Consider the following 72,089-nt stretch of genomic DNA (forward strand, 5'->3'; position numbering starts at 1 on the left):
ATTGTCTTTCTCTGCTTGACTTATTTCGCTTAGCATTTGTTTTGGGGTCATAACAATCAAGGAACAAGAAAAATCTAGATACCTAAGAAGAAAAACCAGAATTATAGGATTATTATACAGCAAAGAATCAATAAACTACAGACATATGCAATAACATGAATACCCTGGGTTCAAAGAGTAAAAGCAGCTGGACTGTGAGCCATTCAGTTTTATGCTGGGACTTGGGGGTATCTGTCAGGAAAACAAAAAGAGAACAGATGACCTGGTGTAATCTTGTGATCTATACCTCCAGAAATACATAATAATGATATTTTCCTTTTTTAAAATAATGATATTTGTCTTAAATACTTCTATGTGTTATATCTTTAACTAATTAATTAAAGGGATTTACTTTGATATTTTCTCATACTCCATCCTAAGAACTAATTCTAGTTATAAGAATTAGAATTCACTTCAGGTTTATGATGCTCAAGCTTGTCATGAGAGAAACTGGAAGGGGAGCTGTGTTCAAGGAAACATCCCGAACATAGTAATTTCGCTGGAGTCATTACTATACTGAAAACAGTGATACAGTCTACTGCATTTTATGTATTCATGCTGTCACATTCTTAAAATTTCACAAGAAGTTCACAAATACTTACTTAGAACCTCAAGTGTAAGTCACTGTTCTGCACAGCACAAGTACAGGAGTACTAGGACTTCTAAGCTATAATCTAAAAGACTGTATGAACCAAAAATAAGTACTATACAAGGCTAAATGTGATCTAAGAAGAATACATAAACTAAAATTCTTCAAATGAGTATGCCTTCCTATCATCTTTGAAGTAATCTGGAAATGCATCAAGGTAGCTGTAACATTTAAGCTGCTACACCTTGAAGAAAAGACTTCATTTCAATTACAAATAAAGATGGGCAGTTGTGGCGTAGGATGGAGGATTTTATTCTCTTTGGAGAGACCCATATCGGAAAAGACTGAACTGAGAGAGTGAGTGTGTCTAGAATGCTTTCAGTAACTATGTGTATGGGTTTAACACAAGGTCCACTAGGAGAAGTAGGGGGAAAGGACGTCGGTGTTAAATCAAAGTTTATTTAAAAAAATTCAACTAACATCAGGGTGAACAAATGCAGGGTAAAGAAGATACTGATAGATATGTGGATATAGATATAAGTGTAGCTATAAGTAGTTCTATATCAGATAATCTGGACTTACACACAAGCAGACAGATATATGCATTTGTATGTACACAGAACTAGATATATATACCATATATGATACTGCATAAGCTACTAGCAATCTACTGACAATCTATTAAATGTTATTGAAAAGGGATATGATTTAATCAGAGCTAAATTTACAGTTTCAGAAGTAAGAGAAACTCAGCAAGAAGGTGGGGATAAGTAATTAGAGGTTGCAAATCCCAGAAGTGGGTAGTTACGGGGATGACAACCTCAGTGGTATCATGGCACTGTGTATGCAATCAGTGGTAGAGAGAAAGGGTAGGGGTGCATTGGAGGTGGATCACTCATTATATTTGCTACTAGACTGTGATTAAAGCTAACATTTATGGACTTTGAGGCACAAAACATCCTAACTCTTGTTGATTTTCATGACTCTGTCATAGCACTTGCTATGACATTATATCATCCGGACATCACTGGACTTTGGTAACATGAATTTAGACTCCCGCATGTCAACAGCACATTTCAATAAGCTACATATTATTGATTTCTTAATCTTTTAGGCTTAGTTGTTTTTACTTCTAACAATATGGTGGAAGGAAGGAAGACTACTTCCTTCCTTTGCAGTCACACTGTCTATGTCCACCCCAACTAATGTCCTCAGTTGAATCTGTTAGCTTTCTTTAATAGTGAAGTTTTCCAGATTGCCCAGCAACACACAAACACGCTAGAAAAGGCCTATACAAGGCATCATAGACAGTGAGAGGCAACTTGCTTCTGCCTTCCTCCTACAAGCACACCAAGCTAAGAGCATCTCTTACAGTTTGGCCCTGTCTTCATCGTCTTAAAACATTTTTGTTTTCTTCCCTCATTGCTCCCATTTCTTTTTATCTTTCTCTGTGATAGCAGAGTTGAATCCCCAAGAGGTAGAATTTGCCATGCCCCAAATAAAGTAGAAGGAAAAACCTTTTGATGGCTAGCAGAATATCTGGATTTTCCTCTAGTCTCTCAAGCACAAATCTGCCTCCACTATCCAGTTAAATGTAATATGGTCTTGCCTCTAAACCTGTACAAGTATCAAAGATAACACAACCAAGTTCTGTTCAGAGGCACTATGCTATTTGAGTACTTAAAGCAAGTATTAAGTCACACAAAAAAGGAGACAAGCTTGAGAAATGTTTTTATTTTTATTTTTGTTTCTGTTTTAATTATTTAAGTATGATATGAACACTTGATTAAATTCTTGTTGCATTTTTTTAATAATATACACAAATATTTTAAGAAGATTACTGGGTTCTCCTCCCTTAAGTCATTAAAAGATTAGGGCAATTATATCTGCAAAAGCATTCTCAATATTAGTCAACAGACAGCAATTTCTAATCTGCACGATTTTGTCATTTTAATGAATGGAGAATAGCTACTACTACGAGATTGAAGCATTTCTCTTTACTATTTTTCTCAGTGAATCTATGACTTTCTTATTTCTCAGGCTGTAGATCATTGGATTTAAGAAAGGAATTATGACAGTGTAAAATAGAGAGTCCATCATATCTTGATCATCTGCCTGTGCAGAGCCAGGGCGCACATACATGAAGAGAAGGGGACCATAGTATAAAGACACCGATAAGAGATGGGCTCCACAGGTGGAGAAGGCTTTCCTTATGCCTTGTAGAGACTTCTTTTTTAAGACTGTAAAAAGAACTAATGTGTAAGAAATGACAACAGTCAGAATGGTGAGCATCTGAATTGACCCAGAAAAAATAAATACCATGAGGATATTAATAGAAGGATCAGTGCAAGAAATTTTAAATAATGGCATGATGTCACAGTAAAAGTGATGTATTATGTTAGTATTACAGAAGGTTAATCTGAATAAAAAAGAAGTATGAATTATGGCATGAAGAAGGCCACCAAAAAGTGACAAAACTATTAGCCGAATGCACAGTATATTGGACATAATGACTGGGTAAAGTAATGGTTTGCATATGGCCACATACCGATCATATGCCATTGATGCCAACAGAAAACATTCTGTGGTCGCACTGACTACAAAAGAAAAAAATTGTATCATGCATTCAGAGACAGAGATCATCTTGCTCTTGGCAAAGAAGTTGACCAACATCTTGGGGGATACTGTGGATGATAACCAAGCATCCACAAATGCCAGACTCCCAAGGAATAAGTACATGGGGATGTGGAGGTGAGGGTCATTGCAGACGAGAGCAATCAGACCAAGGTTCCCCACCACGGTGATGAGATACATAACCAAGAACACCAGGAACAAGGGAATTTGCCACTCCGGTTGATATGTGAGTCCCATGAGAACAAAGTCTTCCAGCTCTGTTGTATTTTTAGTTTCCATATTCTTAATAGATGGCCTCTGAAATTAAATGTGGCAAATGTAAAAAGAACATTCATTAAATATATAAAAGACAATTCGGTGAAGGTAACTGAAATAAAACCATACACTAGACTGAAGGAACTTTAATTTTATTTACTCTAACATGGCAACTATTTGGGGGAATTGTTCTATTGGAAAAATACAACTACTTATGTTCAAAATATGTGCAGAATAAAAAGATTCAGAAGACAAGAAAAACATTCTGAACATGAGCATGTTTCGGGGGTAACTACTGTATGAGGTAGACAAATTCTGTGTGCACGATATTGATGCAGCATCAAAAGTAAAGATGGTAGGAGGGACTGAATTATAAAGTGAGACAATGCCAAGTGAAACATCTTCAATTTTATCCTTCAATCAATAGGCTGGGATGGAAAATTTTTAAGAAAGGTAGTGTCAACCTCAGATATTTATTAAATTAAATGTTTGGTTGTAGAAAATAGCCTGAATGGGGTGGGGGAAACTAGAGGAAAGGACACCAATCAGGAAGCTATTATTGAAGTCCAGTGATTCCCCAACCAAATTATACATTAAATTTATCTAGGAGAGTTTTTGTACAAAATACAGATTTGGAGATATTACAATAGAAGTTGATTCAGTAGGTCATGAATTGGTTGTAAAAACAGGCATTTTATAAATTCTCCCTAGTTGATAAAACAGCATGTGATGTTCTTAGTCTGTGAGTGATATGACATTGGGAGTAATGAGGAGGACAACGAGGTAGCTCAAGGTAACCCAGAATGTACAGTGACTAGGACTCAGTGACATATTTAATGTGACGGGGGTGGTCAGTTAAGGAAAAAGAAGACACTTGGTTCCTCAGTAGATGGTCTTCAAAAACTGAGATTGAGGACACGGGTGTGGTGGCCAGTTTTTACAAGCAGCATTCTGAGAACATCCAGGGGAAATGTGCTCAGCAGTATAGTTCTATAAGAGCTTAATACAAATGATGACTTGGGAGTTATTGTGGTTACTAAAGGTTTAGTTTTCTATAATCCATCTATCAAAGAGTGTGCATAAGATAAAAAGAAGGAGGACATGGAAAGAAAATTAAGGAAGCTATTTTAGAGACATTACAAAATGCATATACACCATATAGTTGTTGGATAAATCTGATCCTCTATTCTACCACATCAGTCTTTGTGGCAGAAAGAAGTTGTCATCCATTCAGAAGCCAAAAGTTCTAGAAAGTGACTTTCCCATCCCCTTGCACCTAGAATGAGGGGACTCGATTTAGGTTTGCCAGTCAACCTTACCTACACTGGGTTTGAAATATGAAGAGAAGGAGACAAAGTGTCAGGGGGAAAAAGAGAATTTTGGTTGAAAACAGACAATAGAAAATGTATCTTATACCCAAAATAATGGCATTATCAGTGTGAGCTCGTACATTCTGCATCCAGCAGCAAAGACAGCAGCTCTTCTCCAGCTAGATAGACTAGGGACATGATTTTGGCTGTTTGACACACGGGCTTTCCTACGTTGTGTTCCTGCCGATTTCTGCAGTGGGTTTCTCCAACTCCCCTAGCATTTCTATGTTAAAGCCAATTTCCATTCAATTGACCCATCTTCTCTTGCAACCAAGAGCTCTGGCTTACACAAAAGCTGAGAAGGAAAAACCAATAAGAACACTGAGCAGAGTGATCAGAGAAGCATGAAGGAGTTGGAAAGCTTAGTGTTGCGGAATTAAAGAGAGAGAAAAAAAGAAACAACACTCCAGAAGGACGAAGAGAAGTACAGTGTCAAAATGAAATAAGAGCTCTGGTGGAATAAGGAGTGATCAGCGATGGTAAGTGTGGGAATGAAGAGATTCACAGTGGCTTTCATGAGAGCAGTTTCCATGTTCCCATAGAGTTGAGGTCAGAGAGTAAGGAGAGGTGGATGGGACACAAGGGGCACTACAGTGAAGAGATGAAATAGGGTGCTCTGAGGAATGTGGGGTCAGACGGTGATCATCTGCTGCCCTCTGAGGATCCATAGTGTATTCATAGATGCATACGGATAGGGAAGGCCTGGCCGTGAAGAGAGAGAGAGGGCGTACCAGAGAAAGGCTGAAGATGAAACAGGGGGGAAAGCTCAGAGATTGGGGGTAAATGTTTGTCTTCATTCTGGTGTTCATTTAAAAGTTGTCAAAACTGGGTATCATTTCTTTTACTTTCACTCCAAATTCCAACCTTATTTTTCTATGGAAAATATGTATGAAATAGAGACTGTTCTTTTAGTTTTAGGCTAGAAACTTTAGTATTGTTCACAAATATACTAGCAGTGCTGAAAATTCTTTCCATATTAAAAGTCGCTTTATCTTTGTTTTTGCAGTAATTAGAACTGAGTTTCTCTAGCTATTCCCGTTTTACTTGAGAGTGCTTTTCTCCCCACCAGGTTTTTAGCAGAATAACATTGAGCCAAAGACTGGAACCTAATCCAGACAATATATATAAACTTTGCCATTAATTACAATTATAAATGTATATTTATTTGGAATGGGTTTCCTTCCACACAATCACAAACTGCTAAATCATTGAAAATTCAAGTTCAGTCTGTGGGCATTTAAGTCAGAAACCATAAAGAAAACTAGAGGGACATTTTCTGCATTTTCCCTCCTATGTATATTTATAGCTTAAACAGAGAATGTGGTTAATTAAATGGGATAAATATTTTTAAAAGAATCATCAGAAAGATTTCTTATATAGGATACATTATGACGTAAATCCTTAAACCCATTTTTACATTGTCTAATGTTCTATTTCACCAAACTTATCCTATCGAGTCGTTATCATTTTGCCAGCCAAATACTTACATATGATAATAGGGTGCAATTTCGTCTTAGAGCCATTTTGCTTACCCAAATTTTACTCACAATAGCAAAATAGTATTAGATTATTCACTATTGTTTTCTTTCCTTATTCGTTTCAACTGTTTATTTAAATTCTAGTTAACATAGAGAATAATGCTAGTCGTTTTCCACTTTCAACCTGCTATTTGGTCATCTTATAAACCAAATCGAAATTATTTATGAACGTAACAGTATTTTTACCTTCCTATAAAAAATAATGAGCATTACATAAATCAATCTCTTACCAATATCTGTTAAGACACTGTGGAGATCCTTTCATGGTTAGGTTTTCTCAAGTGGAAAAAAAATAGAGTTGCACCAGCATGACAGTAGCACAGGCAGCAGCTCCTTGCACACTGATTCATTTTGGAGGCTTCATTTACCAAACTCAGCAAAATGTTGTTTGTATAAATCTGCTGTGAACACAAGAGTCAACCAATTGTAAAACTGTGTGCTTTTGCCAGAAGAAGAAGGTGTGAAGAGCTAAAATTTCCCTAACAGAACCGAAAGATTCCCTTTAGGACAAAACTAAGCTGTTCTTCTGGGCATTGCAGCTTTGAATCTGCGTGAGAAGTCCAGGAGTCCCATCGGGCATTACACCTGCGAGATCATAAACATCATGTCGTGTATACGGTTCTAGGTGCAACTCTTAGGTTGCGCTTTATGTCACTGCTTTGACCACAGTGACACTTCTGGCATGTTTCTGCAAATCCGTTTATCTATAAAATAGGTGTTGCTCTGAGAGCTTTGATTAATAAGTTCTTGTCTCAGCTAATCATACGATTTTATTGAGGCCAGAGTTCTAGATTCCTTTCAGGAACCAACCCCAAGAAAAGTTGTTCTCCTCCCTCATGCAAACTGCAGCTCCCATTCCACACATAGACGTGAGTCCACACTTGAAGCTAAAATCTGATGCAAAATCTTAGTAGGCAAAGGTCAGGGGAGATGCAAAGAGAAACAAAGATAAAGCTCCACAGGGAGAGGGGCCATAGCTCAGTGATATAGGGCATGTCTACATTTCCCTTCTGAGATGAAGGATACATTGTTGCTTCTGGCCCCTCCTGCAAACAAAAAAGAACCACAACACCTAGTGTTCATGTCATGGACTTCATTTACTAAGGTCAACTTGCCTACAGCCATTGCTGAGTGCTCAGTTGTCCAGGAACTGAGATAACATTGAGCCTCTTACGTATCACCATTTATTAGAATGATCAGCTTGCTACCTGGTGGCAGGTTGACTACATTGGAATGTTTCCATTGTAAAAGGGAAGTGGTTTTTTCTCCTACTGGAATAAAGCCACCCGTTCTGTATATAGATTTACCGTACCTACATTCATTGATTCTACCAAAATCATCATCTTGGACTTAACGGAATTCCTCATCTGTTCTCCAAGATCATAGTATTACACACAACGGTGCTTCTGACCAAGGCATTTAATTCACTGCCACAGAAGTGCAGCAATGGGCCCATGATCATAAAATTCACGAGTCTTAGCCTATTCGCCACCATCTGAAGCAACTTGTTTGATAGAATGGTGAAATAGCCTTTTTGGAGACTCATTTATAGCTAACTGATGATGCTACCTGACAGCTGTAGAGTATCTTCAAAATGTTCTATATTTTCTGAGTCAGCGTTCAATGTATGGAGCTGGTTCAGTGATACCACTCACTGTTACCTCTAGGAATCCTTTTCTTTTTTGCTTTTTTCTTTTTCTTTCTTTCTTTCCTTCTTTTTTTTTTTTTTTTTTTTTTTTTTTTTTTTTTTTTACCACTTGCATATTTTTTGCTCATGTTCTCTTGATCTTATGCTCTGGTGGCTTAGAGGTCTTGGAGCCAGAGGGAGGCATGCTGTCATCAGGACAATCAACAGTGATCCATTCAGCTGGAGGGAGAAGCAAATACCCCGCTGAGCAGGCAACCTGTTACAGGTCTGAATCCCAGGACCCTGAGATCGTGACCTAAGCCAAAGGCAGATGCTTAACATACTGAGCCACACTGGTGTCCCTAGAACATCTTGTGTATGGAATTTCATTGAGAATGATGATCCAAAATTTGATTCTACTTAAAAAATATTTTTTAACTGAATATAACTTGAAAAAATAAAGAAATTTGACACATTAAAAAAAGATTATTTTTTTTTTTAACAAACTTAAGTCCCATCTATTAAGCTTTCCCAAATTAGGCAATAGAGTTTTTTTTCTTTTTTTTTCTTTTTTTTATTTTAATTTTTTTATTCTATTATGTCACCATATAGTACATCCCTGGTTTCTGATGTAAAGTTAGATGATTCATTAGTTGCATTTAACACGCAGTGCACCATGTAATACGTGCCCTGCTTAATACCCATCACCAGCCTAGCCCAATCCCCCACCCCCTCCCCTCTGAAGCCCTCAGTTTGTTTCCCAGAGTCCACAGTCTCTCATGGTTCATTTCCCCTTCTGTTTACCCCCCTTCATTCTTCCCTTCCTTGTCCTACAGATCTTCCTATTTCTTATGTTCCATAAATGAGTGAAACCATATGATAATTGTCTTTCTCTGCTTGGCTTATTTCACTTAGCATAATCTCCTCCAGTTCTGTCCATGTTGCTGCAAATGTTGTATAATCGTTCTTTCTGATGGCTGAGTAATATTCCATTGTATATAAGGACCAAATCCTTATCCATTCGTCTGTTGAAGGGCATCTCGGCTCCTTAAACAATTTAGCTATTGTGGACAATGCTGCTATGAACATTGGGGTGCATATGATCATTCTCTTCACTACAGCTGTATCTTTGGGGTAAATACCCAGTAGTGCAATTGCTGGGTCATAGGGTAGCTCTATTTCTAACTTTTTGAGGGACCTCCACACTGTTTTCCAAAGTGTCTGTTCCAACTTTCTAAGTTAAAATCTAAAAGAGTGGGTTAACTAAAAATAAATACTATACAAGGCTAAATGTGATCTAAGAAGAATAAATAAACTAAAATGCTTCAAATGAGTATGCCTTACTATCATCTTTGAAGTAATCTGGAAATGCATCAAGGTAGCTGTAACATTTAAGCTGCTACACCTTGAAGAAAAGACTTCATTTCAATTACAAATAAAGATGGGCAGTTGTGGCGTAGGACGGAGGATTTTATTCTCTTTGGAGAGACCCATATCGGAAAAGACTGAACTGAGAGAGTGAGTGTGTCTAAAACGCTTTCAGTAACTATGTGTATGGGTTCAACACAAGGTCCACTAGGAGAAGTAGGGGGAAAGGACGTCGGTGTTAAATCAAAGTTTATTTAAAAAAATTCAACTAACATCAGGACGAACAAATGCAGGGTAAAGAAGATACTGATAGATATGTGGATATAGATATAAGTGTAGCTATAAGTAGTTCTATATCAGATAATCTGGACTTACACACAAGCAGACAGATATATGCATTTGTATGTACACAGAACTAGATATATATACCATATATGATACTGCATAAGCTACTAGCAATCTACTGACAATCTATTAAATGTTATTGAAAAGGGATATGATTTAATCAGAGCTAAATTTACAGTTTCAGAAGTAAGAGAAACTCAGCAAGAAGGTGGGGATAAGTAATTAGAGGTTGCAAATCCCAGAAGTGGGTAGTTACGGGGATGACAACCTCAGTGGTATCATGGCACTGTGTATGCAATCAGTGGTAGAGAGAAAGGGTAGGGGTGCATTGGAGGTGGATCACTCATTATATTTGCTACTAGACTGTGATTAAAGCTAACATTTATGACTTTGAGGCACAAAACACCCTAACTCTTGTTGATTTTCATGTCTCTGTCATAGCACTTGCTATGACATTATATCATCCAGACATCACTGGACTTTGGTAACATGAATTTAGACTCCCGCATGTCAACAGCACATTTCAATAAGCAACATATTATTGATTTCTTAATCTTTTAGGCTTAATTGTTTTTACTTCTAACAATATGGTGGAAGGAAGGAAGACTACTTCCTTCCTTTGCAGTCACACTGTCTATGTCCACCCCAACTAAAGTCCTCAGTTGAATCCGTTAGCTTTCTTTAATAGTGAAGTTTTCCAGATTGCCCAGCAACACACAAACACGCTAGAAAAGGCCTATACAAGGCATCATAGACAGTGAGAGGCAACTTGCCTCTGCCTTCCTCCTACAAGCACACCAAGCTAAGAGCATCTCTTACAGTTGGCCCTGTCTTCATCGTCTTAAAACATTTTTGTTTTCTTCCCTCATTGCTCCCATTCCTTTTTATCTCTCTCTGTGATAGCGGAGTTGAATCCCCAAGAGGTAGAATTTGCCATGCCCCAAATAAAGTAGAAGGAAAAACCTTTTGATGGCTAGCAGAATATCTGGATTTTCCTCTAGTCTCTCAAGCACAAATCTGCCTCCACTATCCAGTTAAATGTAATATGGTCTTGCCTCTAAACCTGTACAAGTATCAAAGATAACACAACCAAGTTCTGTTCAGAGGCACTATGCTATTTGAGTACTTAAAGCAAGTATTAAGTCACACAAAAAAGGAGACAAGCTTGAGAAATGTTTTTATTTTTATTTTTGTTTCTGTTTTAATTATTTAAGTATGATATGAACACTTGATTAAATTCTTGTTGCATTTTTTTAATAATATACACAAATATTTTAAGAAGATTACTGGGTTCTCCTCCCTTAAGTCATTAAAAGATTAGGGCAATTATATCTGCAAAAGCATTCTCAATATTAGTCAACAGACAGCAATTTCTAATCTGCACGATTTTGTCATTTTAATGAATGGAGAATAGCTACTACTACGAGATTGAAGCATTTCTCTTTACTATTTTTCTCAGTGAATCTATGACTTTCTTATTTCTCAGGCTGTAGATCATTGGATTTAAGAAAGGAATTATGACAGTGTAAAATAGAGAGTCCATCATATCTTGATCATCTGCCTGTGCAGAGCCAGGGCGCACATACATGAAGAGAAGGGGACCATAGTATAAAGACACCGATAAGAGATGGGCTCCACAGGTGGAGAAGGCTTTCCTTATGCCTTGTAGAGACTTCTTTTTTAAGATTGTAAAGAGAACTAGCGTATAAGAGACAAGAACAGTCAAAATGGTAAATACTTGTATTGACCCTGAGAAAATAAATAGCATCAGAATGTTAATAGAAGGGTCAGTACAAGAAATCTTAAACAGTGGTATAATGTCACAGTAAAAGTGATGTACTATGATGGAATTGCAGAAGGCTAATCTGAATAAAAAAGAACTATGAATTACGGCATGAAGAAAGCCACCTAAAAATGACAAAAGTATCAGCCGGATGCACAGGGTATTGGACATAATGACTGGGTAAAGTAATGGTTTGCATATGGCCACATAGCGATCATATGCCATTGTTGCCAACAGAAAACATTCTGTGGTCGCACTGACTGCAAAAGAAAAAAACTGTATCATGCATTCAGAGACAGAGATCATCTTGCTCTTGGCAAAGAAGTTGACCAACATCTTGGGGGATACTGTGGATGATAACCAAGCATCCACAAATGCCAGACTCCCAAGGAATAAGTACATGGGGATGTGGAGGTGAGGGTCATTGCAGATGAGAGCAATCAGACCAAGGTTCCCCACCACGGTGATGAGATACATAACCAAGAACACCTGGAACAAGGGAATTTGCCACTCCGGTTGATATGTGAGTCCCGAGAGAACAAAGGCTTCCAGCTCTGTTCTATTTTTAGTTTTCATATTCTTAATAGATGGCCTCTGAAATTAAATATGGCAAATGTAAAAAGAACATTCATTAAATATATAAAAGACAATTCGGTGAAGGTAACTGAAATAAAACCATACACTAGACTGAAGGAACTTTAATTTTATTTACTCTAACATGGCAACCATTTTGGGGAATTGTTCTATTGGAAAAATACAACTTCTTACATTCAAAATATGTGCAGAATAAAGAGATTTAGAAGACAAGAAAAACATTCTGAATATGAGCATGTTTCGGGGGTAACTACTGAATGAGGTAGACAAATTCTGTGTGAAAGACATTGATGTGGCATCAAAAGTAAAGATGGTAGAAGGGCCGGAATTGTAAAGTGAGACAATGCCAAGTGAAACATCTTCAATTTTTTCCTTCAAACAATAGGCTGGGATGGAAAGCTTTTAAGAAGGGAGTGGCAACCTCAGATATTTATTAAATTAAATGTTTGGTTGTAGAAAATAGCCTGAAGGGGGTGGCGAAACTAGAGGAAAGTACACCAGTCAAGAAGCTGTTATTGAAGTCCAGTGATTCCCCCAACCAAATTATATATTAAAATTATCTAGGAGAGTTTTTGTACAAAATACAGATTTGGAGATATTACAATAGAAGTTGATTTGGTAGGTCATGAATTGGTTGTAATAACAGGTATTTTATAAATGCTCTCTAGTTGATAAAACAGCATGCGATGTTCTTAGTCTGTGAGTGATATGACATTGGGAGTAATGAGGAAGACAACGAGGTAGCTCAAGGTAACCCAGAATGTACAGTGACTAGGACTCAGTGACATATTTAATGTGACGGGGGTGGTCAGTTAAGGAAAAAGAAGACACTTGGTTCCTCAGTAGATGGTCTTCAAAAACTGAGATTGAGGACACGGGTGTGGTGGCCAGTTTTTACAAGCAGCATTCTGAGAACATCCAGGGGAAATGTGCTCAGCAGTATAGTTCTATAAGAGCTTAATACAAATGATGACTTGGGAGTTATTGTGGTTACTAAAGGTTTAGTTTTCTATAATCCATCTATTGAAGAGTGTGCATAAGATAAAAAGAAGGAGGACATGGAAAGAAAATTAAGGAAGCTATTTTAGAGACATTACAAAATGCATATACACCATATAGTTGTTGGATAAATCTGATCCTCTATTCTACCACATCAGTCTTTGTGGCAGAAAGAAGTTGTCATCCATTCAGAAGCCAAAAGTTCTAGAAAGTGACTTTCCCATCCCCTTGCACCTAGAATGAGGGGACTCGATTTAGGTTTGCCAGTCAACCTTACCTACACTGGGTTTGAAATATGAAGAGAAGGAGACAAAGTGTCAGGGGGAAAAAAGAGAATTTTGGTTGAAAACAGACAATAGAAAATGTATCTTATACCCAAAATAATGGCATTATCAGTGTGAGCTCGTACATTCTGCATCCAGCAGCAAAGACAGCAGCTCTTCTCCAGCTAGATAGACTAGGGACATGATTTTGGCTGTTTGACACACTGGCTTTCCTACGTTGTGTTCCTGCCGATTTCTGCAGTGGGTTTCTCCAACTCCCCTAGCATTTCTATGTTAAAGCCAATTTCCATTCAATTGACCCATCTTCTCTTGCAACCAAGAGCTCTGGCTTACACAAAAGCTGAGAAGGAAAAACCAATAAGAACACTGAGCAGAGTGATCAGAGAAGCATGAAGGAGTTGGAAAGCTTAGTGTTGCGGAATTAAAGAGAGAGGAAAAAAGAAACAACACTCCAGAAGGACGAAGAGAAGTACAGTGTCAAAATGAAATAAGAGCTCTGGTGGAATAAGGAGTGATCAGCGATGGTAAGTGTGGGAATGAAGAGATTCACAGTGGCTTTCATGAGAGCAGTTTCCATGTTCCCATAGAGTTGAGGTCAGAGAGTAAGGAGAGGTGAATGGGACACAAGGGGCACTACAGTGAAGAGATGAAATAGGGTGCTCTGAGGAGTGTGGGGTCAGACGGTGATCATCTGCTGCCCTCTGAGGATCCATAGTGTATTCATAGATGCATAGGGATAGGGAAGGCCTGGCCGTGATGAGAGAGAGAGGACGTACCAGAGAAAGGCTGAAGATGAAACAGGAGGGAAAGCTCAGAGATTGGGGGTAAATGTTTGTCTTCATTCTGGTGTTCACTAAAAGTTGTCAGTACTGGGTGTCATTTCTTTTATTTTCACTCCAAATTCCAACTTTATTTTTCTATGGAAAATGTGTATGAAATAGAGACTCTTCTTTTAGTTTTAGGCTAGAAACTTTGTATTGTTCACAAATATACTAGCAGTGCTGAAAATTTTTTCCATATTAAAAGTCTCTTTATCTTGTTTTTGCAGTAATTAGAACTGAGTTTCTCTAGCTATTCCCATTTTACTTGAGAGCCCTTTCCTCCCCACCAGGTTTTTAGCAGAATAACATTAAGTCAAAGACTGGAACCTAATCCAGACAATATAAATAAACTTTGCCATTAATTACAATTATAAATGTATATTTATTTGGAATGGGTTTCCTTCCACGCAATCACAAACTGCTAAATCATTGAAAATGCTCAAGTTCAGTCTGTGGGCATTTAAGTCAGAAACCATAAAGAAAACTAGAGGGACATTTTCTGCATTTTCCCTCCTATGTATATTTATAGCTTAAACAGAGAATGTGGTTAATTAAATGGGATAAACAGTTTTAACAGAATCATCAGAAAGATTTCTTATATAGGATACATTACAACATAAACCTTTAACCCCATTTTTAAATTGCCTAATGTTCTAGTTCACCAAACTTATCCTATCGAGTCGTTATCATTTTGCCATCCAAATACTTACATATGATAAAAGGGTGCAATTTCATCTTAGAGCCATTTTGCTTACCCAACTTTACTCACAATAGCAAAACAGTATTAGATTATTCACTATGTGTTTTCTTTCCTTGTTCGTTTCAACTGTTTATTTAAATTCTAGTTAGTTAACATAGAGAATAATACTAGTCATTTTCCACTTTCAACCTGCTATTTGGTCATCTCATAAACCAAATCGAAATTATTTATGAACGTAACAGTATTTTTACCTTCCTATAAAAAATAATGAGCATTACATAAATCAATCTCTTACCAATATCTGTTAGGCACTGTGGAGATATTTTCAGGGTTAGGCTTTCTCAAGTGGAAAAAAATAGAGTTGCACCAGCATGACAGTAGCACAGGCAGCAGCTCCTTGCACACTGATTCATTTTGGAGGCTTCATTTACCAAACTCAGCAAAATGTTGTTTGTATAAATCTGCTGTGAACACGATTCAACCAATTGTAAAACTGTGTGCTTTTGCCAGAAGAAGAAGGTGTGAAGAGCTAAAATTTCCCAAAAGATTCCCTTTAGGACAAAACTAAGCTGTTCTTCTGGGCATTGCAGCTTTGAACCTGTGTGAGAAGTCCAGGAGTCCCATCGGGCATTACACCTGCGAGATCATAAACATGTCGTGTATACGGCTCTAGGTGCAACTCTTAGGTTGCGCTTTATGTCACTGCTTTGACCACAGTGACACTTCTGGCATGTTTCTGCAAATCCGTTTATCTATAAAATAGGTGTTGCTCTGAGAGCTTTGATTAATAAGTTCTTGTCTCAGCTAATCATACGATTTTATTGAGGCCAGAGTCTAGATTCCTTTCAGGAACCAACCCCAAGAAAAGTTGTTCTCCTCCCTCATGCAAACTGCAGCTCCCATTCCACACATAGACGTGAGCCCACACTTGAAGCTGAAATCTGATGCAAAATCTTAGTAGGCAAAGGTCAGGGGAGGTGCAAAGGGAAACAAAGATAAAGCTCCACAGGGAGAGGGGCCATAGCTCAGTGATATAGGGCATGTCTACATTTCCCTTGTGAGGTGAGGATACATTGTTGCTTCTGGCCCCTCCTGCAAACAAAAAAGAGCCACAACACCTAGTGGCTTCCGGTGAATTCTGGACACAGAATCATCCTCATTTGGGTGTATTACACTGGCCCATTTGCCAAGTGACAAGATAAACCGCTAGTTTTGAGTGGGCTCAGGACAGGAAAAGGCTGTCAAACAAGTATAAATTGCTGTGCGTGGTGTTCCGCCAATTGCCACGTGATTCAGCAGAGCCAATGGCGCTTGAGCAGCAGATCCAGTAGGGAGGCTTTGGAGCCTTTGGCAGGCCTCTGTACGGGAGCCACAGGCTGGCCGTTAGAATTCTGGAGCACAGCCCTGCCATCCTCAGTGGATAACTACTCTAGTTTTAAGAAACAGCCATTGGCCTCCTACAGGCTGTTAGTTTAAGACTGACTGCTTAACCTTGGGCCACTAACTGAGCATGCAACCAAAACTGCCCTTACAAGCTGGACGTTGTTTGATCCACCAAGACATTAAGTTGGGCATTCACGGGAGCACTCCACCGTGAAATGAAATGAAACTGCTCTATGAATGTAGGAGCCAGAGCAGGCTCTGAAGGCACAAGCAGTTGCATGAGGAAGTGGCCTAAATGGTCATGGTCCCTATTCCTGCTACACTGGCCTCTCTCTCCCAGCCTGCACCTATAGTCTCATGGGGAATTCTTTATGAGCAGTTGACAGAGGGGAATAAAAATGAGGTCCTGGTGTATAGATGGTTCTGCACAAAATGCAAACATCATCCAAACGTGGACAGCTGCAGCACTACGACCACTCTCTGTGATATTCCTGTACCTCAGAGGTGACTGGAAATCTTCCAAGTGGCAGAACTTGGAGCAGTGCACCTGGTTGTTCACTTTGGAAGGAGAAATGGCCAGATGTGTGATTATATTCTAGTGCGGGAGCTATGACTTATGGTTTGCTGGGTGATCAGGGACATTGAAGGCATATTTCTAGGAAATTGAAGACAAGGAAATATGTGGAAGAGGTATGTAAACATCTCTCCAAATGGGCAAAAATCATGAAGATATTTGTGTCTCATAAGAACTGTCATCAAAGGGTGACCTCAGCAGAGAAGGATTGAAAAAATCAAGTTGATGGAATGAGCTATTTTTGGACAATCGTCAGCTTCTTTCTTCAGACATTTCTGTCATTATCCAGTGGGTTCATGAACAAAATGATGGAGTGTCCGGGAAGGAAGTCATGCATGTGTTCACATCATGGACTTCATTTACTAAGGCCACCTTGTCTCCTCAGCCATTGCTGAGTGCTCCGTCAGCCAGGAACTGAGATAACATTGAGTCTCTTACATATCATCATTTATTGGAATGATCAGCTTTCACCTGGTGGCAGGTTGACTACATTGGAATTTTTCCATTGTAAAAGGGAAGTGGTTTTTTCTCCTACTGGAATAGCCACCCATTCTGTATATAGATTTACCTTACATGCATTCATTGATTCTACCAAAACCATCATCTTGGAATTAACAGAATTCCTTATCCATTGTCCAAGATCATAGTATTTCGCACAACATTGCTTCTGACCAAGGCATTTACTGCACTGCCAAATAAGTACCACAATGGGCCCATGATCATAAAATTCACTGGTCTTTTCCTATTCACTACCATTCTGAAGGAACTTGTTTGATAGAATGGTGAAATAGCCACTCTGGAGACTCATTTATAGCATAACTAGATGGTGATACCTGACAGCATTAGAATATCTCCAAAAGGCTGTATATTTTCTGAGTCGGCATTCACTGTATGGGACTGGTTCAGTGGTACCTCTCACTCTTACCCCTAGGAACCCACTAGCATGCTTTTTTGGTCCCACCAGCATAATTTTTACGTCATGTTCTGTTGATCTTATGTTCTGGTGGCCTAGAGTTCTTGGAGCCAGAAGGAGGAATGCTGTCATCAGGACACACAACAGTGATCATTTTATTGGAGATTAAGACTGCCATAGTTTCTCTGGGATCTACATTCCTTTGAGTGATCAGACAAAAAAGGGAGTTGCTGTGCTGGCTAGGGTGATTGATGTTGACTACCTCGGGGAAATAGGAAATAGTCCACAATGGAAGAAAGAATAAATGTGTCTGGACTACAGATCACTTAGGGTGTCTCTTAGTATACCATTCCCTGTGATTATGATCAATGGAAAACTTTAACAAACTAATCCAGGCAGGACTTCTAATGGCCTAGACCCTTTAGGAGTAAAAATTTGAGTTACCCCATCAGTTAGAGAACAGTGACTAGCTGAGGTCTTTGCTGAAGGCAGAGGGAATATGGAATGGGTAGTGGAAGACTGTGCTTATAAATGTTGGCTATAAACACATGATTAGTTACAGAAACGAGGACAGCAATTGCCATGATTGTTTCCTCCTTAGTTTTATATAAGTACATTTGTGTGTGTGTGTTTGTGTAACAAATATCTTTGTTGTCTTTCCGCTATTGTTCCATTATCCATGTAACATAAGATGCATTGACTCTATCTCACAGTAATTAAGCATTGTTAATTTAACATCATATTTTTCAAGTTACCAGATTTCAAGAAAAAGAGTAAATATTACTCAAGGAATTCCCCTCGTCCTCTAGGGAAGGGTTTAGCTCATTTTCAGTGTGCACAGCATAGTTGTATCATGTGAGGCCGAATTATGACCTTCCTGTTGTCTTTATATGGAAATTAAATATGGTTGAAGGAATTGTGAATGTGTGCCAAGTGACAATGGGTGGACTTGTGATGGATCGTTTTATGTGTCAACTTGACTAGGCTGCAGGATGTCCAGATTTCTTATTAAACATTCTTTCTGGTTGTGTCCATAGGGTGTTTCCAGAAGGTATTAGTATTGAATTGGTGGACTAACTAAAGCAGTTGGCTCTCCCCATTGTGGCGAGGGCCTCAACTGAACTTTTTTAAAAAGGCTAAGGATGGGGTGCCTGGGTGGCTCAGTCGTTAAGCGTCTGCCTTCGGCTCAGGGCGTGATCCCGGCATTCGGGGATCGAGCCCCACATCAGGCTCCTCTGATGGAAGCCTGCTTCTTCCTCTCCCACTCCCCTTGCTTGTGCTCCTTCTCTTGCTGGCTGTCTCTATCTCTGTCAAATAAATAAATAAAATCTTTAATAAAAAAAAAAGGCTAAGGATGGTTGAATGTATCTCTGCTTGACTGGTTGACATTGATCTTCTCCTGCCCTTGGGGAACCTAGTTTGAGGATTCGTACTTGGACAGAATGTCTACCATGGTTCTCCTGTCTCTGGCCTTTAAATTACAACACAGGCTCTCCTGTGTCTCCTGCTTGCAAACAGCAGATTTTCATACTCCATAATTGCATGTGCCAAAATCATATAATAAAAATCTTAATATAATAGTTATAATTAAACTTTTCCCATTGAACATCTATATCTATCTAATGATATTGGTTCTGTTACACTGAAAAATTCCATACTAATATAACAACTCCTTTAATTTAGTGAAGTTCTCGTTTTATGTTGAAAATAAAGGAAAATGTCATGATGTTCCTCTTAGCTGTTGCCCACAGATAAGTCTCATTTGGAAGGTATCTTCTCAGGAGAAGTAAACGTCACTTTATTGCAGCATGTGGAACATTTTTTTAAGATTTTATTGTATTTCTGAGAGTGAGAGAGAGAGAGAGAGAGCTAGCGCCAGAGCAAGCCCAAGGGTTTGGGAAAGGGAGAGGGAGAAGCAGACTCCCCACGGAGCAGGAAGCCTGATAAAGGGCTGGAACCCAGGACCCTGAGATCACGACCTGAACCAAAGGCAGACGCTTATGAGACTGAGCCACCCAGATGCCCCTAGAACATATTGTATATGAAATTGCATTGAGAACGGTGATCCAAAAGTTGATTCTACTTAAAATTGCAATTTTTTTCATGATGTAAGTTCCCATCCGTTAACATTATTTAAATGAGGCAATGAAGTTTTGATAGGCTATCATCACTTTCAATCATGGTTTCCAAATCAAAGCTATTAAATGGTCCACAATTCTTCACCCTTAATAACAAAAGCCCCATTGAAATCTGGACTAACCCTCCCAAAGCAGAGAGGAAAGTACAAACCAGAGGGTAGCAACCTTTAGAACATTTGCATATTGTGGTTAAGTGGGAGATAGAGGATGTGTAGAAACTCCATTTTGACTGGTCACTACATATTTTGTTATTATAAAAACTTTGCTTCACTATTTAATTTAAAACAGTGGCTCCTTAGTATGGTTTCAAACCAACAGCATTAACTTTGCTAAATAGAAATACTAATGCTGAAGCCTATCAGTATGTTTTCACAAGTTCTCCACATGATCTTCATGCCCACTACAGTTTAGGAACCACCCTTGTAAAAGAGCACCATGACTGGCTATACCAGAGAGATTTTGACATATACTGAAAACACATACTCGATAATATTTTGCCATAGCTGGTCTCCAATGCAGACATTGAGGAATACTGTTCTAGTGTTGATTGGTGCTTGTCTTAACCTGATTCTCTTGTTTCTTTGAATACCATCTAAGATAATTTTGTTAGCAATCTTCTGAAGAGTAGAAAGTAATATAAAGTGATGAGCAAAGTGTATATATACTACATTTATTTACATTTAAAGAGATAAGAACTATGAATTATTTTATTTTAAAAATTTTACTGAAGAAAATTAATGTACAGTATTATAGTAGTTTCAGGTGGACAATATAGTGATTCTACAATGCTCTACGTTTCTCAATGTTCATCAGGATAAGTGTACTCATAATCTCCTTTATCTACTTCACCCATCCCCCACTCACCTCCCATCTGACAGATTGTTCTTTGTATTTAAGTCTGCTTTTTATGTTTGTTTGTCTCTTTTTTGTTTTGTTTATTTGTTTTGTTTCTTAAGATCCGCATATGAGTGAAATCATATGGTATTTGTTTTTCTCTGACTGACTTATTTCACTTAGCATTGTACTCTCTAGGTCCCTCCATGTTGTTGCAAATGGCAGGATGTCATTCTTTTCATGGCTGAATAATATTCCATTATATATATACAAACACACACACACATACAAACACACACACCCAACTTCTACTTTATTCATCAACCAGTGTACACTTGGGCTGTTCCCACAACTTGGTTACTGTAAAAATAACATTGCAAAAAAATTGGGTTGCATTATCTTTTTTAATTAGGTTTTCATTTTATTTGGGTAAATACTCAGTAGGTGAATTACTGTATCATATAGTAATTCTATTTTTTAGAGTTTTAGGAACCTCCATACTGTTTTTTACAGTGGTTACTCCAATTTGTGTTCTCACCAAGTGCATGAAGGCTCCTTTCCCTACACATGTTCACCAATAATTGCTATTTTTTATGGTTTGATTTTAAGTATTGTGACAGACGTAAGGTGATATCATTGTTTTCATTTGCATTTTCCTGATGATTAGTGATGTGATCATCCACCCGTTCATGCGTCTACTGGTCATCTATACCTTCTTCGGAGAAAAGTCTATTTAGTTCCTCTGCCCATTTTTATCAGATTATTTCAGTTTCCTTGATGTTAGTTGTATAAATTCTCTATATGTTTTGACTATTAACTGCTTATCAGATACATCATTTGGGAATATCTTCTCCCTTTCAGTAGGGTGACTTTTTGTTTGTTGCTAGTTTCCTTTGCCGGGCAGAAGAGTTTCATAGGAACTATGGTTTCTTTTAAATCTTCGGGTTAAGAAAATGAACACACCTTCATAATAAAAAGTATTCAAAGTACGTTATTTGTATGTCCAAGGGATGCCTTAATCCCACATCAGCAGCAGTTCTTCCAGACAAATACACAAACTTAGCAGTGTGATATCACCCTTCACATCTAAGGATCTATTAAATAATACATATGTCATTTCATAGTTTCTTTTTAAAGGAATCAGTAGAGTATCTTCTCTAAAATATGGGCTTTGCACAGATCTGTATTTTGCCTCTTTCCCAACACGCTACTTAGAAGACAAATATAATGTACAAAATGAATAGACTTGAAACAGAAATGAGAATGGGATTACATCAGTGCAGAAGGGATTTGGGTGACTTTCTGTAAGGAATAAAGCAGTTAGTATTTTACCGAAGTTCAAACCAGAGCAAAGGAATCTATAGACCTCAAATACACAAGAGGAGGCTGCAGAGGAAATCTGAGCTTCTGAGAGACACCCAGCTGTCTGCCCCATACTCACCCAGCCTAAAGTAACACTTGACAGGTAATGCATTATGCTCAGACTCGCAGGTGGATATCAAACTTCTCATTCAAAGAAGAAGCTGATGAGGAAAACAGCCTTTCTCAGAATGAGGAAATACACGATAGTAGTTTACATTAGTATTTTTGTTTTGGGGTCATTACAATCAATGAACAAGAAAAATCCAGATACCTAAGAGGAAAAAATCAGAATGATAGGAATATTACACAGCAAAGAATCAATCAACTACAGACATATGCAATAACATGAATACCCTGGGTTTAAAGAGTAAAAGCAGCTGGACTGTGAGCCATTCAGTTCTATGCTGGGACTTGGGGGTATCTGTGAGGAAAACAAAGAGAGAACAGATGACCTGGTCTCATCTTGTGATCTACACCTTCAGAAATACATAATAACGATATTTGTCTTTTTTAAATTTTTATTTATTTTTTGAAATATTTCATTGATTTATTTGAGAGGGAGAGAGAGTGTGCACCAGCAGGGGGTGAGGGGGAGAGGCAGAGGGAGAAACAGGCTCTCCGCTGAGCAGGGAGCCTAATGCTGGACTTGATCCCAGGACTCCATATGGCTATAAAACATGGTCTGTTGGGAGAATTGGAGGGATAGGACTTCAGCTTTAAACCAAGGTTTATTTAAGAATAAAACCTCAAGTAACAGCAGGGTGAACAAATGCAGGTGAAGAACACACTGATAGATATATGGACATAGGAATGAGTGTAGTTATAAGTGGGTCTATACATATATAATCTGGACTTAGACACGAGCAGACAAATATACGTATCTGTGTGTATACAGACCTAGATATATATACCATATACGATCCTACATAACCTAGTAGCAAAGATAATCTATTAAATGTTATTGAAAAGGGATATGAATCTGAGTTATGTTTGCAAAGTTGCAGAGGTAAGAGAGAATCAGTAAGAAGGAGCAGATAAGTAATGAGTGTTTTGCAAATCCCAGAAGTGGCTAGTTAGCGGAATGACAACCTCAGTGTTGTCGCTAGGACTGTGTATGGAATCAGTGGTAGAGAGAAAGGGTAGGGGTGGACCGAAGACGGATCACTCATTATAATTTGCAAATAGAATGCGATAAAAACTAACATTCATGGGCTTTGAGGCACAAAGCGTCCTAATTCTTGTTGATTTTCATATCTCTCTGAGGTACCCACTATGACATTATATCATCTTAGCATTACTAGACTTTGGTAACATGCATTTAAAAGCCCTCCTTGTCAAGAGCACATTCCAATAAACTACGTATTATTGATTTCTTAATCTTTCTAGCTTAATTTTTTTTAATTCTAGGACTACTGAGACCACTTCCTTCCTATTCAGTCACTTTTGTCCATGTCCACCCCAACTTAAGTCCTCAGTTGAATCCGTTTGCTTTCTTTATCAGTGAAGTTTTCCAGATTGCCGAACAACACACAAACACACCTTAAAAAGTGCTATAGAAGTCATCATAGTTAGAAGCAACTTGCCTCTGCCTTTCTCCAAGAAGCACACTAGTCTTAAGAGCATCTCGTTCAGCTTGACCCTTTCTTCACTGTCTTAAATGACATTGTCTTTCTTCCCTCATTGCTCCCATTTCTGTTTATTTCCCTCTGTGATATCAGAGTTGAATCCCCACAAGAGGTAAAATTCACCATGACCCAAATAAAGTAGAAAGAAAAACCTTTAAATGGCTAACAGAATATCTGGAATTTGGCTCTGTTCACTCAAACACGAATCTGCCTCCACTATTCACGTCAATGTAACATGGGTCTGGGCTATACAGCTGTATATATATCAGTCATCATAATCAAATTCTGTTCAGAGGCACTATGCTGTTTTAGTACTTAATGCATTTATAAACTCACACCAGAGAACAGACAAGCCTCTAAACTGTTTTCATTTTTTTTCTGCTTTAATTATTGAAGTTTGATATGAAAACGATTAAAATTGTGTGTGAGCGCCTGGGTGGCTCACTCACTAAGCGTCTGCCTTCAGCTCAGGTCCTGATCCCAGGGTCCTGGGATTGAGCCCCACATCAGACTCCCTGCTTGGTGGGAAACCTGATTCTCCCTCTCCCACTCCCCCTGCTTGTGTTCCCTCTCTGCTGTATCTCTCTCTAAAGTAAATAAATAAAAACTTTTTTAAAATACTAAAATTTCTTGTGTGATTTGATTAATAATAACAATTATTTTAAGATTATTAGGTTCTCCATCTTAGTCATTGAAAGACTAGGGCAATTATAACTGCAAAAAATTTTTGATTACTACTCAAAACATAGCAACATTATTGTGCACAATTTTGTCATTTTAGTGAATGGGGAATAGATACTAGTATGAAATCTAAACATTTCTCTTTAACATTTTTCTCAGTGAATCTATAACTTTCTCATTTCTCAGGCTGTAGATCATTGGATTTAAGAAAGGAATTATGACAGTGTAAAATAGAGAGTCCATCATATCTTGATCATCTGCCTGTGCAGAGCCAGGGCGCACATACATGAAGAGAAGGGAACCATAGTACAGAGAGACAGATAAGAGATGGGCTCCACAGGTGGAGAAGGCTTTCCTTATGCCTTGTAGAGACTTCTTTTTTAAGATTGTAAAGAGAACTAGTGTGTAAGAGACAAGAACAGTCAAAATGGTAAATACTTGTATTGACCCAGAGAAAATAAATAGTATCAGAATGTTAATAGAAGGGTCAGTACAAGAAATCCTAAACAGTGGTATCATGTCACAGTAAAAGTGATGTACTATGATGGAATTGCAGAAGGTTAATCCGAATAATAAAGAACCATGAATTATGGCATGAAGAAGGCCACCTAAAAATGACAAAACTAACAGACGGATGCACAGTGTTTTGGACATAATGACTGGATAAAGTAATGGTTTGCATATGGCTACATCCGATCATATGCCATTGTTGCCAACAGAAAACATTCTGTGGTCGCACAGATTGCAAAGGAAAAAAATTGTATCATGCATTCAGAGAAAGAGATCATCTTGCTCTTGGCAAAGAAGTTGACCAACATCTTGGGGGATACCGTGGATGATAACCAAGCATCCACAAATGCCAGACTCCCAAGGAATAAGTACATGGGGATGTGGAGGTGAGGGTCATTGCAGATGAGAGCAATGAGACCAAGGTTCCCCACCATGGTGATGAGATACATAACCAAGAACACCAGGAACAAGGGAATTTGCCACTCTGGTTGATATGTGAGTCCCGAGAGAACAAAGGCTTCCAGCTCTGTTGTATTTTTAGTTTCCATATTCTTAATAGATGAACTCTGAAATTAAATGTGGTTAATGTAAAAAGAACATTCATTAAACATTTATAGAAGACAATTCGGTGACAGTAACTGAAATAAATTCATACACTAGCGGGAAGGAACTTTAAATTTATTTACTCTAAATGGCAACTATTTGGGGGAATTGTTATATTGGAAAAATACAACTACTTAAATTCAAAATATGTGCAGAATAAACAGATTAAGAAGACAAGAAAAACATTCTGAACATGAGCAAATCTTTGGGGTAACTACTGTATGAGGTAGACAAATTCTGTGTGCAGGACATTGATGCAGCATCAAGAGTAAGATGGCAGAAGAGCCTGAATTATAAAGTGAGACAATGCCAAGTGAAATCTTCAATTTTATCCTTCAAACAATAGGCTGGGATGGAAAGCTTTAAGAAAGGGAGTGGCATCCTCACATATTTCTTAAATTAAATGTTTGGTTGTAGCAAATAGGCTGAAGGGGGGCAGGGAAACTAGAGGAAAGGACACCAATCAGGAAGCTGTTATTGTTGTCCAATGATTCCCAAACCAAATTATACACCAAGATTGTCAAGGAGAGTTGTACAAAATACAGATTTTGTGATATTACTATAGAAATTGATTTGGTAGGTCATGAATTGGTTGTAATGATATGCATTTAATAAATGCTCCCTAGTTGATTAAACAGCATGTGAAGTTCTTAGCCTGTGTGTAATATGACATTGGGAGTAATGAGGGGGACATAGAGGTAGCTCAAAGTAAACCAGAATGTACCGTGACTAGGACTCTGTGACATATTAGATATGAAGGGAGGTAGTCAGTGAAGGAAAAAGAGGACACTTGGTTCCTGGATAGATGGTCATGAAAAGTTGAGATTGAAGGCACAGGTGTGGTGGCCAGTTTTTGCAAGGAGCATTCTAGGAACATCTGGGTGAAATGTATTCAGCAGTATGATTCTATAATAGCTTAATACAAATGATGACTTGGGAGCCATTAGGGTGACTAAAAGCATAGTTATATAGGATTCATCATTGAAGAGTGTTCATAAGGTAAAAAGTAGGACAAAGAAAGAAACTCGAAGAAGTTATAGTAAAGAGATTACAAAATTGATATACATCATGTATTCTTTGGATAATATCTGATCCTCTGTTCTACCACATGCGTCTTGGTGGCAGACAAAAGCTGTCATCCAGTCTAGAAGCCAAAAGTTCTAGAAACTGAGTTTCCTATCCCCTTTCACCTAGAAGAAGGGACTTGATTAGGTTTGCCAGTCAAACTCACGTACATTGGATTTGGAATATGGGGAGAAGGAGAAAAGGGTCAGGGAAAAAAACAGAATTTTGGTTGCAAAATCAATCAAGGGAGGAACATCAAGAGCCTAGGAAATGTATCCTACACCCAAATGGTTCAGGCATTATCAGCGTGAGCTGTTGCATTCTGCATCTAGTAGCAAGGACAGCAGCTCTTATCCAGCTAGATAGACTAAGGATATGATTTTGGCTGTTTGACATGCTGGCTTTCTTGCCTTGTGCTCCTGCCCATTTCTCCACTGGGTTTCTCCAACTCGCCTAGCATTTCTACATTAAAGAAAATTTCCATTCAATTAACCCATCTCCTCTTGCAACCAAGATCTCTGGCTTACACAAAAGCTGAAAAGGAAAGACCAGAAGGACACTGAGCAGAGTGATCAGAGAGCATGGAGGTATTAGAATGCTTAGTGTAGCAAAATTAGAGAAAAACACTCAAGAAGGACAAAGTGAAATACAGTGCCAAAAGTGAATTAAGTGCTCTGGAGGAATAAGGAGTGATCAGCGATGGTTAAGTGTGAGAATGAAGAGATTCATAGTAGCTTTCATGAGAGCAGTTTCCATTTTCTGATAGAGTTGAGGTAAGAGAGTAATAAGAGGTGAATGGGACATAAGGGGCACTACAGGGAAGAGATTGAAATAGGGTGCTCTGAGGAATGTGGGGTCAGATGGCGATCATCTGCTGCCCTCTGAGTATCCATAGTGTATTCATAGATGCATAGGGATAGGAAAGTCCAGGACCTGAAGAGAGAGAGAGGATGTATCAGAGAAAGTCTGAAGATGAAACAGGAGGAAAAGCTCAGAGATTGGAGGTAAATGTTTGTCTTCATTCTGGTGTTCATTAAAAGTTGTCAAAACTGGGTATCATTTCTTTTACTTTCATTCCAAATTCCAACCTTATTTTTCTATGGAAAATGTGTATGAAATAGAGACTGTCATTTTAGTTTTAGGCTAGAAACTCTGTGTTGTTCACAAATATACTAGCACTGCTGAAAGTTCTTTTGGTATTTAAGAGTTGCTTTTTCTTTGTTTTTACAGTAGTTAGAACTGAGTTTCTCTGGCTATTCCCATTTTACTTGAGAGCCCTTTCCTCCCCACCAAGTTTTAGCAGAATAACATTGAGCCAAAGATTAGAACCTAATCCAGGCAATATAAATAACCTTTGCCAATAATTGCAATTTGTAAATGTATATTTATTTGGAATGGGTTTCTTTCTGATCCCAAACTTTGAAATAATTGAAAATTCAAGTTCCATCAGTGGGTATTTATTAAGTCAGAAAATTTAAAGAACTGGCAGGACATTTTCTACATTTCCCCTCCTGTGTATATGTATAAAATACTCAATGACATTATTATCAGAAGTGGGTGAAAGGATATACAGGTGAAGAGTTTAGTGATTTAACTTAAAAGCTTAATCAGAGAATGTGGTTAATGAAATGGGATAAACATTTTTAACAGAATCATCAGAAAGATTTCTTACATAGGAAACATTATGACCTAAATCCTTAAACCCATTTTTAAAGTTCACAAAGTTATCCTATCGAGTCATTATAATTTTGCCAGCCAGATAATTAAATATGATTAAAGAGTGCAACTTAGTCTTAGAGCCATTTTGCTTACCCAAATTTTACTCACAATAGCAAAACAGTATTAGATTATTCACTATGTGTTTTCTTTTCTTGTTCATTTCAACTGTTTATTTAAATTCTAGTTGGTTAACATAGAGTATAATACTAGTCGTTTTCCACTTTCAACCTGCCTTTTGGTCATCTTATAAACCAATTTGAAATTATTTATGAACGTAACAGTATTTTTACCTTCCTATAAAAAATAATGAGCATTACATAAATCAATCTCTTACCAATATCTGTTAGACACTGTGGAGATATTTTCAGGGTTAGGCTTTCTCAAGTGGAAAAAAATAGAGTTGCACCAGCATGACAGTAGCACAGGCAGCAGCTCCTTGCACACTGATTCATTTTGGAGGCTTCATTTACCAAACTCAGCAAAACATTGTTTGTATAAATCTGCTGTGAATGCAAGAGCCAACCAACTGTACATCTGTGTGCTTTTGCCAGAAGAGGAAGGTAGGAAGAGCTAAAATTCCCCTAACAGCACCCAAGGGTTCCCTTCAGAACAAAAAAAGATGTTCTTCTGGGCATTGCAGCTTTGAATCTGTGTGAGAAGTCCAGGAGTCCCATCGGGCATTACAGCCTGCGAGATCATAAACATCATGTCGTGTACACAGTTCTACTTGCAACACTTGAAATTGCACCCTATGTTGCTGTTTTCCATCACAAATGACAATTCTGGCATTTTATGCGAATCAGTTTATCTATAAAATAGGTGTTGCTCTGAGAGCTTTGATAAATATGTTCTTGTCTGAGCTAATCATACATGATTTTATTGAGGCCAGAGTTCTAGATTCCTTTCAGGAACCAACCCCAAGAAAAGCTGTTCTCCTCCCTCATGCAAACTGCAGCTTCTTTTGCACAGGTAGACATGAGTCCACACTTGAAGCTGAAATCTGATTCAAAATCTTAGTAGGCAAAGGTCAGGAAAGGTGCAAAGGGAAACAAAGACTAAGCACCACAGGGAGAGTGGCCAAGCTCAGTGCTTCTCACATGTTAATGCCTTTGAATATCCTAGAGAGAGATCTTGTTAAAATGCAGATCCTGTTTTTTGGGAAGTTTTTGAACAGTGCTTCAATCTCTTCATAATTAGTCTATTTAAAAAACAAGAGTCCAGGACCTGACAGCTTCCCCAGGGAATTCTACCAAACATTCAAAGAAGAAATAATACCTATTCTCCTGAAGCTCTTTCAAAAAATTGAAACAGAAGGAAAACTACAAAACTCATTCTATGAGGCCACTATTACCTTGATCCCCAAACCAGTTAAAGACCCCATAAAAAGGAGAATTACAGACTGATTTCCCTGATGAATATGCACACAAAAATTCTCAACAAGATCCTAGCTAATAGGATCCCACAGTACATTAAAAGGATTATCCATCATAACCAAGTGGGATTCATCTCTGTGATGCAAGGGTGGTTCAACATTCGCAAATCTATCAGTGTGATAGATCATATCAACAAGAAAAGAGTCAAGAACCATATGAGCCTCTCAACTGATGCAGAAAAAGCATTTTTTTCAAAATCCTAGATGCAAAATACAGCACTCTTTCCTGATTAAAACACTTCAGAGTGTAGGTATAGAGGGTACATTCCTCAATCTCATACAAACCATCTATGAATAGCCTACAGCAAATATCATTCTCAATGGGGAAAAGCTGGAAGCCTTTCCCTTAAAATCAGGAACACGACAAGGATGCCCACTCTCGCCACTATTATTCAACATAGTACTAGAAGTCCTTGAAACAGAAATCAGAAAACAAAAAAGGATAAAAGGTATCCAAATCGGAAAAGAAGAAGCCAAAGTCTCTTCACAGATGACATGATACTCTATATGAAAAACCCAAAAGAATCCACCCCCAAACTACTAGAAGTTATAGAGCAATTCAGTAATGCGGAGGGATACAAAATCAATGCTCAGAAATCAGTTGCATTTCTCTACACGAACAATGAGACTGAAGAAAGACAAATTAGGGAATCCATTCCATTTACAACAGCACCAAAAATCATACGTTATCTTGGAATTAACTTAACCAGAGACGTAAAGGATCTATATTCTAGAAACTACAAATCACTCTTGAAAGACATTGAAGAAGACACAAAAAGATGGAAAAATATCCCATGCTCATGGTTCGGAAGAATTAACATACTTAAAATGTGCATGCTACCCAAAGCAATCTTCACTTTCAATGCTATCCCGATCAAAATACCAATGACATTTTTCAAAGAACTGGAACAAACATCCCTTAAATTTGTGTGGAACCAGAAAAGGCCCCGAATCGCCAAGGAATTGTTGAAAAGGAAAAACAAAGCTGGGGGCATCACATTGCCGGATTTCAAGCTATACTACAAAGCTGTGATCACAAAGACAGCATGGTACAGGCACAAAAACATACACATAGACCAATGCAACAGAATAGAGAACCCAGAAATGGACCCTCGGCTCTTTGGGCAACTAATCTTTGACAAAGCAGGAAAAAACATCCAGTGGAAAAAAGACAGTCTCTTCAATAAATGGTGCTGGGAAAATTGGACACCTACATGCAAAGGAATGAAACTTGACCACTCTTTCACACCATACACAAGATAAACTCCAAATGGATGAAAGACCTCGATGTGAGAAAGGAATCCATCAAAATCCTAGAGGAGAACATAGGCAGCAACCTCCTTGACATCGGCTACAACAACATTTTTCATGACACATCTCCAAAGACAAGAGAAACAAACGATAAAATGAACTTGTGGAACTTCATCAAGATAAAAATCTTCTGCACAGCCAAGGAAACAGTCCAAAAAACTAAGAGGCAGCCCACGGAATGGGAGAAGTTATTTGCAAATGACACTACAGATAAAAGACTGGTATCCAAAATCTACAAAGAACTTCTCAAACTCAATACACGGGAAACAAATAATCAAATCAAAAATGGGCAGAATATATGAACAGACACTTTTCCAATGAAGACATACAAATGGCTGACAGATACATGAAAAAATGTTCAAAATCATTAGCCATCAGGGAAATTCAAATCAAAACTACACTGAGATACCACTTTATGCCAGTTAGAATGGCAAAAATTGACAAGGCAGGAAACAACAAATGTTGGAGAGGATGTGGAGAAAGGGGATCCCTGCTACATTGTTGGTGGGAATGCAAGTTGGTACAGCCACTCTGGAAAACAGTGTGGAGGTCCCTTAAAAAATTAAAAATTGAGTTACTCTATGATCCAGCCATTGCACTACTGGGTATTTACCCCAAAGATACAGATGTAGTGAAGAGAAGGGCCATATGCACCCCAATGTTCATAGCAGCTTTGTCCACAATAGCTAAATTGTGGAAGGAGCCGAGATGTCCTTCAACAGATGACTGGATTAAGAAGTTGTGGTCAATATATTCAATGGAATATTACTCAGCCATCAAAAAGAACGATTTCTCAACATTTGCAGCAACATGGACGGGACTGGAGGAGATAATGCTAAGCGAAATAAGTCAAGCAGAGAAAGACAATTATCATATGGTTTCACTCATTTATGGAACATAAGAAGTATGAAGATCGGTAGGAGAAGAAAGGGAAGAAGAAAGGGGGGTGAACAGAAGGGGGAATGAACCATGACAGACTATGGACTCTGGGAAACAAACTGAGGGCTTCACAGGGGAGGGTGGTGGGAGAATGGGATAGGCTGGTGATAGGTATTAAGGAGGGCACGTATTGCATGGTGCACTAGGGTGTTATACCAAGTAATGAATCATGGAACTTTACATCTAAAACTAGGGATGTACTGTATGGTGACTAACGTAATATAATAAAAAATTATTAATAAAAAAATGCAGATTCTTGTCAGTAGATCTTGGTGGGGCCAAGGGTCTTCATTTCTAACATGGTGATTGCTGCCTGTGGAGATGTGTCATCCACAAGACCTTTGTTGTTGGAGGGCCTAAATTATCAGAGAGCCCAGATCACAGGAGAAGCACGGCATTGTGAAAGAAGCTGCCATGTTAGGAGAGAAGCAGGCAAAAGCCAGTTGGGGTCAGGGAGGCCAGCATATATGTATCACAAGGGACCTTGGAGGCTGGGTGAGGGGTTTTATTCTTTACCTTAACATAATGCAAAACTATTGAGGGATTTAAAACTGGGTTCAGATTTGTTTCTTGTTCATTAACAGAGGAAGTTGCCAATGAACATTCATTCAGAAAAACAAAACTTAATTTACTTTTTTATGACAACTTGATATGATATCTTTAAAAAAATTAACCTCCAGTTGCATCATGACTAGCCAGATAGGCAGGGAAAAGAGAGGTATTTTTTGATACATTTATTAATCCATTTTCCTGGATTTCCAGCATTCTTTAGAATGTTCATAGTGAAAGAGAAAGTGAAGAAAAAATAACATAGATAAAAGAGGGTTCACTGTGGATATTCTGCAAAAGGGTTGAGTAAGCAGCATGATGTGCAGAGGTAGCTTTTTTTAAAAACTGATTTTATTTATTTATTTGTGAGGGAGAGAGAATCCCAAGCCAAATCTGCATTGAGCCGGCCAGGGCTCCATCCCATGACCCTGAGATCATGACACGAGGTGAAATAAGAGTTAGAGGCTTATCTGACTGAGCCACCCATGTGCCCCTAGAGGTAGCATTTTTTTAAATTTTTTTTTATTATATTATGTTAGTCACCATACAGTACATCCCTAGTTTTTGATGTAAACTTCCATGATTCATTACTTGCATATAACACCCAGTGCACCATGCAATATGTAAATAATGTTGCCATTAAATCGGGTTGCATTTCAATAAGCTACATATTATTGATTTCTTAATCTTTTAGGCTTAATTGTTTTTACTTCTCACAATATTGAGAACACTTCCTTCCTCTTCAGTCACTTTTGTCCATGTCCACCCCAACTTAAGTCCTCAGTTGAATCTGTTAGCTTTCTTTATTAGTGAAGTTTTCCAGATTGCTCAGCAACATACAAACACAGCTAGAAAAGGTCTATAGAAGGCATCATACACAGAGAGAGGCAACTTGCCTCTGCCTTCCTCTAGAAGCACACCAAGCTAAGAGCATCTCTTACAGTTTGGCCCTGTCTTCATCGTCTTAAAACCCTTGTCATTTTCTTCCCTCATTGCTCCCATTCCTTTTTATCTCTCTCTGTGATAGCGGAGTTGAATCCCCGCAAGAGGTAAAATTTGCCATGCCCCAAATAAAGTAGAAAGAAAAATCTTTTGATGGCTAGCAAAATATCTGGAATTTGCCTCTATTCACTCAAATACAAATCTGCCCCCACTATCCAGTTAAATGTAACATGGGTCTTGGCTATACAGCTGTACAAGTATCAAAGATATCACAGTCAAATTCTGTTCAGAGGCAGTATCCTCTTTTGGTATTAAAGCATTTATAAAGTCACACAAAAAAAGAGATAAGCATGAGAAATGTTTTCATTTTTATTTTTCCTTCTGTTTTAATTATTTAAGTATGATATGAACACTTGATTAAAATTCCTTGTGTACTTTTGATTAATATACAAAAATATTTTAAGGATATTATTAGGTTCTCCCCCCTTAAGTCATTTAAAGACGAGGACATTTATAACTGCAAAAGGATTCTGAATATTAGTCAAGAGATAGCAACAACTAATCTGCAAAGTTTGATCATTTTAATGAACGGAGAATAGATATTAGTCCAAGATCTAAGCATTTCTCTTTAACATTTTTCTCAGTGAATTTATGACTTTCTTATTTCTCAGGCTGTAGATCATTGGATTTAAGAAAGGAATTATGACAGTGTAAAATAGAGAGTTCATCATATCTTGATCATCTGCCTGTGCAGAGCCAGGGCGCACATACATGAAGAGAAGGGGGCCATAGTATAGAGACACAGATAAGAGATGGGCTCCACAGGTGGAGAAGGCTTTCCTTATGCCTTGTAGAGACTTCTTTTTTAAGACTGTAAAAAGAACTAATGTGTAAGAAATGACAACAATCAGAATAGTGAGCATCTGAATTGACCCAGAAAAAATAAATACTATGAGGATATTAATAGAAGGATCAGTACAAGATATTTTGAATAATAGCATTACATCACAGTAAAAGAGATGTATTAGGTTAGTATTACAGAAGGTTAATCTGAATAAAAAACCTACATGAATTAAGGCATGAAGAAAGCCACCTACAAATGATGCAACTAGCAGCTGCATGGATAGTCTATTGGTCATAATGACTGGATAAAGTAAAGGCATACATATGGCCACATAGCGATCATATGCCATTGTTGCCAACAGAAAACATTCTGTGGTTGCACTGAATGCAAAGGAAAAAAATTGTATCATGCATTCAGAGAGAGAGATCATCTTATTCTTGGAAAAGAAATTGACCAGCATCTTGGGGGTCACTGTGGATGATATCCAAGCATCCACACATGCCAGACTCCCAAGGAATAAGTACATGGGGATGTGAAGGTGAGGGTCATTGCAGATGAGAGCAATCAGACCAAGGTTCCCCACCATGGTGATGAGATACATAACCAAGAACACCAGGAACAAGGGAATTTGCCACTCTGGTTGATATGTGAGTCCCGAGAGAACAAATTCTTCCAGCTCTGTTGTATTTTTAGTTTCCATTTTCTTAATAGATGACCTCTGAAATTAAATGTGGCAACTGTAAAAAGAACATTCATTAAATATATAAAAGACAATTCGGTGAAGGTAACTGAAATAAAACCATACACTAGACTGAAGGAACTTTAATTTTATTTACTCTAACATGGCAACTATTTGGGGGAATTGTTCTATTGGAAAAATACAACTACGTAAGTTCAAAATATGTGCAGAATAAACAGATTAAGAAGACAAGAAAAACATTCTGAACATGAGCAAATCTTTGGGGTAACTATTGCATGAGGTAGACAAATTCTGTGTGCAGGACATTGATGCAGCATCAAGAGTAAGATGGCAGAAGAGCCTGAGCTATAAAGTGAGACAATGCCAAGTGAAACATCTTCAACTTTGTCCTTCAAACAATAGGCTGGGATGGAAAACTTTTAAGAAAGGGAGCGGCAACCTCAGATATTTATTTTATTTTTTTTAAGATTTTATTTATTTATTCAACAGAGATAGAGACAGCCAGCGAGAGAGGGAACACAGGCAGAGGGAGTGGGAGAGGAAGAAGCAGGCTTCCAGCGGAGGAGCCTGACGTGGGGCTCGATCCCAGAACACCAGGATCACGCCCTGAGCTGAAGGCAGACGCTTAACGACTGAGCCACCCAGGCGCCCCAACCTCAGATATTTATTAAATTAAAAGTTTGATTGTAGAAAATAGCCTGAAGGGGGCCGGGAAACTAGAGGAAAGGACACCAATCAGGAAGCTATTATAATTGTCCAGTGATACCCAAACCAAATTATACATCAAAATTGTCTAGGAGAGTTTTTGTACAAAATACAGATTTGGAGATATTACAATAGAAATTGATTTGGTAGGTCATAAATTGGTTGTAATAATACGCATTTTATAAATGCTCCCCAGTTGATTAAACAGCATGTGATGTTCTTACTTGGTGAGTGATATGACATTGGGAGTAATGAGGAGGACATAGAGGTAGCTCAAAGTAAACCAGAATGTACAGTGACTAGGACACAAAAACATTTTAGATGTGACAGGGGTGGTCAGTGAAGGAAAAAGAAACACTTGGTTCCTTGGTAGATAGTCATCAAAAGTTGAGATTGAGGACACAGGTGTGGTGGCCAGTTTTTACAAGCAGCATTCTGAGAACATCCAGGGGAAATGTGCTCAGCAGTATAGTTCTATAAGAGCTTAATACAAATGATGACTTGGGAGTCATTGTGGTTACTAAAGGTTTAGTTTTCTATAATCCATCTATTGAAGAGTGTGCATAAGATAAAAAGAAGGAGGACATGGAAAGAAAATTAAGGAAGCTATTTTAGAGACATTACAAAATGCATATACACCATATATTTGTTGGATAAATCTGATCCTCTATTCTACCACATCAGTCTTTGTGGCAGAAAGAAATTGTCATCCATTCAGAAGCCAAAAGTTCTAGAAAGTGACTTTCCCATCCCCTTGCACCTAGAATGAGGGGACTTGATTTAGGTTTGCCAGTCAACCTTACCTACACTGGGTTTGAAATATGAAGAGAAGGAGACAAAGTGTCAGGGGAAAAAAAGAGAATTTTGGTTGAAAACAGACAATACAAAATGTATCTTACACCCAAAATAATGGCATTATCAGTGTGAGCTCTTACATTCTGCATCCAGCAGCAAAGACAGCAGCTCTTCTCCAGCTAGATAGACTAGGGACAAGATTTTGGCTGTCTGACACACGGGCTTTCCTGCGTTGTGCTTCTGCCCGTTTCTCTGGTGGGTTTCTCCAACTCCCCTAGCATTTCTATGTTAAAGCCAATTTCCATTCAATTAACCCATCTTCTCTACAACCAAGAGCTCTGACTTACACAAAAGCTGAGAAGGAAAGACCAATAAGAACACTGAGCAGAGTGATCAGAGAAGCATGAAGGAGTTGGAAAGCTTAGTGTTGCGGAATTAAAGAGAGAGGAAAAAAGAAACAACACTCCAGAAGGACGAAGAGAAGTACAGTGTCAAAATGAACTAAGAGCTCTGGTGGAATAAGGAGTGATCAGTGATGGTAAGTGTGGGAATGAAGAGATTCACAGTGGCTTTCACGAGAGCAATTGCCATGTTCCCATAGAGTTGAGGTCAGAGAGTAAGGAGAGGTGGATGGGACACAAGGGGCACTACAGTGAAGAGATGAAATAGGGTGCTCTGAGGAGTGTGGGGTCAGACGGTGATCATCTGCTGCCCTCTGAGGATCCATAGTGTATTCATAGATGCATAGGGATAGGGAAGGCCTGGCCATGAAGAGAGAGAGAGGGCGTACCAGAGAAAGGCTGAAGATGAAACTGGAGGGAAAGCTCAGAGACTGGGGGTAAATGTTTGTCTTCATTCTGGTGTTCACTAAAAGTTGCCAGTACTGGGTATCGTTTCTTTTTCCTTCATTCCAAATTCCAACCTTATTTTTCTATGGAAAATGTGTATGAAATAGAGACTGTCATTTTAATTTTAGGCTAGAAACTTTGTATTGTTCACAAATATACTAGCACTGCTGAAAGTTCTTTCCATATTAAAAATCGCTTTATCTTTGTTTTTGCAGTAATTAGAACTGAGTTTCTCTAGCTATTCCCATTTTACTTGAGAGCCCTTTCCTCCCCACCAGGTTTTTAGCAGAATAACATTGAGCCAAAGACTGGAACCTAATCCAGGCAATATAAATAAACTTCGCCATTAATTACATTTATAAATGTATATTTATTTGGAATGGGTTTCCTTCCATGCAATCACAAACTGCTAAATCATTGAAAATGTTCAAGTTCAGTCTGTGGGCATTTAAGTCAGTAACTAAAAAGAAAACTAGAGGGACATTTTCTGCATTTTCCCTCCTATATATATTTATAGCTTAAACAAAGAATGTGGTTAATTAAATGGGATAAACTTTTTAACAGAATCATCAGAAAAATTTCTTATATAGGATACATTACGACGTAAATCCTTAAACCCATTTTTATTTTTCTAATTTTTTTAATAACTTTTTATTACATTATGTTAGTCACCATACAGTATGTCCCTAGTTTTTGATGTAAAGTTCCATGATTCATTACTTGCATATAACACCCAGTGCACCATGCAATACGTGCCCTCCTTAATACCCATCACTAGCCTATCCCATTTTTAAATTGTCTAATGTTGTACTTCACGAAACTTATCCTATCGAGTTGTTATAATTTTGCCAGCCAGATAATTAAATATGATTAAAGGGTGCAACTTAGTCTTAGAGCCATTTTGCTTACCCAAATTTTACTCACAATAGAAAAATAGTATTAGATTATTCACTATGTGTTTTCTTTTCTTGTTCGTTTCAACTGTTTATTTAAATTCTAGTTAGTTAACATAGAGAATAATACCAGTGGTTTTCCACTTTCAACCTGTTATTTGGTCATCTTATAAACCAAATAGAAATTATTTATGAACGTAACAGTATTTTTACTTTCCTATAAAAAATAATGAGCATTACATAAATCAATCTCTTACCAATATCTGTTAAGACATTGTGGAGATTCTTTCATGGTTAGGCTTTCTCAAGTGGAAAAAATAGAGTTGCACCAGCATGACAGTAGCACAGGCAGCAGCTCCTTGCACACTGATTCATTTTGGAGGCTTGATTTACCACACTCAGCAAAATGTTGTTTGTATAAATCCGCTGTGAACGTGAGTCAACCAATTGTAAAACTGTGTGCTTTTGCCTGAAAAGGAAGGTATGAAGAGCTAAAATTCCCCTAATAGCACCCAAGGGTTCCCTTTAGGACAACACTAAAGCTGTTCTTCTGGGCATTTCAGCTTTGAATCTGTGTGAGAAGTCCAGGAGTCCCATCGGGCATTACACCTGCGAGATCATAAACATCATGTCGTGTATACGGCTCTAGGTGCAACTCTTAGATTGCGCTTTATGTCACTGCTTTGACCACAGTGACACTTCTGGCATGTTTCTGCAAATCCGTTTATCTATAAAATAGGTGTTGCTCTGAGAGCTTTGATTAATAAGTTCTTGTCTCGGATAATCATACATGATTTTATTGAGGCCAGAGTTCTAGATTCCTTTCAGGAACCAACCCCAAGAAAAGTTGTTCTCCTCCCTCATGCAAACTGCAGCTCCCATTCCACACGTAGACATGAGTCCACACTTGAAGCTAAAATCTGATGCAAAATCTTAGTAGGCAAAGGTCAGGGGAGGTGCAAAGAGAAACAAAGATAAAGCTCCACAGTGAGAGGGGCCATAGCTCAGTGATATAGGGCATGTCTACATTTCCCTTGTGAGGTGAGGATACATTGTTGCTTCTGGCCCCTCCTGCAAACAAAAAAGAGCCACAACACCTAGTGGCTTCCGGTGAATTCTGGACACAGAATCATCCTCATTTGGGTGTATTACACTGGCCCATTTGCCAAGTGACAAGATAAACCGCTAGTTTTGAGTGGGCTCAGGACAGGAAAAGGCTGTCAAACAAGTATAAATTGTTGTGCGTGGTGTTCCGCCAATTGCCACATGATTCAGCAGAGCCAATGGCGCTTGAGCAGCAGATCCAGTAGGGAGGCTTTGGAGCCTTTGGCAGGCCTCTGTACGGGAGCCACAGGCTGGCCGTTAGAATTCTGGAGCACAGCCCTGCCATCCTCAGTGGATAACTACTCTAGTTTAAAGAAACAGCCATTGGCCTGCCTACAGGCTGTTAGTTTAAGACTGACTGCTTAACCTTGGGCCACTAACTGAACATGCAACCATACAAGCTGGACGTTGTTTGATCCACCAAGACATTAAGTTGGGCATTCACGGGAGCACTGCACTGTGAAATGAAATGAAACTGCTCTATGCATGTAGGAGCCAGAGCAGGCTCTGAAGGCACAAGCAGTTGCATGAGGAAGTGGCCTAAATGGTCATGGTCCCTATTCCTGCTACACTGGCCTCTCTCTCCCAGCCTGCACCTATAGTCTCATGGGGAATTCTTTATGAGCAGTTGACAGAGGGGAATAAAACTGGGGTCCTGGTATATAGATGGTTCTGCACAAAATGCAAACATCATCCAAACGTGGACAGCTGCAGCACTACGACCACTCTCTGTGATATTCCTGTACCTCAGAGGTGACTGGAAATCTTCCAAGTGGCAGAACTTGGAGCAGTGCACCTAGTTGTTCACTTTGGAAGGAGAAATGGCCAGATGTGTGATTATATTCTAGTGCGGGAGCTATGACTTATGGTTTGCTGGGTGATCAGGGACATTGAAGGCATATTTCTAGGAAATTGAAGACAAGGAAATTTGTGGAAGAGGTATGTAAACATCTCTCCAAATGGGCAAAAATCATGAAGATATTTGTGTCTCATAAGAACTATCATCAAAGGGTGACCTCAGCAGAGAAGGATTGAAAAACTCAAGTTGATGGAATGAGCTATTTTTGGACAATCGTCAGCTTCTTTCTTCAGACATTTCTTTCATCATCCAGTGGGTTCATGAACAAAATGATGGAGTGTCCGGGAAGGAAGTCATGCATGTGTTCACATCATGGACTTCATTTACTAAGGCCACCTTGTCTCCTCAGCCATTGCTGAGTGCTCAGTCAGCCAGGAACCAAGATAACATTGAGTCTCTTACATATCATCATTTATTAGAATGATCAGCTTGCTACCTGGTGGCAGGTTGACTACATTGGAATGTTTCCATTGTAAAAAGTGAAGTGGTTTTTTCTCCTACTGGAATAGCCACCCATTCTGTATATAGATTTACCTTACTTGCATTCATTGATTCTACCAAAACCATCATCTTGGAATTAACAGAATTCCTTATCCATTGTCAAAGATCATAGTATTTCGCACAACATTGCTTCTGACCAAGGCATTTACTGCACTGCCAAATAAGTACCACAATGGGCCCATGATCATAAAATTCACTAGTCTTTTCCTATTCACTACCATTCTGAAGGAACTTGTTTGATAGAATGGTGAAATAGCCACTCTGGAGACTCATTTATAGCATAACCAGATGGTGATACCTGACAGCGTTAGAATATCTCCAAAAGGCTGTATATTTTCTGAGTCGGCATTCACTGCATGGGACTGATTCAGTGGTACCTCTCACTCTTACCCCTAGGAACCCACTAGCATGCTTTTTTGGTCCCACCAGCATAATTTTTACTTCATGTTCTGCTGATCTTATGTTCTGGTGGCCTAGAGTTCTTGGAGCCAGAAGGAGGAATGCTGTCATCAGGACACACAACAGTGATCATTTTATTGGAGATTAAGACTGCCATAGTTTCTCTGGGATCTACATTCCTTTGAGTGATCAGACAAAAAAGGGAGTTGCTGTGCTGGCTAGGGTGATTGATGTTGACTACCTCGGGGAAATAGGAAATAGTCCACAATGGAAGAAAGAATAAATGTGTCTGGACAACAGATCACTTAGAGTGTCTCTTAGTATACCATTCCCTGTGATTATGATCAATGGAAAACTTTAACAAACTAATCCAGGCAGGACTTCTAAGGGCCCACCCTTTAGGAATAAAAGTTTGAGTTACCCCATCAGTTAGAGAACAGTGACTAGCTGAGGTCTTGCTGAAGGCAGAGGGAATATGGAATGGGTAGTGGAAGACTATGCTTATAAATATTGGCTATAAACACATGATTAGTTACAGAAACGAGGACAGCAATTGCCAAGAATATTTCCTCCTTAGTTTTATATAAGTACATTTGTGTGTGTGTGTTTGTGTAACAAATATCTTTGTTGTCTTTCTACTATTGTTCCATTATCCGTGTAACATAAGATGCATTGACTCTATCTCACAGTAATTAAGCATTGTTAATTTAACATCATAGTATTTAAGTTACCAGATCTCATGAAAAAGAGTAAATATTACTCAAGGAATTCCCCTCGTCCTCTGGGGAAGGGTTTAGTTCATTTTCAGTGTGCACAGCATAGTTGTATCATGTGAGGCCGAATTATGACCTTCCTGTTGTCTTTATATGGAAATTAAATATGGTTGAAGGAATTGTGAATGTGTGCCAAGTGACAATGGGTGGACTTGTGATGGATCGTTTTATGTGTCAACTTGACTAGGCTGCAGGATGTCCAGATTTCTTATTAAACATTCTTTCTGGTTGTGTCCATAGGGTGTTTCCAGAAGGTATTAGTATTGAATTGGTGGACTAACTAAAGCAGTTGGCTCTCCCCATTGTGGCGAGGGCCTCAACTGAACTTTTTTAAAAAGGCTAAGGATGGGGTGCCTGGGTGGCTCAGTCGTTAAGCGTCTGCCTTCGGCTCAGGGCGTGATCCCGGCATTCGGGGATCGAGCCCCACATCAGGCTCCTCTGATGGAAGCCTGCTTCTTCCTCTCCCACTCCCCTTGCTTGTGTTCCCTCTCTTGCTGGCTGTCTCTATCTCTGTCAAATAAATAAATAAAATCTTTAATAAAAAAAGAAAGGCTAAGGATGGTTGAATGTATCTCTGCTTGACTGGTTGACATTGATCTTCTCCTGCCCTTGGGGAACCTAGTTTGAGGATTCGTACTTGGACAGAATGTCTACCATGGTTCTCTTGTCTCTGGCCTTTAAACTACAACACAGGCTCTCCTGTGTCTCCTGCTTGCAAACAGCAGATTTTCATACTCCATAATTGCATGAGCCAATATCATATAATAAAAATCTTAATATAATAGTTATAGTTAAACTTTTCCCATTGAAGATCTATATCTATGTAATGATATTGGTTCTGTTACACTGAAAAATTCCATACTAGTATAACAACTCCTTTAATTTAGTGAAGTTCTCGTTTTATGTTGAAAATAAAGGAAAATGTCATGATGTTCCTGTTAGATGTTGCCCACAGATAAGTCTCATTCGGAAGGTATCTTCTAAGGAGAAGTAAACATCACTTTATTGCAGCATGTGGAACATTTTTTTAAGATTTTATTGTATTTCTGAGAGTGAGAGAGAGAGAGAGAGAGAGCGCCAGAGCAAGCCCAAGGGTTTGGGAAAGGGAGAGGGAGAAGCAGACTCCCCACGGAGCAGGAAGCCTGATAAAGGGCTGGAACCCAGGACCCTGAGATCATGACCTGAACCAGAGGCAGACGCTTATGAGACTGAGCCACCCAGGTGCCCCTGGAACATCTTGTATATGAAATTGCATTGAGAACGGTGATCCAAAAGTTGATTCTACTTAAAATTTCATTTTTTTTCATGACGTAAGTTCCCATCCGTTAACATTATTTAAATGAGGCAATGGAGTTTTGATAGGTATCATCACTTTCAATCATGGTTTCCAAATCAAAGCTATTAAATGGTCCACAATAACAAAAGTCCCATTGAAATCTGGACTAACCCTCCCAAAGCAGAGAGGAAAGTACAAACCAGAGGGTAGCAACCTTTAGAACATTTGCATATTGTGGTTAAGTGGGAGATAGAGGATGTGTAGAAACTCCATTTTGACTGGTCACTAAATATTTTGTTATTATAAAAACTTTGCTTCACTAATTAATTTAAAACAGTGGCTCCTTAGTATGGTTTCAAACCAACAGCATTAACTTTGCTAAATAGAAATACTAATGCTGAAGCCTATCAGTATGTTTTCACAAGTTCTCCACATGATCTTCATGCCCACTACAGTTTAGGAACCACCCTTGTAAAAGAGCACCATGACTGGCTATACCAGAGAGATTTTGACATATACTGAAAACACATACTCGATAATATTTTGCCATACCTGGTCTCCAATGCAGACATTGAGGAATACTGTTCTAGTGTTGATTGGTGCTTGTCTTAACCTGATTCTCTTGTTTCTTTGAATACCATCTAAGATAATTTTGTTAGCAATCTTCTGAAGAGTAGAAAGTAATATAAAGTGATGAGCAAAGTGTATATATACTACATTTATTTACATTTAAAGAGATAAGAACTATGAATTATTTTATTTTAAAAATTTTACTGAAGAAAATTAATGTACAGTATTATAGTAGTTTCAGGTGGACAATATAGTGATTCTACAATGCTCTACGTTTCTCAATGTTCATCAGGATAAGTGTACTCATAATCTCCTTTATCTACTTCACCCATCCCCCCACTCACCTCCCATCTCACAGATTGTTCTTTGTATTTAAGTCTGCTTTTTATGTTTGTTTGTCTCTTTTTTGTTTTGTTTATTTGTTTTGTTTCTTAAGTTCCACATATCACTGAAATCATATGGTAATTGTTTTTCTCTGACTGACTTATTTCACTTAGCATTGTGCTCTCTAGGTCCCTCCTTGTTGTTGCAAATGGCAGGATGTCATTCTTTTCATGGCTGAATAATATTCCATTATATATATACAAACACACACACACATACAAACACACACACCCCACTTCTACTTTATCTATTCATCAACCACTGTACACTTGGGCTGTTCCCACAATTTGGCTACTGTAAAAATAATGTTGCAATAAAATTGGGTTTCATTATCTTTTTGAAGTAGGTTTTCATTTTATTTGGGTAAATAGTAGGTGAATTACTGTATCATATAGTAATTCTATTTTTTAGAGTTTTAGGAACCTCCATACTGTTTTTTACAGTGGTTACTCCAATTTGTATTCTCACCAAGTGCATGAAGGCTCCTTTCCCTACACATGTTCACCAATAATTGCTATTTTTTATGGTTTGATTTTAAGTATTGTGACAGACGTAGGGTGATATCATTGTTTTCATTTGCATTTTCCTGATGATTAGTGATGTGATCATCCACCCGTTCATGCGTCTACTGGTCATCTATACCTTCTTCGGAGAAAAGTCTATTTAGTTCCTCTGCCCATTTTTATCAGATTATTTCAGTTTCCTTGATGTTAGTTGTATAAATTCTCTATATGTTTTGACTATTAACTGCTTATCAGATACATCATTTGGGAATATCTTCTCCCTTTCAGTAGGGTGACTTTTTGTTTGTTGCTAGTTTCCTTTGCCGGGCAGAAGAGTTTCATAGGAACTATGGTTTCTTTTAAATCTTCGGGTTAAGAAAATGAACACACCTTCATAATAAAAAGTATTCAAAGTACATTATTTGTATGTCCAAGGGATGCCTTAATCCCACATCAGCAGCAGTTCTTCCAGACAAATACACAAACTTAGCAGTGTGATATCACCCTTCACATCTAAGGATCTATTAAATAATTCATATGTCATTTCATAGTTTCTTTTTAAAGGAATCAGTAGAGTATCTTGTCTAAAATATGGGCTTTGCACAGATCTCTATTTTGCCTCCTTCCCAACACACTACTTAGATGACAAATATAATGTACAAAATGAATAGACTTGAAACAGAAATGAGAATGGAATTACATCAGTGCAGAAGGGGTTTGGGTGACTTTCTGTAAGGAATAAAGCAGTTAGTATTCTACCGAAGTTCAAACCAGAGCAAAGGAATCTATAGACCTCAAATACACAAGAGGAGGCTGCAGAGGAAATCTGAGCTTCTGAGAGACACCCAGCTGTCTGCCCCATACTCACCCAGCCTAAAGTAACACTTGACAGGTAATGCATTATGCTCAGACTCGCAGGTGGATATCAAACTTCTCATTCAAAGAAGAAGCTGATGAGGAAAACAGCCTTTCTCAGAATGAGGAAATACACGATAGTAGTTTACATTAGTATTTTTGTTTTGGGGTCATTACAATCAATGAACAAGAAAAATCCAGATACCTAAGAGGAAAAAATCAGAATGATAGGAATATTACACAGCAAAGAATCAATCAACTACAGACATATGCAATAACATGAATACCCCGGGTTTAAAGAGTAAAAGCAGCTGGACTGTGAGCCATTCAGTTCTATGCTGGGACTTGGGGGTATCCGTCAGGAAAACAAAAAGAGAACAGATGACCTGGTCTCATCTTGTGATCTACACCTTCAGAAATACATAATAACGATATTTGTCTTTTTTAAATTTTTATTTATTTTTTAAAATATTTCATTTATTTATCTGAGAGGGAGAGAGAGTGTGCACCAGCAGGGGGTGAGGGGGAGAGGCAGAGGGAGAAACAGGCTCTCCGCTGAGCAGGGAGCCTAATGCTGGACTTGATCCCAGGACTCTATATGGCTATAAAACATGGTCTGTTGGGAGAATTGGAGGGATAGGACTTCAGCTTTAAACCAAGGTTTATTTAAGAATAAAACCTCAAATAACAGCAGGGTGAACAAATGCAGGTGAAGAAGATACTGATAGATATATGGACACCTTAGGAATGAGTGTAGTTATAAGTGGATCTATACATATATAATCTGGACTTACACATGAGCAGACAAATATATGTATCTGTGTGTATACAGACCTAGATATATATATCATATACGATCCTACATAACCTAGTAGCAAAGATAATCTATTAAATGTGATTGAAAAGGGATAAGAATCTGAGTTATGTTTGCAAAGTTGCAAAGGTAAGAGAGAATCAGTAAGAAGGAGCAGATAAGTAATGAGTGTTTTGCAAATCCCAGAAGTGGCTAGTTAGCGGAATGACAACCTCAGTGTTGTCGCTAGGACTGTGTATGGAATCAGTGGTAGAGAGAAAGGGTAGGGGTGGACCGAAGACGGATCACTCATTATAATTTGCAAATAGAATGGGATAAAAACTAACATTTATGGGCTTTGAGGCACAAAGCGTCCTAATTCTTGTTGATTTTCATATCTCTCTGAGGTACCAACTATGGCATTATATCATCTTAGCATTACTAGACTTTGGTAACATGCATTTAAAAGCCCTCCTTGTCAAGAGCACATTCCAATAAACTACGTATTATTGATTTCTTTATGCTTCTAGCTTAATTTTTTTTAATTCTAGGACTACTGAGACCATTTCCTTCCTATTCAGTCACTTTTGTCCATGTCCACCCCAACTTAAGTCCTCAGTTGAATCCGTTAGCTTTCTTTATCAGTGAAGTTTTCCAGATTGCCCAGCAACACACAAACACACCTAAAAAAGTCCTATAGAAGTCGTCATACCTAGAAGCAACTTGCCTCTGCCTTTCTCTAAGAAGCACACTAGTCTAAGAGCATCTCGTTCAGCTTGACCCTTTCTTCACTGTCTTAAATGACATTGTCTTTCTTCCCTCATTGCTCCCATTTCTGTTTATTTCCCTCTGTGATATCAGAGTTGAATCCCCACAAGAGGTAAAATTCACCATGACCCAAATAAAGTAGAAAGAAAAACCTTTAAATGGCTAACAGAATATCTGGAATTTGCTTCCGTTCACTCAAACACAAATCTGCCTCCACTATCCACTTCAATGTAACATGGGTCTGGGCTATACAGCTATATATATATCAGTCATCATAATCAAATTCTGTTCAGAGGCACTATGCTGTTTTAGTACTTAATGAATTTATAAACTCACACCAGAGAACAGACAAGCCTCTAAACTGTTTTCATTTTTGTTTTCTGCTTTAATTATTGAAGTTTGATATGAAAACGATTAAAATTGTTTGTGTGTGAGCGCCTGGGTGGCTCACTCACTAAGCATCTGCCTTCAGCTCAGGTCCTGATCCCAGCGTCCTGGGATTGAGCCCCACATCAGACTCCCTGCTTGGTGGGAAACCTGATTCTCCCTCTCCCACTCCCCCTGCTTGTGTTCCCTCTCTGCTGTCTCTCTCTCTAAAGTAAATAAATAAAAACATTTTTAAAATACTAAAATTTCTTGTGTGATTTGATTAATAATAACAATTATTTTAAGATTATTAGATTCTCCCTCTTAGTCATTGAAAGACTAGGGCAATTATAACTGCAAAAAAAATTTTGACTACTACTCAAAACATAGCAACATTATTCTGCACAATTTTGTCATTTTAGTGAATGGGGAATAAATACTAGTATGAAATCTAAACATTTCTCTTTAACATTTTTCTCAGTGAATCTATAACTTTCTCATTTCTCAGGCTGTAGATCATTGGATTTAAGAAAGGAATTATGACAGTGTAAAATAGAGAGTCCATCATATCTTGATCATCTGCCTGTGCAGAGCCAGGGCGCACATACATGAAGAGAAGGGAACCATAGTACAGAGAGACAGATAAGAGATGGGCTCCACAGGTGGAGAAGGCTTTCCTTATGCCTTGTAGAGACTTCTTTTTTAAGATTGTAAAGAGAACTAGTGTGTAAGAGACAAGAACAGTCAAAATGGTAAATACTTGTATTGACCCAGAGAAAATAAATAGTATCAGAATGTTAATAGAAGGGTCAGTACAAGAAATCCTAAACAGTGGTATCATGTCACAGTAAAAGTGATGTACTATGACGGAATTGCAGAAGGTTAATCTGAATAATAAAGAACCATGAATTATGGCATGAAGAAGGCCACCTAAAAATGACAAAACTAACAGACGGATGCACAGTGTTTTGGACATAATGACTGGATAAAATAATGGTTTGCATATGGCTACATACCGATCATATGCCATTGTTGCCAACAGAAAACATTCTGTGATCGCACAGATTGCAAAGGAAAAAAATTGTATCATGCATTCAGAGAAAGAGATCATCTTGCTCTTGGCAAAGAAGTTGACCAACATCTTGGGGGATACCGTGGATGATAACCAAGCATCCACAAATGCCAGACTCCCAAGGAATAAGTACATGGGGATGTGGAGGTGAGGGTCATTGCAGATGAGAGCAATGAGACCAAGGTTCCCCACCATGGTGATGAGATACATAACCAAGAACACCAGGAACAAGGGAATTTGCCACTCTGGTTGATATGTGAGTCCCGAGAGAACAAAGGCTTCCAGCTCTGTTGTATTTTTAGTTTCCATATTCTTAATAGATGGCCTCTGAAATTAAATATGGTTAATGTAAAAAGAACATTCATTAAACACTTATAGAAGACAATTCGGTGATGGTAACTGAAATAAATTCATACACTAGCGGGAAGGAACTTTAAATTTATTTACTCTAACATGGCAACTATTTGGGGGAATTGTTATATTGGAAAAAAACAACTACTTAAGTTCAAAGTATGTGCAGAATAAATAGATTAAGAAGACAAGAAAAACATTCTGAACATGAGCAAATCTTTGGGGTAACTACTGTATGAGGTAGACGAATTCTGTGTGCAGGACATTGATGCAGCATCAAAAGTAAGATGGCAGAAGGGCCTGAGCTATAAAGTGAGACAATGCCAAGTGAAACTCTTCAACTTTGTCCTTCAAACAATAGGCTGGGATGGAAAGCTTTTAAGAAAGGGAGTGGCATCCTCACATATTTCTTAAATTAAATGTTTGGTTGTAGCAAATAGGCTGAAGGGGGGCAGGGAAACTAGAGGAAAAGACACCAATCAAGAAGCTGTTATTGTTGTCCAATGATTCCCAAACCAAATTATACACCAAGATTGTCTAGGAGAGTTGTTGTGCAAAATACAGATTTTGTGATATTACCATAGAAATTGATTCGGTAGGTCATGAATTGGTTGTAATGATATGCATTTAATAAATGCTCCCCAATTGATTAAATAGCATGTGAATTTCTTAGCCTGTGTGTAATATGACATTGGGAGTAATGAGGAGGACATAGAGCTAGCTCAAAGTAAACCAGAATGTACCGTGACTAGGACTCTGTGACATATTAGATGTGAAGGGATGTAGTCAGTGAAGGAAAAAGAAGACACTTGATTCCTGGGTAGATGGTCATGAAAAGTTGAGATTGAAGGCACAGGTGTGGTGGCCAGTTTTTGCAAGGAGCATTCTAGGAACATCTGGGTGAAATGTATTCAGCAGTATGGTTCTATAAGAGCTTAATACAAAGGATGACTTGGGAGCCATTAGGGTGACTAAAAGCATAGTTATATAGGATTCATCATTGAAGAGTGTTCATAAGGTAAAAAGTAGGACAAAGAAAGAAACTCGAAGAAGTTATAGTAAAGAGATTACAAAATTGATATACATCATGTATTCTTTGGATAATATCTGATCCTCTGTTCTACCACATGCGTCTTGGTGGCAGACAAAAGCTGTCATCCAGTCTAGAAGCCAAAAGTTCTAGAAACTGAGTTTCCTATCCCCTTTCACCTAGAAGAAGGGACTTGATTAGGTTTGCCAGTCAAACTCACATACATTGGATTTGGAATATGGGGAGAAGGAGAAAAGGGTCAGGGAAAAAAACAGAATTTTGGTTGCAAAATCAATCAAGGGAGGAACATCAAGAGCCTAGGAAATGTATCCTACACCCAAATGGTGCAGGCATTATCAGCGTGAGCTGTTGCATTCTGCATCTAGTAGCAAGGACAGCAGCTCTTATCCAGCTAGATAGACTAAGGATATGATTTTGGCTGTTTGACATGCTGGCTTTCTTGCCTTGTGCTCCTGCCCATTTCTCCACTGGGTTTCTCCAACTCCCCTAGCATTTCTACATTAAAGAAAACTTCCATTCAATTAACCCATCTCCTCTTGCAACCAAGATCTCTGGCTTACACAAAAGCTGAAAAGGAAAGACCAGAAGGACACTGAGCAGAGTGATCAGAGAAGCATGAAGGTATCAGAGAGCTTAGTGTTGCAGAACTGAAGAGAGAAAAACACTCAAGAAGGACAAAGTGAAATACAGTGCCAAAAGTGAATTAAGTGCACTGGTGGAATAAGGAGTGATCAGCGATGGTAAGTGTGGGAATGAAGAGATTCACAGTGGCTTTCACGAGAGCAGTTTCCATGTTCCCATAGAGTTGAGGTCAGAGAGTAAGGAGAGGTGGATGGGACACAAGGGGCACTACAGTGAAGAGACTGAAATAGGGTGCTCTGAGGAGTGTGGGGTCAGATGGCGATCATCTGCTGCCCTCTGAGTATCCATAGTGTATTCATAGATGCATAGGGATAGGGAAGGCCCGGCCGTGAAGAGAGAGAGAGGACGTACCAGAGAAAGACTGAAGATGAAACAGGAGGGAAAGCTCAGAGATTGGAGGTAAATGTTTGTCTTCATTCTGGTGTTCATTAAAAGTTGTCAAAACTGGGCATCATTTCTTTTACTTTCATTCCAAATTCCAACTTTATTTTTCTATGGAAAATGTGTATGAAATAGAGACTGTCATTTTAGTTTTAGGCTAGAAACTTTGTATTGTTCACAAATATACTAGCACTGCTGAAAGTTCTTTTGGTATTTAAGAGTTGCTTTTTCTTTGTTTTTACAGTAGTTAGAACTGAGTTTCTCTGGCTATTCCCATTTTACTTGAGAGCCCTTTCCTCCCCACCAAGTTTTAGCAGAATAACATTGAGCCAAAGATTAGAATCTAGTCCAGGCAATATAAATAACCTTTGCTAATAATTGCAATTTGTAAATGTATATTTATTTGGAATGGGTTTCTTTCTGATCCCAAACTTTCAAATAATTGAAAATTCAAGTTCCATCAGTGGGTATTTATTAAGTCAGAAAATTTAAAGAACTGGCAGGACATTTTCTACATTTCCCCTCCTGTGTATATGTATAAAATACTCAATGACATTATTATCAGAAGTGGGTGAAAGGATACACAGGGAAGAGTTTAGTGATTTAACTTAAAAGCTTAATCAGAGAACGTGGTTAATGAAATGGGATAAATATTTTTAACAGAATCATCAGAAAGATTTCTTACATAGGAAACATTATGACCTAAATCCTTAAACCCATTTTTAAAGTTCACCAAACTTATCCTATCGAGTCATTATAATTTTGCCAGCTAGATAATTAAATATGATTAAAGGGTGCAACTTAGTCTTAGAGCCATTTTGCTTACCCAGATGTTACTCACAATAGCAAAACAGTATTAGATTATTCACTATGTGTTTTCTTTTCTTGTTCATTTCAACTGTTTATTTAAATTCTAGTTATTTAACATAGAGTATAATACTAGTCATTTTCCACTTTCAACCTGCTATTTGGTCATCTCATAAACCAAATCGAAATTATTTATGAACGTAACAGTATTTTTACCTTCCTATAAAAAATAATGAGCATTACATAAATCAATCTCTTACCAATATCTGTTAAGACACTGTGGAGATCCTTTCATGGTTAGGTTTTCTCAAGTGGAAAAAAAATAGAGTTGCACCAGCATGACAGTAGCACAGGCAGCAGCTCCTTGCACACTGATTCATTTTGGAGGCTTCATTTACCACACTCAGCAAAATATTGTTTGTATAAATCTGCTGTGAACACAAGAGTCAACCAATTGTACATCTGTGTGCTTTTGCCAGAAGAGGAAGGTAGGAAGAGCTAAAATTCCCCTAACAGCACCCAAGGGTTCCCTTCAGAACAAAAAAAAATGTTCTTCTGGGCATTGCAGCTTTGAATCTGTGTGAGAAGTCCAGGAGTCCCATCGGGCATTACAGCCTGCGAGATCATAAACATCATGTCGTGTACACAGTTCTACTTGCAACACTTGAAATTGCACCCTATGTTGCTGTTTTCCATCACAAATGACAATTCTGGCATTTTATGCGAATCAGTTTATCTATGAAATAGGTGTTGTTCTTAGACCTTTGATTAATATATTCTTGTCTGAATTAATCATACATGATTTTATTGAGGCCAGAGTTCTAAATTCCTTTCAGGAACCAACCCCAAGAAAAGTTGTTCTCCTCCCTCATGCAAACTGCAGCTCCCTTTGCACACATAGACATGACTCCACTCTTGAAGCTGAAATCTGATGCAAAATCTTAGTAGGCAAAGGTCAGGGGAGGTGGAAAGGTAAACAAAGATAAAGCTCCACAGGGAGAGGGGCCATAGCTCAGTGCTTCTCACATTTTAATGCCTTTGAATATCCTAGAGAGAGATCTCGTTAAAATGCAGATTCTGTTTTTTGAGAGGTTTTTGATCACTGCTTTGATCTCTTCATAATTAATTGGTCTGTTTAAAAAGCAAGAGTCCAAGGCCTGACAGATTCCCCAGGGAATTCTACCAAACATTCAAAGAAGAAATAATACCTCTTCTCCTCAAGATGTTTCAAAAAATTGAAACAGAAGGAAAACTACCAAACTCATTCTATGAGGCCAGCATTACCTTGATCCCCAAACCAGTTAAAGACCCCATCAAAAAGGAGAATTACAGACCGATTTTCCTAATGAATATGGACACAAAAATTCTCAACAAGATCCTAGCTAATAGGATCTCACTGTACTTTAAAAGGATTATCCATCAAGATCAAGTGGGATTCATACCTGGGATACAAGGGAGGTTCAACATTCACAAATCTATCAGTGTGATAGATCATATCAACAAGAAGAGTCAAGAACCATATGAGCCTCTCAATTGATGCAGAAAAAGCATTTGACAAAATACAGCATCCTTTCCAGATTAAAACACTTCAGAGTGTAAGGATAGAGGGTATACTCCTCAATTTCATAAAAACCATCTATGAAAAGCCTACAGCAAATATCATTCTCAATGGGGAAAAGCCGAAAGCCTTTCCCTCAAGATTAGGAACACAACAAGGATGCCCACTCTTGCCATTATTATTCAACATAGTACTAGAAGTCCTTGCAACAGCAATCAGAAAACAAAAAGGGATAAAAGGTATCCAAATCGGAACAGAAGAAGTCAAACTGTCACTCTTCGCAGATGACATGATACTCTATATGGAAAACCCAAAAGACTCCACTCCCATAGTATTAGAAGTTATAGAGCAATTCAGTAATGCGGCGGGATACAAAATCAATGCTCAGAAATCAGTTGCATTTCTCTACACGAACAATGAGACTGAAGTAAGGCAAATTAGGGAATCCATTCCATTTACAATTGCACCAAAAATCATACGTTATCTGGGAATTAACTTAACCAGAGACGTAAGGGATCTATATTCTAGAAACTGTAAATCACTCTTGAAAGACATTGAATAAATATAAAAAGATGGAAAAATATTCCATGCTCATGGATCGGAAGAATCAACATAGTTAAAATGTCCATGCTACCCAGAGCAATCTACACTTTCAATGCTATCCCGATCAAAATACCAATGACATTTTTCAAAGAACTGGAACAAACAGCCCTTAAATTTGTATGGAACCAGAAAAGGCCCCGAATCGCCAAGGAACTGTTGAAAAGGAAAAACAAAGCTGGGGGCATCACGTTGCCGGATTTCAAGCTATACTACAAAGCTGTGATCACAAAGACAGCATGGTACAGGCACAAAAACACACACATAGACCAATGGAACAGAATAGAGAACCCAGAAATGGACCCTCGGCTCTTTGGGCAACTAATCTTTGACAAAGCAGGAAAAAACATCCAATGGAAAAAAGACAGTCTCTTCAATAAATGGTTCTGGGAAAACTGGACAGCTACATGCAAAAGAATGAAACTTGACCACACTCTCACACCATACACAAAAATAAACTCCAAATGGATGAAAGACCTCGATGTGAGACAGGAATCCATAAAAGTCTTAGAGAAGAACATAGGCAGCAACCTCTTTGACATCGGCAACAGCATCTTTTTTCATGAGACATCTCCAAAGGCAAGAGAAACAAAAGAAAAAATGAACTTGTGGGACTTCGTCAAGATAAAAACCTTCTGCACAGCCAAGGAAACAGTCCAAAAAACTAAGAGGCAGCCCACGGAATGGGAGAAGTTATTTGCAAATGACACTACAGATAAAAGACTGGTATCCAAGATCTACAAAGAACTTCTCAAACTCAATACACAAGAAACAAATAATCAAATGAAGAAATGGGCAGAAGATATGAACAGACACTTTTCCAATGAAGACATACAAATGGCTAACAGACACATGAAAACATGTTCAAAATCATTAGCCATCAGGGAAATTCAAATCAAAACCACATTGAGATACCACTTTATGCCAGTTAGAATGGCAAAAATTGACAAGGCAGGAAACAACAAATGTTGGAGAGGATGTGGAGAAAGGGGGTCCCTCTTACATTGTTGGTGGGAATGCAAGTTGGTACAGCCACTTTGGAAAACAGTGTGGAGGTCCCTTAAAAAGTTAAAAATTGAGCTACCCTATGATCCAGCCATTGCACTACTGGCTATTTACCCCAAAGATACAGATGTAGTGAAGAGAAGGGCCATATGCACCTCAATGTTCATAGCAGCATTGTCCACAATAGCTAAATTGTGGAAGGAGCCGAGATGTCCTTAACAGATGACTGGATTAAGAAGTTGTGGTCCATATATTCAATGGAATATTACTCAGCCATCAAAAAGAACGATTTCTCAACATTTGCAGCAACATGGATGGGACTGGAGGAGATAATGCTAAGCGAAATAAGTCAAGCAGAGAAAGACAATTATCATATGGTTTCACTCATTTATGGAACATAAGAAGTAGGAAGATCGGTAGGAGAAGAAAGGGAAGAAGAAAGGGGGATAAACAGAAGGGGGAATGAACCATGACAGACTATGGACCTTGGGAAACAAACTGAGGTCTTCAGAGGCGAGGGGGGGTGGGAGAATGGGATAGGCTGGTGATAGGTATTAAGGAGGGCACGTATTGCATGGTGCGCTGGGTGTTATACCAAGTAATGAATCATGGAACTTTACATCTAAAACTAGGGATGTACTGTATAATGACTAACACAATATAATAAAAAATTATTATAAAAAATGCAGATTCTTGTCAGTAGATCTTGGTGGGGCCTGAGGGTCTTCATTTCTAACATGGTGATTGCTGCCTGTGGAGATGTGTCATCCACAAGACCTTTGTTGTTGGAGGGCCTAAATTATCAGAGAGCCCAGATCATAGGAGAAGCATGGCATTGTAAATGCAGCTGCCATGTTAGGAGAGAAGCAGGCAAAAGCCAGTTGGGGTCAGGGAAGCCAGCATATATGTATCACAAGGGACCTTGGAGGCTGGGTGAGGGGTTTTATTCTTTACCTTAACATAATGCAAAACTATTGAGGGATTTAAAACTGGGTTCAGATTTGTTTCTTATGTATTAACAGAGGAAGTTACCAATGAACATTCATTCAGAAAAACAAAACTTAATTTACTTGTTTATGACAACTTGATTTGATATCTTTAAAAATTATTAACCTCCAGTTGCATCATGACTAGCCAGATAGGCAGGAAAAAGAGAGGCACTTTTTGATATATTTATTAATCCATTTTCCTGGATTTCCAGGATTCTTTAGAATGTTCATAGTGAAAGAGAAAGTGAAGAAAAAATAACATAGATAAAAGAGGGTTCACTGTGGATATTCTGCAAAAGGGTTGAGTAAGCAGCATGATGTGCAGAGGTAGCTTTTTTTAAAAACTGATTTTATTTATTTATTTGTGAGGGAGAGAGAATCCCAAGCCAAATCTGCATTGAGCCGGCCAGGGCTCCATCCCATGACCCTGAGATCATGACACGAGCTGAAAATAAGAGTTAGAGGCTTATCTGACTGAGCCACCCCGGTGCCCCTAGAGGTAGCTTTTAACATAACCAAAACTTGGCTGAAATTTCCTGCCCTCTTAAATTTTGTGTCCTTATTTCCTAACTCATTTTGTTACCTCTCTATGAGTATAAAAGGTCTGTGTTCCTGCTTCTGGCACAGATTGTCTTTTCAATGTCAGCTATTTTAATAGATAGGTTTTGGTGTTTCTTTGTAGTTTAATTTGCATTTCTGTGATGATTAATAATGGTTAACATCATTTTGTGCCCCTATTTGACTTCTGAATGCCATCCTCAGTGAAGAGTCTATTCAAATCTTTTGCCAGTTTTTAATTGGATTATTTGTTTTTTTATTTTTTGAGTTTTGATAGTACTCCATATATCTGAATATGAGTCCTTTATCAACTATATGATTTATACATATTTTCTGAAATTCTCTGATTTGTCATTTTATTTTAGATCTATTTCTTGAACAGCAAGTGTTTTAATGAAGTTAATTATTAATATTTTTTCTTTTATAGATTGTGCTTTTGATGTTGTATTTCTTTGTACATTTGTGTCTATTATCCTTTTTGTGTATTATCTGGATCAAAGCTCCTTTTTTGCACACAGATTTCCACTTGTTTCTGCATAATTTGTTGAAAAAACTATTTTTTCTCTGCTGAATTACTTTTGTACCTTTGTAAAATCAGTTGTCCATATATTTATGGGTTTATTTCTCGACTTTATTCTGTTTCACTGATCTATTTGTCTATGTTTACAACGATACGACACTGTCTTGATACTGAAGTTCTATATGAAGTCTTAGCATCTGATATTGTTAGACCTCTACCTTTGCTTGTTTTCAAAGTTGTCTTGACTAATATTGTGCATCCTTTGCATTTCCATGTGAATAATAGAATCAGCGTTATCAGTTTCTATAAGAAATCCTGCTGTGATTTTTATTGGGCTTTTATTAAATCTGTAGATGCATTTAGAGAGAATTGACATTTTTTTCAATATTGAATCTTCTAACCCATCATTCTATTTAGGTATTCTTAAATTTCTTTCAGAAAATCCTTTTTTTTTTTTTTTTTCTCTTTCTGGGTAGAGATTTTGCACATTATTTGTCAGATTTACCACTGCTTTCATATGCTTTTAACTATGGTCCATAGTGTCCCTGCATACATAGATCCACATGTTTACAGATAAGGAAATTATGCAGTATGCCTAGTTTTGTAAACTGCTACTCATGCTTAATACAGAGAAAGTGAAAGCTCTAGAGAAAGGAGTTTCAGTCCCTATTCTGATATCTTCTGCATGTCCCTTTTTCCTTCTCTTAGGAAATTCATTTATTAAAATAAAAGGACAAAGACCCCACCAAAAAGGAGAATTGCAGACCAATATCCCTGATGAACATGGATACATAAATTCTCACCAAAATACTAGCCTATAGGATCCAACAGTACATTAAAAGGATTATTCACACTACCAAGTGGGATTTATTCCTGGGCTGCAAGGGTGATTCAACATCTGCAAATCAATCAATGTGATACCCTACATACATAAAAGAAAGGACAAGAACCATATGATCCTCTCAATAGATGTAGAAAGAGCATTTGACAAAGTACAGCATACTTTCTTGATTAAAACTCTTCACAGAGTATGGATAGAGGGTACATAGTTCAATATCATAAAAGCCATCTATGAAAAACTCACAGCGAATATCATTCTCAATGGGGAAAAACTGAGAGCTTTTCCCCTAAGGTCAGGAACATGGCAGGGATGTCCACTCTCACCACTGCTGTTCAACATAGTACTAGAAATCCTAGCCTCAGCAATCAGACAACAAAAAGAAATAAAAGGCATCCAAATTGGCAAAGAAGTCAAAATCTCACTCTTTGCAGATGACATGATACTCTATGTGGAAAACCCAAAAGACTCCACCCCAAAATTGCTAAAACTCATACAGGAAATCAGTAAAGTCCCAGGATATAAAATCAATGCACAGAAATCAGTTGCATTTCTATATACAAACAATAAGACAGAAGAAAGAGAAATTAAGGAGTCAATCCCACTTACACTTACAAAACCATAAGATACCTAGGAATAAACCTAACCAAAGAGGCAAAGGATCTGTACTCAGAAAACTATAGAATACTCAGGAAAGAAATTGAGGAAGACACAAAGAAATGGAAAAATGTTCCATGCTCATGGATTGGAAGAACAAACATTGTTGAAATGTTGATGCAACTAGAGCAATCTACACATTTAATGCAATTCCTATCAAATTCCATCAACCTTTTTCACAGAAGTGAAACAAATAATCCTAAAATCTGTATGGAATCAGAAAAGATCCCAAATAGCCAAAGGAATGTTGAAAAGGAAACCAAAACTGGTGGCATCACAATTCCGGACTTCAAGCTATATGACAAAGCTGTAGTCATCAAGACAGCATGGTACTGGCCCAAAAACAGACACATAGATCAAGGGAACAGAATAGAGACTCCAGAAATGGACCCTCAACTCTATGGTCAACTAATCTTTGACAAAGCAGGAAAGAATATCCAGTGGACAAAAGACAGTCTCTTCAATGAATGGTGTTGGGAAAACTGGACAGCCACATGCAGAAGAATAAAACTGGACCATTTCTTTACACCATACACAAAAATAGACTCAAAATGGATGAAAAACCTAAATGTGAGACAGGAATCCATCAAAATCCTAAAGGAGGACATAGGCAGCAACCTCTGTGACCTTGGCTGCAGCAACTTCTTGTTAGAAGTGTCTCCAAAGGCAAGGGAAACAAAGGTAAAAATGAACTATTGGGACTTCATCAAGATAAAAAGCTTTTGCACAGCAAAGGAAACAGTCGACAAAAACAAAAGACAATAGAACAAATGGGAGAAGATATTTTCAAATGTCTTATCAGATATAGTGCTAGTTGGGGCGCCTGGGTGGCTCAGTCATTAAGCGTCTGCCTTCGGCTCAGGGCGTGATCCCAGCGTTCTGGGATCCAGCCCCACATCAGGCTCGGAGCCTGCTTCTTCCTCTCCCACTCCCCTTGCTTGTGTTCCCTCTCTTGCTGGCTGTCTCTCTGTCAAATAAATAAATGAAGTCTTTAAAAAAAAAAAAGATATAGTGCTAGTATCCAAAAAAAAAAAAAAAAGAGCTTACCAAACTCAACATCCAAGGAACAAATAATCCAATCAAGAAATGGGCAGAAGACATGAACAGCCATTTCTGCAAAGAAGACATACAGATGGCCAACAGACACATGAAAAAGTACTCAACTTCACTTGGCATCAGGGAACTACAAATCAAAACCACAATGAGACACCACCTCACACCAGTCGGAATGGCTAAAATAAACAAAACAGGAAACAACAGATGTTGGCAAGGATGTAGAGAAAGGGGAACCCTCCTACACTGTTGGTGGGAATGCAATCTGGTGCCCTCACTCTGGAAAACAGTATGGAGGTTCCTCAAAAAGTTGAAAATAGAGCTACTCTATGACCCAGCAATTGCACTACTGGGTGTACACCCCAAAGATATAAATGTAGTGATCCGAAGGGGCACCTGCACCCCAATCTCTATAGCAACCATATCCACAATAGCCAAACTATGGAAAGAGCCCAGATGTCCATTGACAGATTAATGGATAAAGAAGAGATTGTGTATGTATATACAATGGAATACTACTCAGCCATCAAAAAATGAAATCTTGTCATTTACAATGACATGAATGGAACTAGAGGGTATTATGCTAAGTGAAAAAAGTCAATCAGAGAAAGACAATTATCATATGATCTCACTCATATGTGGAATTTAAGAAACAAGGTAGAGGATCATAGGGAAAGAGAGGAAAAAAATGAAACAAGACAAAAACCAGAGACGGAGACAAACCATAAGAGACTCTTAATCATAGGAAACAAACTGAGGATTGTTGGAGGTGAGGGGGGTGGAGGGATGGGGTAACTGGGTGATGGACATTGGGGAGGGTTTCTGTTGTAATGAGCACTGGGTATTATATAAGACTGATGAATCACAGGCCTGTACCCCTGAAACAAAGAATACATTATATGTTAATTAATTGATTTTAAATAAGAAAAAAAATAAAAAGTAATAATAAAATAAAAGGAGATACTAATATGATTTATGAAATAACTAGATTCTGGTGGGACCACATGGGTGGGCCATCTAAAGGGGACATCTAAAGTTCAGTCTGTGCCTTTGACTGACCACTGTTTTTCTCCCCTTCTAGCAGAAATGCCAAGTAGTCCCCCCAAGCATGCTCCCCTAAAACAGGTCCAGTCATTTCTCTCTCCTTCCTGACCAGAGAAGTAAACTTATTCATGAACTTTTCCTCACAAATGTGGCTAGCTTCATCTCACTTCTTCAAACTGGCCACCCGGCTTTGGTCTGGCCAACCCATGCTAGACTTGTGCATCATGGGTAACATGTTCTCCTCTAGCTCCATTTCTTTCACACTAGAAATCAAGATTCAAATTGGACTTACTGGTTAAAGCCCCATGAACCTCTACTCTAGGCCATAATTTCTTGTATTTTTTTATTTTTGGTTTTTGGTTTTGGTTTTTTTAAGTGCGAAAGGTGCTTTTATTATAGCACAGGGACAAGACCTGTGGGCAGAAAGATCTGCACAGTGATTGTGAGGAGTGATTGATTATATACTTTTAAGTTGGGGGTGGTAGAGAAAAAGGAAGTAAGGCAATCTCTAAAGGGACTGTCATAAGTTAAAGAAGATTTATGTGTTATTTTAATCAAAGCTCAGATAACAATGAATTTTTTCTTACTTTTCTCTGCACTTATATCTTTTTCTAGAACATCTAAAAGATTTATGTACACCTCTTCAAAATTGCTGGAAGATGATTTAGCTACTGCTTATCTGTTTTATATAAAATATATGGACTTGGGCTTTCCATTGAAGATTTGCAACCAAAAATTCAAATTAAAAAAACCACACTGTTTCTTCTTAAATAAGGTTTGGTAGTTTGTATATTTTCAGGGCATTTGTTCATTTCATCTAGTTGACATAATTTTTGTACATAAAGCTATTCAAGATATGTATTTAGTGTCCTTTAAACATTATAGCATCTGTAATGATGTATCTTCTTTCTCTTCAGATATTTGCATTTTTGGTCATTTATTAACTTAAGTCTTTTCTTTTCTTGGCCAGTTTGGCTAAAATCTTATCAATTTTATTGATCTTTTCAAAGAACAAGCCTTTTCATTTCTTTGATTTTTCTCTATTATTTTTCTTTCAATTTAATTGATTTCTGCTCTTATTTTTGGGGGTCCCTGGGTGGCTCAGTCATTAAGCATCTGCCTTTGGCTCAGGGCGTGATCCCAGAGTCCTGGGATCAAGCCCCGCATCGGGCTCCCTGCTCTTCCTCTCCCACTCACCCTGCTTGTGTTCCCTCTCTTGATGGCTGTCTCTCTATGTCAAATAAATAAACAAAATCTTTAAAAATAAATAAATAAATAAATAAATAAATAAATAAATAAATAAATATATTTTTGCTTGCTTTGGATTCAATTTGTTCTTTTTATAGTGTCTTATAGTGTCCTAATGTAGAAGCTTTGAACATTAATTCAATCCTTTTTTTAATTTAAATTGAATAAGCCAACACATCATTAGTTTCAGATGCAGTTATTCATCAGTTGCATATAATACCCAGTGCTCAGCACATCACTCCTTTTTCTTCTTTAATATAAACATTTAATGATATAAATTTCTCTTTAAGCACCATTTATCTATTTCCCACACCTTTAAATATTTGTATTTTCATTTTCATTGTATTTAAAAAAGATTCTTCTTTCCCTTGTTACTATCGCTTTGATCCATGGGTATTTAGAAGGCTCTTTTTTTTTTAAGATTTTATTTTTAAGTAATCTCTATACCCATCATGGGGCTTGAATTTACAACCCCGAGATTAAGAGTTGCACACCACCGACTGAGCCAGCCAGGCACCTCTAGAAGGATAGTTTTTAGTTGCCAAATATATAGAAATTCATGGATATCTTTGTCTTATAGATTTCAAGTTTAATTGTTATACTTTATATTTTGCATTAATTCCATTATTTTAAATATTACCCAGAATAGGGTTTATTTTAGTGAACATTCAATGTGCCCATAAAAATATTGTATATTTTGCTGCTGTTTGATGGGATATTCTATAAATGTCATGTTAGTTGACAGTATTTTTCAGGTCTTCTCTATTCTTACTGATATTCTCTCAACTTGTTTTATCAATTGTTGAAAAAGGAGTACTACAGTCTTACTCTATAACTGTGAATTTGTATATTTCTCCTTTCCATTCTATCAGTTTTTAGTTTAGGTATTTTGAAGCTTCACTGTTCAGTGCTTACATATTTAGTATTATTTTGTCTTCTAGATAAATTGAACACTATAATTTTGCAATGTCCCTCTTTATCTCTAGTAATATTTCTTGATCTAAGGTCTATTTTGTTTGATGGTCACTCCAGCTTTCTTTTGAGGAGTGTTTGCATAGATCTGTTTTCCATCCTTTTACTTCTAATTTAATTAACTGTTTATATTTGACATGTGTTTCTTCTGAACTGTATATAGTTAGATCTTGCTTTTTAATCTAATCAGATAATCTTGTCTTATATTTGGTATATAATACCATTTATATTTAATGAAATTATTGATGTGGTTGGATGAAAAGCCATCTTTTTAGCTAACATGATAGATGTTTTTCTATCCATTATAACTGTTCTTCATTCTCTTTTTCTTCTTTTCATGCCTCTTTTTGGACTAATAGAGACTTTTTAAAAGATTTATTTATTTGTTTTAGAGAGAGGGCAGGCAGGGGGGAAGGGACACAGGGATAGGGAGAGAGAGAATCTTAAGCAGACTCTGTGCTAAATGCAGAACATGATTTGGGGCTTGATATCACAAAGCTGAGATCACAATCTGAGCTGAAACCAAGAGTTGGACACCTAACTGTGCCACACAGGCACCCTGGATTAATAGAGACTTTTTTAAATTTCATTTTATATCCACATTTAGCTTAGTATTTATACATTGTCTATTTTTTTGGTGGTTACCTTAGGATACACAGTATATCACTTTAGTTAATCAGTCTATCTTCAAATAATTTTATGCCAAGTAATAATTATATCATATTGAAATAAGATGGTACAGGTATGCCTGGTTCCTGTATAAAATATACAGTGCTACCTTAAGGGAACAGGGGCATCTTAGTTTGTGTTCTGCTAGACTCTGAAACATGATTTGAGTGCAAATAATTTACTTGTGAATAGTTGATGAGTGAGAAAGTGAGGAAGAGGGAGAGAAAAGGAAATGTAGCCAATAAAGTGTGATTTATAAACAAATTACAACTGTGGACAACCAAGTTTAATCATTTCTTGGAAACACCAGAGGCCATGAATTTCAAAAAGTTTATATCAACCAAAGGGCAAAGGACTGGGGATATTTATTCACCAACTACCAACGGTCGTTGGTTGATAAATGATCTGGAGGAGATTCTATGAAGAACATTCATTTCCCAGTTCTTCTAGTCTGCCTGGAGTGAGGGTAGAATATCTCTGGCCATTAGAGAAAGCCCTCAGATGCAGTTGTACAGCTAGAGAAGATACAGGCAGCCATCAACATTATCTGTGATAGGAATCAATGGGAGGTGTGATCTGCGACTTAAAGTATATGAGCCATTCAATGCTAACTTTATAGCAGGTCAGAATATCTCTCAAGCTGCCCAACCTCCAAAAACCTAAAGTTCTGGTTATTCAAAAAATAACAAAAGAAATGATGAAACTTGTTTTTATAGGCTTAGAAAAGCTGAAAACACTGTTTTATAGTGAGTCATAGGATAGAGTTTATACTACATAGCATTTAGCATAGGACCTCTTAATTAAAAGGGAGTATCCCCTGACACTTGCCAAAATTCCACTAAAGGAGTGATGGGATGTTATTTTATATCTTTGAACTCTAACTGAATGCTTATAATACAGTTACTAGTCACATTATCATCACCTACTGGTTCATTTCTTGTAGCATCTTATATACAAGGTAGCCAGACACACAATACTGTGTCATGGCACTCAGCCTGCACGGCCATGCACAGTCCCTCTGCATACAGTTTGTCTCAATACTATTCATGGAACTCATTATTTTTCTCTCAATCATTTATAAATGTTGTGCTATTGTCTTTGTATTCTCAGTGGTGCAGACAAAATGTTTCTGTATTTATCTTTCCTTTATCCGTAACCCAGTCTCTCTGTCTAGAAGGTTGTAGATATGCTCTTTACCCCTGGAGTCTGGGACTGTTTGCCAGGAGCTATGCTTATAGTTGGGATGCTATAAGTGCTATCCACTGAAGCTTATTAAGCTTAGAAATCCAAGATTTCCTTTGTTTCTAGGAAATGGCTTGATGATCTGCATTTTGGACTGATTCTGACTTGCCAATTCTAGAATCAACAGCTCAAAGAATGTAAACATACCGTAGATCCCTTCAGTAGGAGGTTCTCTCCTAAAATACTTTTAAAAGATAGATACTCCAATATATGAAATTTTCTGATGGGTTTGAATATTATATGGTTTCACAGCACTTCTATTTTGAAGTAACGGTGTCCTTATTCACAAATCTTTATCTTTCCCTTTGCCTAGTTGAAGAGAGAACAGAGGACCTTGCAGAAACATGGATAGAATAAGCATTTAAATCTCCATCATCCCCAAAGATGCCTCTATTAAGTCCCTCCATTTCTATGACAAGAACCATTTCCTTCCAATACTGTACTTGATTTGTAGACATTTTGAATTCAATGGGCTTCAATGTGTACACTCTTCTTGTCACTCCCTGTTTAGATTGCCCATCACATTGATGTAATCATTTTAAATTCATGTACTCTTTGTGCCCTGTAAAAAGTCAAACGTAGGCAGAAACAGGCCAGAGGAGCTCTGCAGTGCTGACTTCAGTCTTGGCTTTGCATCCCCTACCTTGCAATCCTGTTATGTCTATTCATCAGATTTTCTGCATGCATGATTCTTCCTCTTAATTCCTCCCTACGGCTGCTCAGCAATATCAGGCTGTCACCTAGAGATTTTGCAACAGCAATAGGCTGCCAAAGATACTACAGATTCAATCAAATTATACGTTTTCCACTTTGAGTTCCTTTAAATTGAGATATCCAATAGAAAAAGTCACTAAGCATTCCTTATGGAGGGGCCAATGAAAGAAAAATAAATATTACACTGACATTTTTCATAATCATTTCAGAAATCAGAACCCTTGCATAGTGACACCTAAGCAAATGAAGATATATTGCATTGTCTAACCAAAGAACTAAATTATTTTTACTTGAGTAATAATAAATGTGCGAGAAATTATAGGAGTAGTAACTATGTAAATTTGTGTTTCTGCTTTATTAAACATGAAGTGATATATACAGTATACTCCTAATATCTGAGGAGATATGTACTGAAATCTTCCAATATCTGCAAATTTTGAAATACTAATATTGCCAATAATTTTCCTGACAAAAGATGCTATGTATTTTCATACAATTGAGCCATACTTTTATTCAATAGTTTACTTTTTATTTTATCCCAATTATGATTCTTCTCAGTAAAATTCACCATCTCCTATATTCTATGCTTTTTAAACATTTTCTTCACTACAAAGACAGTTTTCTTTCTTCAGGGACAGTTTCCTCCAAGAAGTCACTTCACCCGAATCTCTGAACAGTTGAAAAATAGCAAGCTTTTTTTTTCTTTCAAGTTTTTTATTTCAATGCCAGTTTGTTAACAGACAATGTAATACTAGTTTCAGGTGTAGAACTGAGTGATTCATCACTTACATACAACACCCAGTGCAACATCACAAGTGCCCTCCTTAACACCCATCACCTCCTGCCCACCTCCCCTCTAGCAAACCTCAGTTTGTTCTCTGTAGGTAAGAGTCTGTTTTATGGTTTCCCTGCCTCTTCCCCCACCACATGGTCATCTGTTTTGTTTCTTAAATTCCACATATGAGTGAAATCATATGATATTTGTCTTTCTCTGACTGACTTATTTCATTTAGCATAATACTCTCTAGCTCCATCCACGTTATTGCAAACAGCAAGATTTCATTCTTTTTTGTGGCTGAGAAATATTCCATTTTATATATATACCACTTCTTTTCCATTCCTCAGTTGATGGACTCTTTCCATAACTTGTCTATTATTGATAATGCTGCTATAAACATTGGAGTGTATGTATCCCTTTGAATGAGCATTTTTGTATCCTTGGGGTAAATACCTAGTAGTGCAATTGCTGGATTGTTTCTTGCACATAAACAAAAATAAATTCAAAATGGATAAAAGACCTAAATGTGGACAGGAAGCCATCAAAATCCTAGAGCAGAACATAGGCAGCAACCTCTTAGACCTCAAGCGTAGCAACTTCTTACTAGATACATCTCCTTAGGCAAAGGAAACAAAAGCAAAAATCAACTTTGACATGCAAACTCTAGACAATTGTCTTGGCTCAGTCACACTAGCGTCAACAAAGAAACATGCAATTGTTGCCACAATAAAATTATAAACAATTTTATCGAATTTAGATGAAATTTACAAAGAGCAAAAAAGCACACATTCTAAATACTTAATTTAAAAAAGATGTTCTATTTTTCATAAAGAATTCAGTTCTGTGCGATATTAAGACCTTCTTCCATTGAAACAAATATCCACTAAAGTTGACTTCCATCACACAGCACTCAGAAACAGCCCTAGACATTGCCTTCTACTAAATTTATAAAGCCAGGGCTAATGTGCATAATTTCAGATCCCTTGTATTTTGCAGAGTTTGAAAACAGCAAGTTTAAAATCTGCCTTAAGAACTACTTATGTATTTGTTATTCTCCTCAATGCACCTATCACTTCTTTGTTTCTCAGACTGTAAATAAAAGGATTTAGCAGGGGAATTATTATTGTATAAAATATAGAATACATTTTATCTTGATTTTCAGCTAGTTCAGACCCAGGACACACATACATGAAGAAGAGAGTGCCATAGAACAAAGAGACAGAGAGCAGGTGGGCACTGCACGTGGAGAAGGCTTTGCTCCTGCCCTTTTCAGACTTCTTTTTCAGAATCGTGAAGAGGACATAAGAGTAAGAGATGATAATTGTCATAAAAGTGAAAGATTGTATAAAGACTGAAAATATAAAAATCAGGAGCATATTAACTCTAGGGTCAGTACAGGAAATCTTAAACAGTTGTAAAATTTCACAGTAGAAATAATGTATTACGTTGGACTTGCAGAAGGTTAATCTAAATAACAAGCTAACATGCATCATAGGATGAAGAAACCCAATAATATACGAAACACTTAATAACTGAAAGCAGAAGATATTGGACATCACCACTGGATAAAGCAAGGGGTTGCATATGGCTACGTAGCGGTCATAGGCCATCACTACCAGTAGGAAACACTCTGTGTTTGCACTGGAAGCAAAAATATAAAATTGGGTGATGCACTCAACCAGGGATATCATATGATCCTTAGATAAAAAATGCATTAGCATCTTGGGAGTCACAGAGGACGAGGAACAAGCATCTGCAAAGGCCAAACTGCCAAGGAGTAAGTACATGGGGGTGTGAAGATGGGGGTCTTTCCGGATGAGAAAAATCAATCCGAGGTTGCCCACCATGGTGGTGAGGTAGATGACCAAGAACACCAGGAACAGGGGGACCTGCAGGCCTGGACGATCTGTAAGGCCGGTGAGAACAAACTCAGCCACCTGCGTCTTGTTTCCATCAGATTCACTGAAGCTGATCACTGAAATGAAAGAAAAAGTGAAGAACACAGTCATAAAATACCATGAAAATAATCACATTTTATTTGAAAATAAATTAATCTTCTTTGTTTATGTATCCCTTTTAATCAGAATGTTTACTTTTATGCTTGAGCATTCTTTACAAACAATATGTATTTGGCAACTGTTCCCCTAATCTTATATATATACATATATATATATATATATATATATATATATATATGTATATATATATGGAATTCATTACTGTATAAGAGAAGTGGGCTTATTTTTTATTTGGAAAAAATTGATTGTAATGTAATAATCATCCTCTAATTTTAAAATCTTTAAAAATAGAAATAGAATTTTTAAAAATATGCTAGGGCACCTGGGTGTCTCTGTTGGTTAAGTGTCCAACTCTTGATTTTGGCTCAGGTCATGATCTCAGGGTTGTGAGATTGAGCCCCCCATGGGGTTCTGTGCTGGGCATGGAGCCTGCTTAGGATTCTCTCTCCCTCTCCCTTTGCACCTCCCCCCAACTCCTGTGTGCATGTGAGCTCTCTCTGTCTCTCTGTAAAAAAAACCAAAAAATTTTTAAAAAGTAAATATGCTAAAGATTAGTTATCAAAACCAATAGCATGCATTCTAAATAATACAGCATCTCCCTCAAATTAAGAACAGATTGAAATACTTACTCTGACCATTATTGTATGTATTTTTTTAAAAACTGCATTACATCTAAGTTATGAAAGTAATATAATTAAGATATAATGAAATGTCATAATAATTGTAGGAAATAAATTCATATTTGTTCTAATGTTATATTGTTATAATTAAATAACATTATGACTTTAATAAGTGCCAGATGAAAGATGAATACATAAGAATCACTAGATTTTTTTCTTTGCAAACAAGAAAGAGAAATAAAAGGAAAATATATCAATTATAATAGCCATACACTTTAAAATACATTGAAATATTTTAAAATATGTGAGACTTATGTGAATAAAATTGTAAAATTGTAAAAACTTATCAAAGATTATTATAAAATTTCTAAAGAAGTAGACAACCAAAATATGTTCTCAGATAAGAATACTTAGTATTATAAATATGTGAGTAGAATTCACTTTATTTTTAGTTAGAACCCTAATTGCTTTTTAGTGTGATAGCATAAGCACAAAATTCTTATAAAAGTATTTTGAAGAAAAAAGGAAAATATGAACATATGAAAGTCAAGTATGCAGTGGTGTTAAAACATAAAGCCATTTAATAGAATGTAATGTGACATAGAAATAAGAAAATGTCATATTAAAACCAAACAAAGTCTCCAAAGATTGATTCAAGTATATTTATTGGAATTTAACATAGTAGATGAATGATTTTTCAATTGAGAATGATGATTTATTCAATAATATTGTGACTATATTTGCCTATCTGAGAAAAAAGTGAGAATGGTTTCCTTTTTTTTTTTTTTTTTTTTTTAAAGATTTTATTTATTTATTCAACAGAGATAGAGACAGCCAGCGAGAGAGGGAACACAAGCAGGGGGAGTGGGAGAGGAAGAAGCAGGCTCATAGCAGAGGAGCCTGATGTGGGGCTCAATCCCACAACGCCGGGATCACGCCCTGAGCCAGAGGCAGACGCTTAACCGCTGTGCCACCCAGGCGCCCCGAATGGTTTCCTTTTCTATGCTTGTTTTACAATTGCGGCTGGCTAGGGGTACCTGGGCGTCTCAGTTGGTTAAGCATCCAGCTCTTGATCTCAGTTCAGATCATGATCTCAGAGTCCTGAGACTGAGCCCTACATTGGGCTCCATGCCAGCATGGAGTCAGCTTGAGATTCTCTCAGCCTCTGCTCCTCCCCCTGTTCTCTCTCTCTCTAAAAATAAATAAAATCTTTTAAAAAATAAAAATAAATAAAATCTAAAATCGCTGATAGATCAAGGACTTAAAAGTAAAAATATTAAAAAACCCAATATAAACATTCTAAGAAAATTCATGAAATAAATATAATTTAAACATATTACAAAAATCTTTGGCTAAGGGTGCCTGGGTGGCTCAGTAGGTTAAGTATCTGCCCTCCACTCAGGTCATGATCCCCAGGTCTTGGAATTGAGCCCCACATAGGACTACTTGCTCGGCAGAGAGCCTGCTTCATCCTCTCCCTCTGCCTGCCACTCCCCCTGCTTGTACTCTCCCTCTCTCTCTTTCTTTCTCGCTCAGTCAAATAAATAAATAAAATATAAAAAAATATTTGACTAATATAAGAAAGCCATAATAAAGAAATAGATATATTTAATCTAATGTTTAAGTTCATGAAAATAGAGTAAGTACCAAATCTTTCACAAGGTAAAAGATGAATAAGACTTTGGAAGAATATGTAAAATTAATATAATATGTAAAATATTAGTACCTATCAGATGCAAAGAAATATTACTAATTGATAAGAAAAGTCAAGTAATTCAATGGAAAAATAAAAATGGAATTGAAAGGGCAAGTCACAGAAGAATATGTCAACACATTCAATAAATGTGGGAAAAGATGTTCACCTTCCCCAGTACTTAAAATGTGCAAATAAAACAAGACATTATTTTTCATTCCTCAGATTAGCAAAATCTACTGGTTGTCAGAATTTGGAAAAGGCCATTCTCACACTTTCTCCTAAAAATGTAAATTATTAAGACTTTGAAAAACAATTTGGCAATATTTTTAAAAATACACATACTTTTCAACTTAGTGATCCACACCTTCAATCCATTCTTTAGTAATAGCATATCATTTCATAGGAAGAGAATCTACTGCAGCATTGTTCATGGTGGCAAACCCTGGAAATAATATGTAAGCCAACAGGATGAAGCAACGGTTGAACAAATCCTGGTATAATCATACTAACCAATATTATGGCAATCATTTAAAATGTTATCACTCTACCACTTTTATCAAAGAAATTTCCACAATTGTTAGGAATGTGAGAAAAGGAAGATGCAGAGAAATGTTTTTACTATTATCCCATTAAACAAACAGGCAACAAAGTCTTAAAATTCCCACTCTGTATATCTATGAACACATACACACATATACATTTGGAAATAACCATATGAACGTAAAGACTGTATGAAATGATAGACCCTAGCTTGTTAATATTTATTGTCTGCTGTAGGTGATAGGAGAATAATAAAGCAAAGGAGGGAGAAATAAACAGTGCCTCCAAAACACTTTTTGTTATAAAGACACAATATATAATGTCATCCTATTTATTCAATTATAGATATTCATATATGGTCAAAGACATATATTTAAGGATAGTCATAAGAGTTTTGATAGTGAAGAAGAGAAAAGGAAACAAGAATAATAATATTATTGCATTTAGTAGGCATCAATAAATATTTTAATTAAAAAATAGAAATAAATCATAAGTAAATTTTATTTTACAGATTTTCTGTAGCGTAAAATACAGGAAAAAATATTGGATTATGTAGCATAGGCTTTTGAATATTTTTGGCCCTATTGAATTCATCCATTGAGAGTGATTTCTCTCTCTCTCTCTCATTCTCTCTCTCTTAGTCAAAAGCTTTTTTTGTAAATGAATGAAGTTAGGTATACTAAGCACGAGAAGCTTTTTTAAATAGTTTTTTTCATGTTAAGGTGCCTTTCTTTTTGATATGTTAGTAAAAATTTTATAACTTTTACCAACATTACAGATGGAATATTGGAAGTGGCCTTTAAATAATTTGTTTGATTTTGTTCTATGACCTAAAAATTCTGCCTTAAAGTAAATCCCAAAGAAGAGATCCCAAGATACCTAGAAGTGAACGCACTAACTCTTAGATCACCTAGAAGAAAAAATCTGCTTATAATATGATGTATAAATTCATTGTTTCTCAAAATAAAATGAATAACACAATTTTATACATATACTTCTTGCGG

The 72,089-nt window shown here is 37.5% G+C and overlaps 5 protein-coding genes and 1 pseudogene across 5 annotated transcripts in view; all 6 read right to left on the bottom strand.

The window, feature by feature from the left end:
* Positions 1 to 2,602: 2,602 nt before the first annotated feature.
* LOC125281483 (olfactory receptor 5H2-like) lies at positions 2,603 to 3,577 on the bottom strand. The gene has a single exon (XM_048215072.1). It carries the CDS (start codon positions 3,539 to 3,541, stop codon positions 2,603 to 2,605), a length of 939 nt encoding a protein of 312 aa, XP_048071029.1. The 5' UTR covers positions 3,542 to 3,577.
* Positions 3,578 to 11,185: 7,608 nt separating this feature from the next.
* On the bottom strand, positions 11,186 to 12,160 carry LOC125281484 (olfactory receptor 5H2-like). The gene has a single exon (XM_048215073.1). The coding sequence runs from the start codon at positions 12,122 to 12,124 to the stop codon at positions 11,186 to 11,188; it is 939 nt and encodes a 312-aa protein (XP_048071030.1). The 5' UTR covers positions 12,125 to 12,160.
* Positions 12,161 to 24,585: 12,425 nt separating this feature from the next.
* LOC125281501 (olfactory receptor 5H2-like) lies at positions 24,586 to 25,514 on the bottom strand (annotated as a pseudogene).
* Positions 25,515 to 34,140: 8,626 nt separating this feature from the next.
* Positions 34,141 to 35,088, bottom strand: LOC113250197 (olfactory receptor 5H2-like). Its single transcript, XM_026491557.3, has one exon. The coding sequence runs from the start codon at positions 35,068 to 35,070 to the stop codon at positions 34,141 to 34,143; it is 930 nt and encodes a 309-aa protein (XP_026347342.2). The 5' UTR covers positions 35,071 to 35,088.
* Positions 35,089 to 47,913: 12,825 nt separating this feature from the next.
* LOC125281502 (olfactory receptor 5H2-like) lies at positions 47,914 to 48,843 on the bottom strand. The gene has a single exon (XM_048215114.1). It carries the CDS (start codon positions 48,841 to 48,843, stop codon positions 47,914 to 47,916), a length of 930 nt encoding a protein of 309 aa, XP_048071071.1.
* An 11,908-nt stretch (positions 48,844 to 60,751) lies between these two features.
* The window catches only part of LOC113256251 (olfactory receptor 5AC1-like), a 13,129-nt gene continuing 1,791 nt past the window's right edge, over positions 60,752 to 72,089 (bottom strand). The window contains exons 2-4 of the mRNA XM_048215074.1: positions 67,278 to 68,186; positions 66,785 to 66,824; positions 60,752 to 60,851 (exon numbers count right to left, since the gene is read on the bottom strand). Of these exons, the coding sequence (XP_048071031.1) occupies positions 60,752 to 60,851; positions 66,785 to 66,824; positions 67,278 to 68,186 (1,049 nt within the window). The remainder of the gene's footprint in view (positions 60,852 to 66,784; positions 66,825 to 67,277; positions 68,187 to 72,089) is intronic.

Source organism: Ursus arctos, unplaced genomic scaffold (assembly GCF_023065955.2).
Source record: "Ursus arctos isolate Adak ecotype North America unplaced genomic scaffold, UrsArc2.0 scaffold_4, whole genome shotgun sequence".
NCBI lineage: Eukaryota > Metazoa > Chordata > Mammalia > Carnivora > Ursidae > Ursus > Ursus arctos.

What these genes read in the sequence shown, in the direction of transcription:
- LOC125281483 (XM_048215072.1), bottom strand. Translation starts at nt 3,541, where the DNA reads ATGGAAACTAAAAATACAACAGAGCTGGAAGACTTTGTTCTCATGGGA.
- LOC125281484 (XM_048215073.1), bottom strand. Translation starts at nt 12,124, where the DNA reads ATGAAAACTAAAAATAGAACAGAGCTGGAAGCCTTTGTTCTCTCGGGA.
- LOC113250197 (XM_026491557.3), bottom strand. Translation starts at nt 35,070, where the DNA reads ATGGAAACTAAAAATACAACAGAGCTGGAAGAATTTGTTCTCTCGGGA.
- LOC125281502 (XM_048215114.1), bottom strand. Translation starts at nt 48,843, where the DNA reads ATGGAAACTAAAAATACAACAGAGCTGGAAGCCTTTGTTCTCTCGGGA.